This window comes from Sorex fumeus, unplaced genomic scaffold (assembly GCF_029834395.1).
Source record: "Sorex fumeus unplaced genomic scaffold, SorFum_2.1 ptg000007l, whole genome shotgun sequence".
Taxonomy (NCBI): Eukaryota; Metazoa; Chordata; class Mammalia; order Eulipotyphla; family Soricidae; genus Sorex; species Sorex fumeus.
In genome coordinates, this window is record NW_026606064.1 from 4,154,473 (window position 1) to 4,226,561 (window position 72,089).

At 38.5% G+C, this 72,089-nt stretch overlaps 5 protein-coding genes and 1 pseudogene across 5 annotated transcripts; 4 read left to right on the plus strand and 2 right to left on the minus strand.

The window, feature by feature from the left end:
• The first annotated feature begins 11,217 nt into the window (after positions 1 to 11,217).
• On the plus strand, positions 11,218 to 12,135 carry LOC130045842 (olfactory receptor 9G1-like). Its single transcript, XM_056138726.1, has one exon. It carries the CDS (start codon positions 11,218 to 11,220, stop codon positions 12,133 to 12,135), a length of 918 nt encoding a protein of 305 aa, XP_055994701.1.
• A 13,546-nt stretch (positions 12,136 to 25,681) lies between these two features.
• On the minus strand, positions 25,682 to 36,253 carry LOC130041956 (olfactory receptor 5M11-like). The gene is made up of 2 exons (XM_056134260.1): positions 35,316 to 36,253; positions 25,682 to 25,772 (listed from the first exon to the last, which is right to left on the minus strand). Exons 1-2 carry the CDS (start codon positions 36,251 to 36,253, stop codon positions 25,682 to 25,684), a joined length of 1,029 nt encoding a protein of 342 aa, XP_055990235.1.
• LOC130044975 (olfactory receptor 5M11) lies at positions 31,636 to 32,571 on the plus strand. Its single transcript, XM_056137663.1, has one exon. The coding sequence runs from the start codon at positions 31,636 to 31,638 to the stop codon at positions 32,569 to 32,571; it is 936 nt and encodes a 311-aa protein (XP_055993638.1).
• Positions 36,254 to 48,321: 12,068 nt separating the features above from the next.
• LOC130044087 (olfactory receptor 5M11-like) lies at positions 48,322 to 49,194 on the plus strand (annotated as a pseudogene).
• Positions 49,195 to 53,482: 4,288 nt separating this feature from the next.
• On the minus strand, positions 53,483 to 54,466 carry LOC130041978 (olfactory receptor 5M11-like). The gene has a single exon (XM_056134292.1). The coding sequence runs from the start codon at positions 54,464 to 54,466 to the stop codon at positions 53,483 to 53,485; it is 984 nt and encodes a 327-aa protein (XP_055990267.1).
• A 10,287-nt stretch (positions 54,467 to 64,753) lies between these two features.
• LOC130041985 (olfactory receptor 5M11-like) lies at positions 64,754 to 65,692 on the plus strand. Its single transcript, XM_056134306.1, has one exon. It carries the CDS (start codon positions 64,754 to 64,756, stop codon positions 65,690 to 65,692), a length of 939 nt encoding a protein of 312 aa, XP_055990281.1.
• The last annotated feature ends 6,397 nt before the right edge of the window (positions 65,693 to 72,089 follow it).

A 72,089-nucleotide genomic window follows, 5' to 3' on the forward strand; every position in this document is an offset into this window, starting at 1 on the left:
TGGAAAATATCATGCTAAGCGAAATGAGTCAGAAAGAGAGGGACAGACATAGAAAGATTGCATTAATCTGGGAAACATAAAGTAACAAAATAGGAAACTAACACCCAAGAATAGCCGAGATAGGTAACCGGAAGTTTACTCCATGGCTTGGAGGCCAGCCACACATGCTAGGGGAAAAGGCAGCTCAGATAGAGAAGGGAGCACCAAATAAAGGGTGCTAGGAGGATCCTCCCAGGATGGGAGAAGCATGCTGAAAGTAGACTATAAACCAAATATGATTGCCATTCAATGCCTCTTTTGCAAACCACAGCACCCAAAAGGAGAGAGAGAGAGAGACAAAAGGGAATGCCCTGCCACAGAGGGAGGGTGGGACGGGGAAGGGAAATGGAGGGTGGGAGGGATGCTGGGACCCGTGGTGGTGGAGGATGGGCACTGGTGGAGGGATGGGTACTTGATTATTGTATAACTGAAACCCAAGCACAAAAATTTGTAAGTCTACAACTGTACCTCATGGTGTTTCACTAATAAAAAATTTAAAATTATATAAATAAATAAATATCTGCTACTAAAAAAAAAGAATTTATAGTCTTGGGGTCAGGGATTAAGGCACTCATCTTGCATGTGATGCTGGCACTGATATGGTGCCCCAAGCACTATCAAGAGTGACTCCTGAGTCACTGTCACTGTCACTGTCCTCCCGTTGTTCATCGATTTGCTAGAGCGGGCCCAGTAAAGTCTCCATTGTGACATTTGTTACTGTGTTTGGCATATTGAATAAGTCAAGGATAGCTTGCCAGGCTTTGCCGTGGGGGCGAGATACGCTCGGTAGTTCCCCGTGCTCTCCTAGAGGGGTGGAGGAATCGAACTCAGGTCGGTCATGTTGGCTGCATGCAAAGCAAACGCCCTACCACTGTGATATCGCTCCAGCCCAGTGGTAGGGCATTTGCCTTGCACGCAGACTCCTGAGTACAGAGCCAAAAGTAGACCCTACGCACTGCTGGGTGAGAATCACCCCTAAGAAATGATAATGATTTTTACCTTTGGTACATAATAATACAACAGACTCAAGATGAAGAAAGTAGAATTTGGTTTTAAGAAAAAAACTCAAAACCAAAAACTTATTTTACCTTCTTAAAATGGAATAAATTAGCAAAAGATTATTTGTCGATGAATGCATATAGAATGGGTTCTCTATAGTTATTCCCTTAAGTACAAATAGTTATGCTGAATTCATTTTACAATTTTCCTATGACTATTACCAAGTTGAAGTTCACCACTTGGTTTCTTTAACACAGCTTCTTAACCATTTTACATTTATTTTTTTCCTCTCAAAAACAACACAAAAAGCCAGATGTACCCCTAAAATAATCAACTTAACTAAACTGAATATGTTCTTCAACACACACACACACACACCCACATATATATATATATATATATATATATATATATGTTTTACCTATATTCCTTGATTAAGGGAAAATTAATCAAAGTCCATGTAGAAATTAATTTCATGAATTACCACATGACTCCTAGAGTGCCTTTTGATGTCATAGGATTGAACCTATAACTACTCGCATATGAAACGTGTGATATTCTTGAGCATCCAAACATTTATTATGATAAAAATAGTAAGAGATAGAATGAGGTGAAACAACATGACAATATTAAAATTAAAGAGCACCTATGAAATGAAAAAAAATCACCTGTTATTCAAAGGAGAAAAATTAATTTTATCTCTACATAATAAGTTTAAACAAAATACAGTTTGAAAAATTTTTTCAAAACACTTTTTTTCAAAAATGTATTTTTGACAGCTTTATTTCAAAACAACGCCTATTCTCCAGATATATGAATTTAAAAATTAGTAGTATGCATAATTCTGGACTAATACATTTTAAATTTTACATGAAATAAATAAATTCTACAAGTCTGCAATTTTGTAAAAGTGAGAAGAGGATAATTAAGAAAATTTTAGGAAAAACGTGCAAATACATTTAAAAACATAGATGTGTGTTTTATCCTAAAAATAATATCGGATCTATTTTGGAAAATATTATATATTTTATCTGAATTAAATATCTGCATTAACACATTGAGCTTGTAACAAAATTCTGTTTAAGCTTGTTAAGAGATTAACTTCTTTTCAACAGAAAATTATTAATTTTATATTGAATGTTCTGTGCCTGTCAGGTGATTTTTATACAAAATTTAACTATAAGGAAATTTTGACACAATTTATATACACGTGAATATACCATTGTTATTTATTTATTTATTTTTATTAGTGAAACACCATGAGGTACAGTTGTTGACATTACAAATTTTTGTGCTTGGGTTTCAGTTATACAGTGATCGAGTGCCCATCCCTCCACCAGTACCCATTCTCCACCCCCAATGATCCTAGTATCCCATCCCTCCCAAACCTCCCATCCCCCCATCCCATCCAGCCTCTGTGGCAGGGCACTCCCTTTTGTTCTCTCTCTTCTTTTGGTTGCTGAGGTTTGCAAAAGAGGCATAGAGTGGCAATCATGTTTGGTCTATAGTCTACTTTCAGTATGCATCTCCCATCCTGGGAGCGTCCTCATACCATTGTTTTTATAGTGTTAGTGGTAAAGAAAATATACTAGATGCAGGTTAGTGGATAGGAGGGGCCCTTGGGACATAAGTCGAGAAAAGCAAGCTCTACTGAGGTAAGTGTGATGTTGGAATAATGTATATAAGAAAAGTATAATTGAAAGTATTGTTAAGAATAGTAGCTGAAAAATGTAAAGAAAAAATATCAAAAACTAATAATATTTTTAAAACTACAAGATAATCAAAATTAAGCAAGTATCCAAAAAGTGCAGAACCTTCACAAGATTAGAAAATATTTGTCAGCACTGGCACACAAACACATTCACTTAAACAGTAAATTCAATGCATTGGTTACTATTAATTGTTACACACACTAAGCCATATAGACAGGTTCTAAGGTGTGATCTCACATGTTTGATTGTGTGTTCTAAAATATAAAGCTTTGCGTGTTAAGACAGTCTCATCTCTAATAATCCAATTTGCAATTGTCTAGTCCAATTAAACACTGTAGCATAAACCAACTCAGCTTATATTTATAACAATTTATGGTATTTATTTGCCTGTCTCTGTGCTACAGAAAATTTATCTCTTCATGCATTATATTCTGCTTCATTCTATGATGTTTCTCACTACAGTTCAGTTAACTTGATGCCAGATATGATAAAGACCACCATTTTTGTTGTCCTGCTACCATGGTTTTCTGTTTAAACTTCAAATATGAGGACTATCCAATGCCATTTAAATGCTAATCTGCTAGGACAACATTCAGAATCACTATTAGTTAGGAACCTGGCTAGTAAAAGGTAACTCTTTAAACTGCTTAGATTACGATGTATTTTAATAAAGGAATTCTTAACAAAGAAAGTGATGGCGTTGGGGGCTAGAGTGATAGCACAGCGGTAGGGCATTTGCCTTACAAGCGGCCAACATGGCCAACCTGAGTTCGATTCCTCTGCTCCTCTCGGAGAGCCCGGCAAGCTACCGAGAGTATCTCACCCACACGGCAGAGCCTGGCAAGCTACCTGTAATGTATTCAATATGCCAAACACAGTAACAACAAGTCTCATGTTGGAGACGTTACTGGGCCCGCTCGAGCAAATTGATGAACAATGGGAGAACCGTGACCGTGACCGTGTTGGCGTTAAGAATTCTCAAGGAATGGAGAAATAACTCTAGAGCAAATTATACTTCTGCCATTACCTCTCCTATTCCTAATGGTATGAAAAGCACTAGAACTTCAAAATGGATCAACTGAGAGGGCTTTTGCTTTAGATTCAGGGATACAACTATGGCATCATTATAAAATAAATAAATAAAAAGACTAAGGACAAATATTGTCACCTCATTGTCTTATCTTGCACTAACAGTCACTGGTTAAACTCAGCAAAAAGACAGAGAGCAAAGGACCTCTTTATGCCATTAAGAGGCCAAATATCCATAGCAAAGAAGAAGTCAAGAGCAGAAAAAACAGAGACACAATAAAAAATATTTTATATATAACAAACATATTATTATTAAATATATGTACTTGATGTGAACACAAAGGAATATATATACTATTTTAGGATGACATTGGTTTGTCCTTCCTCCCTTGCCATGAGGAACTCAGATTTATTACAGTGCTCCTGAGTCACTTCAATTCCATTGTGTTTATCTGTAAACTCTTCCCTATGCTCTCCTCCCCAATTAGTTAATCAGCTTTTCCCCCTAATCAGACTGTTAATTTGTAAGATCATTCCAGTACACTGAACTTGTATTGTAAATTAATTTTGCCTTTCTCCTCTCCTTATGTCTTTTGAATTGTTTACTTTAAAGCAATGCCCCTTTTGTATAGATACAGGAAGACAGTTAATATTATGCTTTGTAACTTAGGATTTAATTGGCTCTGAATATTATTCACTCCAGTCATCTGCTTTCTCAACTTAAGCCTCAGTTTCCCTTGGTTCCTAACACCCCAAAAGCAGAGTTCGGACGAGGGACTGAATGGACCCAGGGCAAGTGGTGAGCTATCCTGGCATCAAAATGGGCCAGCCTAAAGTGCCATGATTCTAACTATAAGAGCTTGATCATAGACAAATCCAGTCATGATTCAAAAGTAACGATGAGACTAGAACATTGCTAGAGATAGGAAAAACTATCTGGCCTGAGCACTGTAGTCTGAGATCGAGATGGCCCTAGGAGAGCAATTCTATAAGCTTAAGGTATTTCTTACTGTATCCATACAAAATGATTTATATTATGTATGCTTATATGTTTGTTGGACAAGGACAGGAGAAACACACCCAGTGGATTCTACTCTAGGGTGGGTCGTCCTGCTGAGAGAGTATCTGGCCTAGAAGTGGCTTTCCCTGAGGGAAAGAACTTTACCCCTATTGATTGTGACCACACCTATGTGTAAGCCCCAACCCCTCACGGTTTTTGGGATTTAACTAGACTGTAAGAGTGGGCTGAGGGATCAGTATCCAGATTCCAGAGTCAGAAGGAGAATGAAGGGGGATCAAGAAGGAGAATGAAGTAGCATGGGGGAGGGAGAGGTAGAGGAGAGAGACAGGAGTAGCGGGAGGGAGGATTGGAATAAACTGCAACTAAGACCAACCAGCCTGGACCTCGTTTCCTTCCTTCGCCTGCCCATTGCCATGGATCTCCCTGGGGTGGGGGAAGCTGCATGAGACTTCCGAAAGCAGGTGATGGGAGAGATAGAATGCAGCCACTGCCCCTGCAGTCTTTTTGATTTTACACATACTATATGTGTCTGAATAATGGCTCAAAAGGATTGAGCACAGTGGCATGCAGGAGCCCCAAGTTCAATCCTTGACACCAAGCTCCTCCAAATGCAAGATTGACCCCCGAAGCACCACTTAGTGTGGTCAAAAAAATCCTAAAATATAAGTATAAAATAAATACATACACAATATATATGCATGTATAGATTTCTACTATATTTGACATACTCAAATGACAATGAGTTTCCAAACTATGTTCATATTTCACCAGGGAATAGTTGTCTCAAACAAGATTTTCTCAATCCTTGGAACGTACCTAATTTGTCAACCAACAATTGTGATTAATTGTCTTGCTAACAACCTTACAAGCTTATGAAGTCCTAAGGGATTGCTGTAGTCTCCAACTAGGAGATCCAGAAACCAAAATAAAAGGTTGTGGGGCAGTCAGGTGTGAATTGCGCAGAGGCTAAGGTGTTCTTGGGAATTTTAGGTAAGTTGAACAGAAAAATTAGAAGTATATATATAATTATACTTGTCCATAACTATTCCACAGGACATAGAGACATAGAAGCACTAAGAAAAACCATTTTTTCTTTAGTATTTAGTGCCAACTATTTTCAACATATTACTGATGCAGATTCTGAAATACTTCAAAGCATTGCTCACTATTAGAGATCAGTAATTAAGATTAGGACAAGGGAGGAGAAAAATCATTGCATAAATATACAAACTATTATGAACCACTAACAAAAGAAACAGAATTATTAACATTCTAAAGAGCAGTTGAGGTGAACATATAAAGAACAGACTATCAAAGATCTGTGTCAAGAATGGTTTTAAAAGATTTCAATTCCTCTATTTTGTAATCTCTTATTTCTCTTCCAAGGTGACAGTTCTTTGATATGTCAAATACTCTTTTAGAAAACACAAAGATATGTGACACTTTAAGAATTAAGGCAAGCAAAATTAAAAGACAAAAGGTTAGACTGAAATCATTACAAATGTAGCACTGTCTGTAGCACTGTCCTGGATTGTTCATCAATTTGCTCGAGCGGGCACTAGTTCTCTCCATTGTGAGACTTGTTGTTACTGTTTTTGGCATGTTGAATATGCCACAGGGAGCTTGCCAGGCTCTGCCATGCGGGCTGGATACTGTCGGTAGCTTGCCAGGCTTTCCGAGAGGGGCAGAGGAATCAAACCCAGGCCAGCCGCGTGCAAGGCAAACACACTTCCCGCTGTGTTCTCGTACAGAATACAAGTATAGAATACAAATATCAAGTCATTATACCATATTCCCTGTAATTAATACAATGTTTAATTGCATTTAAAAAACTTAAGAACACTCATATAGAAATATAAAATAATCTTCCCTTTACCAGTATTATCTTCCCATGGCCAGTATCTATTGCAGTTTATTTCTAAAAAAGAAAACCACATAAAGAATATGAATTTTTGTAGTCATTGTAAGAGAGCTGGAGGGGTCACAACTAATCTGGTTGCAGGGCCATTTATGCTAATTTATGGTGTCGGGAATATATTTGGACAGAGTATGGACTAAAGTAGACTTGGAATAGCACCATCTAATATGGTAGCCCCAGTTCCGTGTTCTACTTAAATTTAAATTAATTGAAATTAATAAAACTTAAAATTTAATTCCTCAGTGGTATTAGTCAAGCATCAAGTTTTCATCAACCAACTACAGTTGTGCCTTTCCAAACAGGACAGCAACGGAAGTGTCGGAGTACAGATGCCTCTAAGCTTCACTATAACTAACTTCTGCCCTGTGCAAATGCTTGCTCATTTTCCCTGGCAACTGCAGTTTTGCCACAGTTTTCAGCTTTTTTAAGTAAACAGAAGTGGTTGGTCCTAATTCCCAACATTCTAAAGCACAGTCAAAGTGAGGGCTATGGAAAAAGAATCTAGTGAATTTGGGGGGGGGGCCCTGTTTACTATGACTTTTGCAAAAAATAGTATTTACCTTACAAATTAAATTATATTTACCAAATATAACTTTAATTCAGGAGGATAACATGCTGACTGACTATCAGAGATATTCAGGTTGTAATCATTTCTTGATCTACTTAGCAATACTATCTCAGCCCTTCTAAACAATCTCTACCCACGGAAGTATGTGCACTATTTCATTTGTCCCTGTCCCTGTCCCTGTTCCTGTCCTCCCGTTATTCATCGATTTTTTCAAGTGGGCCCAGTAATTTCTCCATTGTGAGACTTTGTTGTTACTGTGTTTGGCATATCAAAGAAGTCACAGGTAGCTTGCCAGGCTTTGCTGTGTGGGCGAGATATTCTCGGTAGCTTGCCAGGCTCTCTGAGAGCGGGGGAGGAATCAAACCCAGATCAGCGGCATGCAAGGTAAACGCCCTACCCACTGTGCTATCACTCCAGCTCCAGTAGAGTCAGAAAAGATCGTTAGTCCTATAAAGGCAATTTTTCATTAAGTTGTATTCCCTGGTTATTTTCTATTCCTTCACATCATTCAGAAGAATCATATATTTGAAAAACTAAAATGTTTTAGAGTAAAATTTCTTTAAAGATGGATAGCATCACATCAGGAAATTTTTTGAATCCTGCTTTGTTTTTTAGCAAATATTGAACACTTCTAGGAATTTACTATGTTGTATACAGGGATAAAAATATATTATAATATATATATTATAACAGTAACTATGCAACTATTCAATCCAAAGAAGCTGTTCCAGCATCTACTTCCTGCCATGGAGATTATTTACTGCTAAAAAAAAACTATACTCATGTAGTTTAAAGTCAATTCTCTCACATGAAAAAACAATGTAAAGAATAATTTAATGCTTTCTATATAGAAATTAAAACGGAGTAGGAGCACTGGAATTATACACCCATAATTTTGTCCAGAACTGAGAAATAAAGAGAAGACAGATACAGAAATACTCCCTGTCCCACATAATGAATCTAAGAACCAAAGGAGGTTCTTAGATACATCCATTGGTACTTAGTTTAACAAAAGAAACACAGCCATGAAAAATAAAAACATGTAGGGAGATTAAAGAGAGGTACAAATTTTTAAAAGAAAAGAAATAACAAAGGACTTCATTCTTAATTTGAAATTTTACTACCAAGCTACAAAAATGAAGGCAGTGAGATAATGGCATAAGGAGGGGCAAAGACATCACTAAAACAGAACAGAGAATAAAGACATCATCCTTACTTATCCTGATGGCTTGGGTGGATAGGAAGAATCCTGCTTCCCCACAACCCCATGTCTAGGTTACAAAACATAAATGAAGCAGTAAATAGGTAGGGTTACATGGGAGTAGATTTAAATTTGCTATTTGAATAGCTTCAAAATGCATTATTCTGGGGTTGGAGCAATAGCACAGTGGGTAGGGAGCTTGCCTTTGCATGCGGCCAAACCGGGTTCAATTCCCAACATCCCATATGGTCCCCTGAGCACCACCAGGGGTAATTCCTGAGAGCAGAGCCAGGAGTAACCCCTGTTCATTGCCTGGTGTGACCAAAAAAGTAAAAAAAAAATGCATTATTCTGAAATATCAGCTAGGTTCAATATAATTGCAAGAATTGTAGAAAGCAAAAAAATAAGGGGCAAAATAGTTGACACTCAGAGGATGCTCTCATTGCAGAAGGAACAGAGTAGAAATATATTTGTGCTCTATTTAAAGATAAAAGAAGAGACTATGAAACAAGCAAAGTACACAATCTCTCAGAGCTAGGCTAGACAAGTAAATAGACTCTAAAGAAACATATCCTTTTAAACATCTTGATTCTAGCTCATCTAGGACTATATTGAATTTCTAAAGTGTATTTCAACGAGGGAGATAAGCTTGAGTTATTGCTGATCCACTCAGATTGAGCTAATCATTTTAAAAACCTAAAAATATGGTCAAGTTGTTTTTGACTGGGTATCAAGGTTATTAGGTAAAAAAAGCAAAATGGTCTTGCCACACTATATTTTTATGCACAAACCCCTTTATACATGTAAACAAATTAACTTACATTGCACATTAAAATATTTGTAAGCAATGAAATTGTATAATCTTAGAAGAAAATGGAGCAAATATTCATGAACTATGTCTTTAATTGAGCATGAAATTGAAAGATATAAAAAGCAAAAAAGCATAGATGTTAATAAAATTAAAATTTTTTTAATCTAAGTAAATTATCAAAAAAAATCTTACAATGGGATAAAGCTTACAGGCCATCTATCTCATAAAGTACTTCTAATCAGGAGATATGACTCTATGCGATAAAAATAAATTATAAACAAATATTTGACAAGGAATTTAACCAAAACAAAAGCTAATAAAGAATAAGATGTTCAACATAATCAGCAATTAAAAAACATAAATCAAAAGCACCACTTCACAAAAAGCAGGATCAGTAAAATTAAAAAAAAATGCAGAAAACTTACTTTGGTGAGAAGTATAAGCAAATAGGAATTGTCATTACTTAACCATAACAGTAAAAAAATAGCATTAAAATTAAAAAAGCAATTGGGTAGTTTTCTAAGATGTCAAATACGTCTGACCACGTGAATCACCAACTTTAATTCCAAATAAGTCATAAAAATGGAAATATATAGCCACATTAGCAGTGTATGAGAAAGTAAGTCTTTGTTAATACTTGTGGAAAGAAATTTTAAATATCTATTAATGATATGTGTATAAAAATAGGTGGTAGATCCTTATCATGGAATGTTAATTGGAATTTTTTTAAGTTATGATTGATATATTCTCAAATATGGAAGAAGAATGAAGAACTTCAGAAGTTCATTGTGTGAAGAATTATTTTTTTCTCTTATTTCTGGCCTTGGTCACAAGGACAGCTTCAGAGGAGAATTATGTTATCATTTCAGAGAGATGAAGAATCAAAGTTAGCATTGTGTTTAATTCTTTATGAAACGCCATTAGTTCCATTTAATATTTATTCCAGGGCATGGATTGGGGTGCATACTCTGCAACATATCAAAATTACCACCCTCTGAGCTTCAGGGATTATCCCATATTTCATTTTGAAAATGTGTTCAATTTTATTGATAGGTAATGGGTAAGTAATATTCCTTTTGCACCTAAAATTAATGAGCTCCTATATAAGTTCATTAGCATATCATTATATTCTCATAAAAGTCCAAATTAAACTTATAATGCATCTATACTTAGTTCTTTTATAAGTACTGTCACAACTTCCTGAAGTTTTCACATCTTTGTATCTTGCTGCACCTATATACCATAAAATTCTTTCTTAAAATCAATCAATAGGGAGTCAGAGAGATAATTAAGCTTGTAACTCACTTGTCTTACACCAACTGACCTACATTTTATCCAGAAGTCAACTCTAGCCACTTCTGGATGTAACCCCAAAACAAACAAAAATTATCATAGTTTTGCTCTCAAAACAAATCACTTATCACTTGATTGATGTAAATACATTTTATTACAACAAAAGTGCTGATACTCAAAAACTCTCATCAACTGCTCTTGATCATGTTGTAGTCAACATGCCTGCTCTTATCCCTCCTAACTCTAATGTTCATAGCCATGACCACCATTTATGAGCCTCTCAGGAGAACGCTAATTGATATAGTTTAAGGAATTAACTCTCCACTACACCACTTGTGGGCTGGAACCATAGCACGACGGTAGGGCGTTTGCCTTGCACGCGGCCGGTATGGCCGAGCCGGGTTCAATTCCTCCGCCCCTCTCAGAGAGCCCAGAGAGCTACCAAGAGTATCTTGCCCACAGGGCAAAGCCTGGCAAGCTACCCGTTTATATATTCAATATGTCAAACACAGTAACAACGAATCTCACAATGGAGACTTTATTGGGCCTTCTCGAGCATATTGATAAACAATGGGAGGACAGTATTGACAGTGCTGACTCCACTTGCATTGAAATCTCTTTCAGTCATGGAGAGGAGCAATCACACAGTCACAGAGTTCATCCTGCTGGGCTTCACAACAGACCCTGTGATGCAGTTGGTCCTGTTCGTGCTCTTCCTGGGCGTGTACTCAATGACTCTCCTAGGAAATACCACACTCATAGTGTTGATCTGCAATGACTCCCGGCTGCACACACCTATGTATTTTTTCATTGGCAACCTGTCCTTTCTGGATCTCTGGTATTCCTCTGTCTACACTCCAAAGATCATAGTAACCTGCATCTCTGAAGACAAAAGCATTTCTTATGTTGGTTGTTTATGTCAATTCTTCTTCTCTGGTGGATTGGCGTACAGTGAGTGCTACCTGTTGGCTGCCATGGCTTATGACCGCTATATGGCCATCTCAAAGCCCCTGCTTTATGCTCAGGCCATGCCCATCAAGTTATGTGCATTTTTGGTAGCTGCCTCATACCTTGGTGGGTTTATCAACTGTTTCATCATAACTAGGAGAGTTATGACTTGGAACTTCTGTAGTGACAATGTCATTGAAGACTTTTTCTGTGATTTGCTTCCCCTGGTAAAGTTGGCTTGTGGCAAAATGGGTGACTACCAGAGCATAATGTACTTTCTCCTGGTCTCCAATGTCATGACCCCCATTGCACTCATCCTGGCCTCCTATGTCTTCATCATCGCCACCATCTTGAGGATTCGCTCCACAAAGAGTCGCCTTAAAGCCTTCTCCACCTGCTCCTCCCACCTGATCTCTGTCACCTTGTACTATGGCTCCATTCTCTACATCTATGCTCGCCCTCGATCTAACTATTCTGTGGGTTCAGACAAAATCGTTTCCACCTTTTACACCGTGGTATTTCCCATGTTGAACCCCATGATTTATAGCTTGAGGAACAAGGATGTGAAAGAGGCTGTTAAAAAACTTCTCAAGTAAGAGAACAAAAGGGAATGCCCTGCCACAGAGGCAGGGTGGGATGGGGAGGATGGGGATGGGAGGGATACTGGGATTCACGGTGATGGAAAATGGGCACTGGTGGAGGGATGGTATTTGATCACTGTACAATCGAAACCCAAGCACAAAAATTTGTAAGTCCACAACTGTACCTCATGTTTTTTCACTAATAAAAATTTAAAAAAATACTCAAGTAAATAAGATTCTCTCTCTCTCTCTCTCTCTCTCTCTCTCTCTCTCTCTGAGGAGATAGAAAATCTTTGATATGGTTAGGTTTCAAAAACAGTTGACATTGTGGTCCATCATGATCCATGTGCTTAAAATTCAAGGTTAAGAATTTGTAGCCTTTGCCAGAGAAATAGTATAAGGGTTAAGGCATTTTTCTTATATGTGACTCAGGAACAACATATGATCTATCCCTGAGCACTGTCAGGAGTGTACCCTAAGCATGAAGGTAAAGGAAGCCCTGAACACTGCTATGCGTGGCCTCCAAAATTAAAAAATAATAATAATAATTGATATAGTTGATAATGACAACACAATACACTCAAAGTGAGGGAAGTTGAGACATTTAGAAATTAATTACATCTACACAATGGAGTACTATGTAGCTGTTAGAAAAGATGAAGTCATGAAATTTACATACAAGTGGTACAATATGGAAAGTATCGTGCTAAGCGAAATGAGTCAGAAAGAGAGGGATAGACATAGAAAGATTGCATTCATCTGGGGGATATAAAGTAACAAAGTATGAGATTAATACCCAAGAATAGCTGAGATCAGCACCAGGAGGATTACTCCATAACTTAGAGGCCAGCCAGGTATCCTAGAGGAAAGGGCAGTTCAGATAGAGAAGGGAGCACCAAATAAAGGATGTTTGGAGGATCCTCCCAGGAGGGGAGATGCATGTCGAAAGTAGACTATGGACTGAACATGTTTGCCACTCAATGCCTCTTTTGCAGACCACAACACCCAAAAGGAGAGAGAGAACACAGGGGATTGCCCTGCCACAGAGACAGGGGGGATGGGGGGATGGGGGTGGGAGGGATATTATCCATGGTGGTGGAAAATGGGCACTGGTGGAGGGTTGGGTATCTGATCATTGTATAATTGAAACCAAAGCACAAAAAATTGTAAATCTACAACTTTAAAAAAAATAAAATAAAATAAAGGGAAAAAAAATAAAACAAAGTTTATATTTAAAAAAAAACTGGTTTTGAGATTACACTTAATATTTTCTTAAAAAGCATTGTGAAGCATTGTGAAGTGATTTGCTTTCTACAGCTGGGTTCAAGAATTGAATGTTGGTTTTGGATTTCTGCTATTTTACTTATTAACCCTGGAAGTATTTCTACTGAAAGTCAGATAATTAAGAAATTGGTTTCTGTGCTCTGGAGTCGGCCGTGCTGGAGAGCCGCTCGTGGGGGGCAACTGGTGACCTCGGTAGGGCATGAAGGGTGGACCAAAACGCCCCCCTTCCCATGAGGTTTTAGTCGCCCCCACACCCCTGGCTCATACCTGCTGTCCACAAGGCTCCCATGCGGCTGCCATCTTTCTTTCCAGAGGGAGTAGGGCAGAAGGGAGCAACACCCTTTCCCCTCCGGGCAGACATGATGGCCTGGATTAACGCATAGTCCGTTCACTTTTCTGCTCCAAGCTGCTGGGTTCTGCATTAAGTCCTTGTGCTTCTGGGACTGTGGCCGTGCTGGAGAGCCGCTCGTGGGGGGCAACTGGTGGCCTCGGTAGGGCATGAAGGATGGACCGGAACACCCCTCTTCCCATGAGGTTTTAGTCACCCCCACACCCCCGGCTCATACCTACTGTCCAATTTATTTTATAAAGTAGTTCACAATATTTTATTACATTTAATATTCGAACACCAATCCCACCACCATTACACCTTTCCACCATCATATTTCAGATGTTTCCATACTGAACCCCAACCCCTTCACCAAAGCAGAACCGAAATAATTTAATTTGTATTGTTTGTTATGAAAAACCACTGAAAATGCTACAAAAAAGTTTCCTTAGAGGGAAGGGTATGTAGATTGTTGTATTTCAACCAGGGGTCATTAAGCCCTTCTATAAGAGATCACTAACATGTTTTTAAAGTTTGAGCCTTGTGTGCTTTTATAGATAGATAGATAGATCAGTATATATTTGTAAAAATATAAACTATATATAAAATCTATATACATCTATATATATATCTGTAAAAAAAATTTCCCTATAAGATTGGTTCCCTCCTACTATAAATCCCATCATATGTGGTGCAGTACTCTTGGAGTATGGGTGGTTTAAGCTATGAGTTGTCCCAAAAATGCAACTGCATGGTGCAGGGATAGGTTCATTCACAAGAGAGGCTCGGGCTGAGTGTGTGGAGAGTGGGTGTGAGTAAGGCAGCAGTTGAGTTCTGGAGGTTTTTGCCTGCTGGGGCTGGATCACTTACAGCCAGGAGGGTTCTCACCTGCCTCCCTCCAGGGAGCCCTCAGAATGAGACAGCCTGGTGCAGGGTATGGTGGCATGGTTATGGTGAGTTTCATCTGATGCTCTCGTATGGTAGAGAAGGACACGAGACTCTGTATCATAGAGATGATGAGATTCTTCACTTGATATTTTATGGTGAACTAATGGTAATCCAAAATTAGCAAATAGGACCATGTCTGGAAACATACATATTAACACTTTCTTTTAGATATTTAAGATATTCTAAATTTCTGTCCAATCTTCTCATCTCCCCATTTCATGTATAAAATTCTAGTGTGAACACATTTATTTTGCCTCCATCAAATCTAATATTTTATAGATGCTTATGTAGTACTGTAGCACTGCCCTCCCTTTGTTCATTGATTTGCTTGAGTGGGCACCAGTAATGTCTCAATAAATTGTGAGACTTCTTGTTACTATGTTTGACATATCGAATACATCACGGGGAGCTTGCCAGGCTTTGCCTTGTGGGTGAGATAATTCTCGGTAGCTTGCTGGACTCTCAGAGAGGGGCAGAGGAATTGAACCCAGGTTGACCGCGTGCAAGGCAAACACCCTACCCGCTGTGCTATAGCTCCAGCCCAGATGCTTATGTATGCACAGAATTTTTGGTACAAGTTATTTTACAGAATTGCTTGATTTTAAACTTTATAAAGGGCCAGAAAGATATTACAGCAGGTGGATTGCTTTCATTGCGCACAAGAGATCAGGAATTGATCCTCAACACCACATAGAGTTCCCTGAGCCCTACTAGGAGTGGTTTAGGAGCATAGAACCAGGAGTTAAGTGTAGTCAAGTGTCAAGTGTAGTCCCCAAACAAACCAAACAAATCCTTCCCCAGATTTTATAGAAATAAAACCAGCCTGTATTATTCTTAAATATGTTTTATGCTCAATAAACAGTTTTTTTATGCTGCTTCAGGAAGCTTCAATTTCCACTGATATATTCTTAATCAATATATAAATGTCACATAATAGTTATATTTTTGACTACTGGTAGACAGATATAAATTTCTAGTTCCTGGTAATATAAAAATTCATCAACAAAGTGCTTCAAGAATTATGAATGCAGGTAAGTTCACAATCTACCCTTTTAAACATTTTCTCATATTGCTTTATTTATTTGTTTGCTTCTATATTTTTAATTGAATCACTTTGAAATATATATTTCCAAAACTTTAATGATTGGGTTTCAGTCATATGATGTTCCATCACCCATTCCTCCATCAGTGTACATTTTGCACCACTAATGTCCTCAGTTTCTCTCCAGTCACTCCCCACTCCAGCCTTCCTCTATGGCAGGCACTTTTCTTCTCTCTCATTCTCTGTCTTGTTCTCTTTCTCTCTCTCTCTTTGGCATAGTTTGCAATACAGATATGGAGAGATTATCATATTTTGGAACTTCACCAGTTCTCAACACAGTTCTTATCCAGAGTGATCATTTCCAACTATCATTGTTCACAGACTATTCTTGTGTATACACCTTGAGTAGCAATTTCTGTATCCTACAATATCATCATCCTTAAATTTCATAAATAGAGGCAAATTGCTTAACAGATGATACTCCTCTCAATAGTGTGTGAAGGTTTCTTTTACATTCTTGTCAATTTCATTATTCGATTAAACACATTTTCCAATCTGATGAGTGAAAAACAGATTTTCATTCCTGTTGAAGTTTTTAGATCATCATCGAAGTGAAACAAGATATTGTAAAGTATATTAATGTTAAATATTTCAGTTTTGCTGAGTTTTATGTTTATAACTATGTTTACATTTCATGTGGGTTATTTTCTATTTCATATATTTTAAATAGCTCTTTATGTTGCACCGTCTTAATCTCTTAATGTCATATTTAATTTATGTACCTTCAACTTATCTATAGCGTCATTTCAACATAGTTAAAATTTATTAGTATTTTAACAATTGAGTTTATGTCTTGTCTAATTATGATTTCCTGTTATTGAGGTATCTTTAAAATTTTCTTTTTTTCCCCCATATATCTTATTTTTTCCCAGCTATATCAGGTAATGATTGGGGATTTCTCCTGGTTTTGCACCCAGAAATTAGTCCTGGAAGTGCTTGGACGATATGAAATGCTTTGATTGAATCTGGGTCTGCCAAGTGCAAGGCAACCTGTTATATGGTTGCTCTGGCCCTTATCTTTTTATGAGTTTTAAGGGTTTGCTTTTGCACATGTAAGCCTGTGGTTTCCTCTGATATCATAAGTGTTACCAAATATTACAATTATATTTTATGTGAAAAATTTCCAGTTTTGATTAAAACAATTTTCATTGGAAGGGAGTTTGTGGCACACCTGGATTTACTCAAGGCTTAATCTTGACTGTACTCAAGAATTCCTGACACTGCTTGAGGGACCATAAGTGGTTCTGGGGATTGAACAGGAGTTGGCTATGTGCAAATCAAATACCTTACGTTTTGTACTATTTATTGACACACAATTTTCTTTGCTTAATGCTCTTTACATTTTTAAGTAAATGTTTAATGTCACACAATATACTCATAGATAAGTATTTTTTAAATCATAAACAACTGTGTCTCAGTGTGATTCAATTAAAAAATTAAATAAGTATGTGATGTTTCTGAGTTTTCTATTTTTGAGTCAGGTTGTTAATTCCTTCATAAAATTTGTTAATTTCTTATAAGATTAGCTTTAACATCCTTATATGTATTCTTGAAACAGTGTGTTTTTCAAAAGAATCTTTGATATGAATCCATTAAAATATATAAAATACTTGTATCTTCTCTGGAATTCATGGTCATTTTTTTTCTTGGGAGGTAATGGAAGCAAAACTGTACCAACTTCATTGATCCAGTGGTGGTGGTTATGATAATGAGAAAGGAGGGAAAAGAGTTTCTTATAAATATGTTGAGTCATGTACCTGCCCCATTATTTCAGTAGTCTCTCTCACTTGATAGAATATTTTCTTGATGGTTAAAACTATTTTGCAAAATGTTATCAGTTCTGTGTGCCTGGATTACATTGTTTTACTTCTTGCACAAGCTACCCTCACTGCCCACCTCTCAGACTACTGTGTCTTGATGTTTAATCGAACATCACAGGGAATGAGCAATGGAAGCATGGTGTCATGTTATTTTTCTCTCTAGTTGCTACAGGTTAGGGCTGGAGTGATAGCACAGTGGGTAGGGCATTTGCCTTGCACATGGCTGACCTGGGTTCGATTCCTCCATCCCTCTCGGAGAGTCCGACAAGCTACTGAGAGTATCCCACCCACACCATAGAGCCTGGCAAGCTACCCGTGACATATTCATTATGCCAAACACAGTAACAACAAGTCTCACAATGGAGATATTCCTGGTGCCCACTCGAGCAAATTGATGAACAACAGGAGGACAGTGCTACAGTGCTACAGTTGCTACAGGTGGTACAACGCCTCAAAGAGAACTTGCACACATCCATTGGGCTTATCCTACTGTGTATCTTTGACGGTTTGATATATACAAACTATAGTAGTACAGAGTGTAGAAAGGCACCGTCTATCTGTCTCACAAACCATAATGCCTAAAATGAGAGAGAGAAGGAGAAAGAGAGAGAGGAAAAAGAGGTGCCTGCCATAGAGAAGCCTGAGGTGGGAAATGGCTTGAAGGGGTTGGAGGGAAACTGGGGACATTGGTGATGGGAAATTACACCGATGGAGGGATGGGTGTTGAAACATTGTATGACTGAAACGCAATCATAAACAACTTTATAATGCTCTATCTCACGGGAGCACTGTAGCACTGTCCTTCCGTTTTTCATCTATTTGCTCGAGCGGGCCCAGTAATGTCTCCATTGTGAGACTTATTGTTACTGTGTTTGGCATAATGAATATATCACGGGTAGCTTGCCAGGCTTTGCCATGCAGGCGAGATACTCTTGGTAGCTTGCCAGGCTCTCTGAGAGGGGTGGAGGAATGGAACCCAAGTTGGCTGGGTTTGCCACGTGCAATGCAAACACCCTACCCTCTGTGCTATCTCTCCACAATGTTCTTTTGAACACTTGGTATCCCTACAAATAAAAAAGATTTGAATTTGTATATTTAAATTTGAATTTTTTTCTATTTTTTTCCTGATTTTTATTAAAAACCACCATTGTTTAAAAAGTTGTTCATTACACAGTTATTTTAAGCATTTAGTGTCTATCACTACCTGTGTGACCTTCCCCCTGCCAATATCACCAGTTTCCCTCCCAATCTGAACCTGTCCCCTTTGGCACATAACAAATTTACTTTATATTGCTTATTTCAACAAAACTTTTAGAACTTGCAAATAGAATGATCAGAAAATAAAGTAACAAGTGCCAATTAGTTATTACTATATGATTTTGACCTATGTGAATACGAAAATTAAAACCATTTAAAACAATATTAAATAGTACCTATTATCATTTACATATATACATTTCTTTTTTTTAATGTAGGAGTGCTGCTATTTATTCATCACTGATTAGCTGATTGAATTGGACATGAACTCCACCTTTTTTTTTCATTTTTTATAATTTTATTTATTGAATCACCGTGGGAGCAGTTACAAAGATTTCAGGTTTAAGTCTTGCTCATGCAATAAAACACCTGTACCTTCACCAGTGCCCATTCTCCACCACCAAAACCCCCAGTATGCCCCCATCCCACACCCTCCCCCTACCTGTGGGGCAGATGATTTCCACATTACACTCTCTCTATTTTGATCACATTCAATATTTTGACACCAGATCCACCATTATTATTTGGGATTTTACCCCAACACTCAGATCTGTTGAAAAGGCAACAGTAGACAATTTGTTTTCTATTGCTGGTTTAGAATAACATATTATGCCTTGTGGCTGCAGTAGAGGCCACGGAATTTTGAAATTCTGAAATTTTAACACTTAAATCTGGAGGAATTTCTGCCAAAACCTGCTGGGTTTTGAGATTTGTTCCTGAGTCTCTGGGATCATGGCTGTTCAGCAGCTTGATCAGGAGCCAGAAAGGCTATTCATAGACTGAGACTCCGGGTCTCGTTGGAATGGGGAGGAAAGGGCCGGCTCCAGCGACAGTAATTTACTGCGGGTTCCAGATTTGTTTCTGAGTCTCTTGGATCATGGCCGTTAAACAGCTTGATCAGGAGCTAGAGAGGCCGTTTGTGGGCGACGACTTGGGGTCTCGTTGGGGTGGAGAGGAAAGGGCTGAATCCACCCACATCCCATGAGGCCTGACTTGTCTCGTCACTGAGCCCTAACCTGACTGTCCAATGGCCTCCGGAGGATGGTGGCCACCAGGCTTCCAGGGAGAACAGGCCAAGGTATGAAACCTATTCCCATCTGGGTTGGCCCAGTGCCAGTAACCTACTGCAGGGGACAAGATACATTTCTGCCAAAAGCTGCTGGGTTTCAAGATTTGTTTCCGAGTCTCTGGGATCATGGCCATTAAATGCCTTGATCAGAAACCAGAGAGGCTATTCATTGTTGGCAACTCAGGGTCTCGTTGGGATGGGGAGGAAAGTGCTGGCTCCACCCCCATCCCATGAAGCCCAGCGTGTCTCATCACTGAGGGCCCAAACCTGACTGTCCAGTGGCTTCTGGCGAATGGCAGCCACCTAGTCACCAAGGGGGAACAGGCGGAGAGACAGCACTCTTTCCCCCCTCCCCCGGGGTGGCCCAGCAATAGTAACCTACTGCATGGTCGGATGAACTTCTGCCAAAAACTGCTGGGTTTCGAGATTTGTTTCTGAGTCTCTGGGATCATGGTCATTAAGCAGCTTGATCAGGAGCCAGAAAGGCCGTTCATTGGCGGAACTCGTGGTCTTGTTGGGGTAGGGAAGAAAGGGCCAGCTCCAGCCCCATCCTGTGAGGCCCCATGTGTCTCGTCACTGTGGGCCCAAACCTGACTGTCCAGTGGCCTCTGGCAGATGGCGGCCACTGAGCTGCCAAGGGTGAGCAGGCAGAGGGTCAACACCCTTTCCCCACTGGGGTGGTTCGGAGACAGTAACCTACTGTGCAGTCTGGGTGCATTTCTACCAAAAGCCACTGGGTTTCGAGATTTGTTTCTGAGTCTCTTGGATCATGGCCATTAAGTAGCTTGATCAGGAGCCAAAGAGGCCGTTTGAGGGTGGTGACTCGGGGTCTCATTGGGGTGGGGAGAAAAGGGCCGGCTCCACCCCCATCCCTTGAGGCCCCATGTGTCTTGTCACTGTGGGCCCCACGTGTTTCATCACTGTGGGACTGTACAATGACCTATGGAGGATGGCGGCCACTAGGCCACCAAGGGGAACAGGCCAAGGCATGAAACCTATTCCCATCTGGGGTCGCCCAGCGCCGGTAATCTACTTCAGGGACCGGACACATTTCTGCCAAAAGCTGTTGGGTTTTGAGATTTTTTTCTGAGTCTCTGGGATTGTGGCTATTAAGCAGTTCGATCAAGAACCAGAGAGGCCATGCCTCCAATTGTATAGCTGAGCCCAAGGTGGTTTGTGGGTGTGTCTCTCACATACCTAACTTTTGGCCGTTTACTTTCTTGGTTAACTTTGCCCCAAGTTTTTGGGGTCTGGCCAAAGTCACAGCAGCAACTTTGGGGTATCTGGAAGTCTGAAGGCACCATCAGGCTGCTGATGCACTCGCCTCACAGGTATAGATTGACCTGCTGGCGGCACCATACCCCCTACATATATACATTTTAACTCTGGCATCTAAAGTATATTACATTAAATTCTATTTCATACTTGGTTCTCATTATGGTAATAGTCAAGTCTCACCTGTTATTAAGAATAAAATCTCTTCTGTTTTTGTTTGTTTTGGGGCCACATTCCCAGTGATACACAGGATTTAATTCCAGCTCTAGACTCAAGGATCACTCCTGGCAGACTCAGGGGCCCATCGGCTGAGTGAGAGTACAGTGGGTTGAGAATTTATCTTGAACGTGGCCACCTTGGGTTTGATCCCCCGCATCCCATAGGGTTCCCCAAGCACTGCCGTCAGTAATTTCTGAGTGCAGAGCCAGGACTAACACCTTAGCATCACCGGGTGTGTCTCCCCAAAAGCCAAAAATATAAATAAAGTACAAAGTGTAGTTTTTTATTTAAACATTGAGGCTATGGCATCATATTATTTTAAGTAATGGAAAAGTATTATGGAATTTTTTTTTGCGGTAGGATGCCATAGATTACATGCTAAGGGCTTATTCTTGGCTTTATGCTAAAGGATCACTCCTGGAGGGACTTGGGTAACCATATGCATTGCCCAAAATCCAACCTGAGTTGGCAGTGCACAAGGAAAGTGCTTTAATCCCAGTTCGCTCTCTAATCCTTTCAGTTTTTTTTTTCCTCTGGTCACTGGTATGAGGTGATATTCTATGTCATTTTGATTCCCATTTCCTTTATAAATGACAATAAACACTTTTAAAATATGTCTAGTGGCCATATCATGTCTTCTTTGGGAAAGTGTTTGTCATTTTCTCTCTTCAGTTTTTGATGATATAATTTATTTTCGTTGTTGTTGAGCTTTTTGGGTTTTTTTTATTATTTTGGGGGGCTTTTTGAGTCATACCCGGTGATACTCATGGATTACTTCTGGCTCTACATTCAGGAACTACTCCTTGCAGTGCTTGGGAAGCCATGTAGATGACAGTGATAGAATCCAGGTCAGCCACATGCAAGGCAAAAGAACACCTTACCTACTGTTTCTCCAACCCTGAGCTTTGTGGTTTAGACATCTAGGATATTAGTCCTTTATCTGATCCATGGTGTGCAAGTATTTCCTTCCATTCAATAGGATTTTTTTTTTAAATTTTAGTTTGAGTTTCTTTTGACATATAAAATGTTTAAATTCTTTGAAACCCTATTTGCTTTTTTTTTGTTTTTGTTGTCTTTCCTAAATTCAATTTCTGAATCAGAAATTAAGACATCTTTGAATTCCATATGCTGCTAAGTACTGTGTATGTTTTCCTCAAGACTTTCTATGGATTCTAGTCTAATAACTGTCCATATGTCTGAAGGTTTATTTCTGGGTGCTCAATTATATTTTGTTGATTGATCTGAGAATCTGTCTTCAGTCCAGTGCTACACTGTATTGATTACTATAGTTTTGTGGCATCGTTCAAAAACCAGGACTACTTTCACCTTTTGTCTCCAAGTGGCTTTGGTTATTCATGAAGTTTTCTGATTCTATACAAATACTATACGAATTTTAGTACTGTTTGACAACAGAGTTTTAGAGAGGATGGGGGCAGGTTTGTAAGATAGAATAGAGAAAGAAGATCAAATTCAATGCTATGTGGACAGAGAATCTATCTTTTGAAATTTCCGTTAGTCCCCCATTATTGGGGCACCTTAGGGCCCCAACCATTCCAGGATGTGACATTGAGAGTTCTTTATCATTTCCAGTGTGACCCAGGTAATCTGGGCACCCCAGGGCCCAAGAATCACTGTGTTCTTGGTTCCTCATGATGAATAATTCATTTGTCTTATTATCACAGGTTATGGCTGCTGATCCTGTGAGCACTACCTGCGAGCCCCCAAAATATGGCAAAGTAAGGATACTACAACTTTAACCTCTGACACTGCCTGAGTGCCTGACTACCAACAGATTGGCCCTGGTGACCTCTAGTCCTTGAGCCTAAGCATGGCTCGATTGTCAAACCCTAGCCTTAAACCATCTAACTTAGCTTGTGGAATACTGTTGGAGGCAGGGGTGGCTGGGGGGGGGGGGCGGTGGGTGCTGTGCTTTCTTATATTTTTTGGGAACATCTCCCAAAATAAGAGATGGACGAACAAAGGAGTCACAGGCTGAGGTCATTAGTATCTACAATTAGATTTGTAATCTCCATATGTGAACTCCCCATGTAAATCCTCTGAAACTTAATCTTCTTATTTACTTACTAAACTTACTATTATTTACTTCTTAATCGCTACTGTTAAGTTCGGTACTATGGGTTACCAAGTGGTGAGATGGACAGAAAAAGGAACCTAATAATGCAAAAGCAGAAGGAGTTTTATTCCAGTTAACTGGGGTCAGCTATCTCACCCACAGAGCGGTCCCTTGAGACCAGCCCTGACCTTCAAAGCAGTTTATATAGGGTTTGATTGCATAAGCAGTACATACCTTATTATTTCAGAAAAGAATCTTACCTAGTTACCAAAGAAAGGTGTGGAAAGTGTCTAGGGTAACAGTGGTCAGACAATAGTTAAACAATAGGGGCTGGAACGATATCACAGCAGGTAGGGCGTTTGCCTTGCACGTAGCTGACCCGAGTTCAATTCCCAGCATCCCGTATGGTCCCCCAGCACCACCAAGAGTAATTCCTGATTGCATGAGACAGGAGTAACCCCTGTGTAATGCCGGGTGTGACCCAAAAAAGCAGAAAAAAAACCCCAATACTTTCCAGTAAGAGTTAATGCTTACATATGCTACTCATTCTTTTAGGTTTAATAAAAGGCAATTTCTGGGGCATTATGATTGACTGATTGAACCTACTTGCTGAGCCCAGGAACTTTCCCGGGTGGGTTCAGTTTGACTAGTTACACATTGTTTCATTGCTGGGAAATGGAGACTGTTTCAGTTCTAGAAACTGAACCTGGGGCCTACTGATTTTGCTGATTTCTGCCGCCTGTCATGGCGTCAGTTTTTGACCTACACTTCCTACTGTTACTATATTGGGAGAATTAGTCCACCATATTCCTCAGCCTGTTTCATGAAGTTCAGGATGAATTCATACCATGTAGGACGTTGCTGAGGAATTATTAAATTACCTCTGTGAAAGCTTCCACACATGCAAATTACTCACGAAAGTGCCAGCAATCCTGTAAGTTTAATGTTTCTGCATGTGAGTGACCATAGCCAAGACTTGGACATTCACCAGAGAGGACACCATTGAAACACTTGGATCTGGAAAGACAATACAGTCTTTCAAAACAACACTATCAATTTCAAGGTGAAATCTCCTGGTCTGCCTTCTACAGTACTCCTCAGGAAAAAAGTAAATTTTGAATTACTAACACAGATGATCAGTTTTATCACCAGAGATTATTCTAATTAAACCCGAGAGGATGATTCCTGATGGAAGACTCATCACCACTACTCTTAAATTCTTCTGAGATTTGCTTTACGTCTTATCCCCATCTCTTGCATCTTGATATAAGTATGTCTTCATTTTATAACTGAGAGAGGCACCCAGAAGGTCCTTAAACACAGCTTGGTAAAATAGGTACATTCCGGAATTGGAAGTAAGTCTGCAACTTTTCCTTTAATTTTACCTAAGAGAAAATTGTATTAAAGTCTCATTATGAGGCTAGAGGATTTTATAAAAACTGTTGCTTAAAAGTAGGGCTTTTGTGACCTTGAAAATTGGTGAGTCTTGTGAATATTGAATTTTAGCTTTGAAAAAAGACATAACCTTCGCTTGAAGCTGTGAGCAATAAAGAGCTGTGGACAGTGGTGAAATATCAACTTCATTTCTTGAAGCACCAATTACCAATTTATTTCTTGCAGGACATTAGTGTATACCCTGTTAGTGGATGCATTATTTTATACTAAAATAATTCATTTACATTTTTATAGCTGGGGAAGCTAAGCTTCCCCATGACTGACCAGAGGACTTGTCATGGTCATGGAATTCCTGTCTGAAAGAGTTGAACCAGAATCACTGATCGGAATTAGGGCCATGAAATGCTAACATGCTAAACAGTAAAGGACTGAATTCTTAGATAACTGGCATATTATCTAAGTCTCTGAGTAATTCCGTTTGTAGAATCCTAAAATCTTTCAATTGACTTATAATCAGTCAAGTACTTCTAGAGAGTGAGTTGGCAACAGAAATGGTTATACTTTGAAACCCATCAAGATCCTGTGTTTGCTTAATGGAATACTCAAAATAAAGAGAAAACCTGTGAGTGGCTGAGAGAGGGGATTCCTCCTGTTCCTGTGTCTTGGAGTTCTTCTCCTTACAGAGTGGACATTAAGGTGTATCTATGTCACTCAGCATGTTGACATTTATACATGGCATTCTCCTGGGCCCTGAGATTGACCTCTTAGTTGGAATTCATTTGGACCCCTTTTAGTCCCTTACTTTAACAATAAGATGTTCTTTCCTTTTTTTGACTTTTTGGCTTGGGGGTTTCATACCCAGTGGCGGTCGGGCCTTATTTCTGGCTCTCTGCTAAGGGATCATTCCTGGTAGGGCTTGGCAGACCATATGGAGTGCTAGGGACAAAACCCGGGTTGACCACAGGCAAAGCAAGCACCTTACCTGCTGTACTATTGCTCTAGCCTCCAAAAAATTTAGTTTTGCCTCTAAACACCTAATTCGAGAGGGACAGGCATTGAATGATTGCACTTATTTGTGGGATACCAAGGACAGTAGAAACAAGGATCAGGAGAACTCGCCTATGGTTGGAAGCTTGCTACATGTGGTGGATGGGAGAGGGCAGTTAGGATATGATAGCTGGAAATAATCACTGGTGGAACTAGGTAAAAGGATAAACATGATAATCTTTCAGTACCTGTGTTTCAAAACCATAGTGCCAACAAGGAAAGAGAGAAAGAAAGAGAGCAAGAGAGTGAGATAGAGTGAGTGAGTGAGAGCAAGAGTGAGAGAGAGAGGGAGAGAGAGAGGGAGAGAGAAACAGAGAGAGAGAGGAAGGAGAGAGAAAGGAGAGAGAAAGAGGAAAAACGCCTCCAACAGAGACAGACTATGGGGGTTGGGCGCAGTGAAACTGGGGACATTGGTGGTGAGAAATGTACACTGGTGAAGGAGAGGGTGTTGGAATATTGTGTGACTGAATCCCAATCATGAGTAACTTTGTAACTGCAAGTATCTCACAGTGATTCAGTAAAAAAAAGAAAATAATTTAAAAATGCATAAAGGTAAAAGAATTTGTTGATAATTTAAAAAAATAAGCACCTTAGCAATAATTTCCATTATGTTTTCTTTTTAATTATTTACTAAAATGCATCTAAATTATTATTACAGGCAGAAGGAAGAGGGGACAATGAACAGATAAAGATAACCCTATCCATTTTCTTTACTGTGAATGGAAAATTACAATCACGACCATCCTGTTGTTCGTCGATTGCCTTTAGCAGGCCCCAGTAACGTCTCCTTCATCTTAGCCCTGAGAATTTTTTTAAAAAGTGCCATATTCAAGGCTCTTTCAGGGTTAGGACAATGAGACCCATCATTGTTACTGGTATATGGCATATTGGGTACGCCACGGAGAGTTTGCCAGACTCTGTCGTGTGGGCAGGTTACATTTGGTACCCTGCCAGTTTGTCCGAAGTGGACAAACTGGCAGAAATGGAAAATACATTTCAAAAATTATTTACATTTTCCATTATCTTTAGCTAGCATATGATAGACATTATCTCTAGATAACATAGGATAGACATTATCTTTATCTAGTACAGGATTGAGCTTTTTACAGTGTTGAGCACCACAGGGATATTAGCTTCAATTTTCTCCCTGGCATTTCCACATTTTAAGTAAATGAGGCATTGGATATTTCTTCAAGAGTATAAGACAACATAAGAGTTGATTCTTTGGGGCCAAAGAAATAGTATGAGGTTAAGGCACACGCCTTGCTTGTATCTGGTTCAATTCCTGGCTCTACATAGTCCGCTGGGCATAGGGAGGTGCCACCCTGGCACAATAGGGCCAGAGCAACACAGAATCCTTGAGCTTAAACATCGATCAACCTGTCTAGTTGGCTGAGAATTTCCTGGAGGGGCCCTCAGGTATCTTGAAAAGTGCTTGGGAAGCCCCCTCCACCCCCCAAAACTTCTTAGGATATTATGTTTCTAATATTGACTTAAACATTTTCTGTATCTTGTATCTTCACCTTTGTAAGTACGCATTGGAAAAAAAACCTTTTGACATGCAGACCATGAGGACAAATTTGAATTTGTTGCACCTACACTGTATTAAAAATATGTCCATATAAGATTTTCCTGCTTTGAGTGCTTGAATCTAAATTTCTTGACATAAGGTTTATGGAAATCCACATAGATCTTTATGGATAGTATTTTAAACACCTGTCACTGATGCAAAAGAACCAAGAAGATAAATTCCCTACTCATCACGTAGAAGTGTAAGGAAATTAACAGTGACAGGATGTAGCAGATTCTACTATAGGAGAACTAGTTCGGATCAGGGTATAGGTGAGTTTCTTACTTTGTGGCAGATTTAAAAAAAAACAGCAAATCTCTGTGAATATAAAGTTATTCATGATTGAATTCAGGTATAAAATATTGCAATGCCAATCCCTTCACAAGTGTCCACTTTTTCACTATCAATGTTTTCAGTTTCCCTTCCTCCCCTCAGCCTGCTTCTAAGGCAGGCACTTTATACTTAATTTCACCACCTTCTCCTCCACCAGACTGACCTCTTCCTTCCACCAATGTCAAGTTTTACTCATCCCTGGTATATTCCACATCTCTTTCCCCCAATAGTAAGCATCCTCACTTGGCCATAAGAAAGATGAAGTCATGCAAGTTACTGCTACATGTATGGATTGGTAAGTACCATACTGAGTGAAGTTAATCAGAGGGAGAGGGACAGACCTAGAATGATCTCTCTCATATCCAGTGTTTAAAGAAACGTAGTAGGGAAATAAGAAATAACAAATCCCCAAAGAGCCCCCAGTGTGGCAGCATTGGGAAGGATAAGTAATGAGGGCTGCTAAAATTTTAGGACTGGGACAAATGGAGACGTTACCAGCACCCGCTCAAGCAAATTGATAAACAATGGGATGACAGGTGATACAAGTGGAATCTTATCCCAGAAGCCCACCCAAATTACGTAATAATAAGAAAAATAAAATAGAGAGATTATTTTAGAGGATTTCATATTTATAAGGGAAAATCGAAAACTGAAAGCTGATTTTCAGACATTAGTTTGATCCTTTAATGAGTTTTGCTGTGGGATTTGAAATATTCTTGACTACAAGTTAAATGACTTCTGTAGAATCCAGAAATACTTCATTGATCAAAGGTACTGATAAGTGGAAAGAGACCAAAGAAAAATGAGAAGAATATGTCTATGGAGAAAAATAGTCATTATAGTGATTCAGATTTAAAAAATCAAGAATTAATCAAGAATTACAAGCCAAATGGAGCATTAAACCTAACATAAAGGATTTCAAGTGTATATCATTATAAATCAACCTCTGCACATAGTACTTTAATGAATCACCAAAATCCCAATACTAATTCTTAACATAAAAATTTCTCTTTACTTTACCCAGCTCCTCTCCTGGATCTCTTCTAGAAATCACTAATTTGGTATTATAGTTTAAAGGTTTAATTTTATTTCATTTGATTTAGTTCATTCTCTTGCTGCAAAGTGGTTGGTTCTTTATGTTCCATAGTGAGTGAAGTTATATTTTTCTTTCTGTGTCTAACACTTCACTAAGCACATAACACTCCCAAGTCTGTCCCTAATGCTGCAAAATACAAGATTTCATCTTTTTTATAGTCATATTTCATTGTGTATAATACCATATCTTTATCATAGATACATCAATGGACAAGGTTTTTTTCAGTTCTTGGCTCTTGTTGAATAAAACTATAGTGGATATAGTGGAGCATATAAATTTACAAATGAGAATATTTTCATTCTTCAGGAGAGTAAATGCAGGTGGAGCATATAAAATTCCTAGCTTTAATATTTGATGAATTTCATACTTTCTACAAACACATTTGAATTTCTTCAGAGAACATATTAATGTTCCTTGATTTTCTCCAGGTCCTCTCCATAACATTTTTATATCTTTATGTAATAATCATTCTAAAAATGTGCAGTGGTATAATATTATTGATTTGTTTGGTTCTAATAATTCAAGATGATGGTCAAATTTTTGTGTGGCTTATGAAGCTCTATATACCTTCTTTTTATAAGCACAATACTCTTCTAACAATCTTGTTTATTTATTCCTTAACTCTGATGCTATAGAGTCACCTTTTCATGAGTCCTTCTTTGATGTTAGATTTGAAATTTTTCCCAGCAAAGTCCATATTCTACCTTTTACTTCATGATGTTGCAATATAAAACACATTATTTTCTTACAATAATATATGTCTTCCCTATTTTCTAAGGAATGGATACCAAGAGGGCAGACGTTCATAGGTTTTGTTTTTCGGTGACATCTTTGGTTGCTGACAAAAATATACAATATGTAACCTTTCATTATACAACAGTATACTAGCTTATGAATATCCTAACTTGATAATGAGAACTTGATAACTTGATATTATCCTAACATAATAATGAGAACAAGTATGATCACCATGATGAGGAAATAAAGTGGACCAAAGTGTAATCATTCTAAGTTATCAATGCGTACGGTTAGTGCCTTTAGTAAAAGTTTATTATTGATTATTTTCCAGGTAAATGAAACTATGGTGCAAGAGCACTTTGCTATGCTGGAGCAACAATACAGTGGATAGGGTTCTTGCTTTGCATGCAGTGGAATCAGATTCAATTCCTGGCATCACATTTGGCTCTGGAGCCTTCCAGGGGTGTTCCTTGAGCTCAGAGTCGGGAATAAGTATTGGATTTGCAAGAAAGGGAAAGAAAGGCATCCTGAAGAATTCAAGAGGTGATTCAGTGTTAAGACATAAAAATAGATGAAGTCATAAAGTGAACTACCACAAGAGATCTAAATTTAGGAGAGTCAGAAAGATAAATGAGCAGGCGGGGCACTCGACTTGCACACAGTCAACCCAACTTAGATCTCCCAGTATCTATACTAACCCCTGAGACCCACCAGGAGTAATCCCAAGCACAGAGTAAGGAGTAAGTACTGGACATAGCCAGATGTTGCTCACTGGTTAAATATTCACTGTGTAAAGCATTTTTCCCTCTCTCTGGCTACATCAACACACTGTGTCATTACTGTCACCATACTCAAAGTGTGTCATGAATTTATTGGATCTCATAGTTATCTACTATGGCTATGGATAATACCTTACATTTTTGAAGTAAGGATAGTTGTTAAATAGGAAGATTTCAACAACCTTATTAGGATTTTCTGAAGTACACATTTTTATGAATTTGTTTGATTAAAAAGTGATTGCTTCATCCACTTTAGATTTAAATGTACTTAGTTTTGAAATCATATACATTATGAAAAGTATGTCTTGCCATTTTGTGGTGAGAAAGCTATAGATAACTAAGGCATTAGAAATGGTGTATAGTGAAAAATCCCAACTACTTGTTCTTAAGTGCTCATATTGTGTTCAGCATATATATGAATAATTTGATATAATACGTATTGCTCATAATGTATTCAGTATATAAACTATTCATTTACACATTGAATAATTAAAGTATCAAAACATTTGAATTGAAAATTTGAATATTAAAAACTGCCAAAATATTCAATATATAAATATATGTTTAAGTCAAAACATAGTAATTAGATTTTGTCCCTGCTTCTGAGCAATCAATATAAGACAATAAGAATATATGTATACATAGACAATATATATTGCATAAATGTAGATGATGAGCATGAATTTTTTTATCAATATGTGTTCATAGAATTATTATTGTAAACACAATTATATAATTAAAACTCCATAAAAAGCAAAGATAATAAAGGATTGGGGCTGGAGCGATAGCACAGCAGTAGGGCATTTGCCTTGCACGCAGCCAACATGGCCGACCCGAGTTCGATTCCTCCGCCCCTCTCGGAGAGCCCAGCAAGCTACCGAGAGTATCTCGCCCACACGGCAGAGCCTGGCAAGCTCCCCGTGACGTATTCGATATGCCAGACACAGTAACAACAAAGTCTCCAATGGAGACGTTACTGGGCCCGCTCGAGCAAATCTATGATCAACGGGAGGGCCTTTACTTTACTTACTTACTAATAAAGGATTATCGCATGTATATATTTTGTTATTGTAGTATATGTTTTGCATGACAAAAATATTTAAATAATAATAGTCCAGTGATTTTTCACCTCATGATTACTTTCTTTCTGTGATTCAAGTGCAGGCCCAGTGTTAGAGAAAATGACCATCAGGAATCACAGCACAGTGACAGAATTCATTCTCCTGGGGCTCACAAACCGCCAGGAGCTACAGCCTCTCCTCTTTGTGCTGTTCCTGGCTGTTTACCTTGTCACCCTCATAGGCAACCTGGGCATGATTGTGCTCATCAGACTGGACTCTCGCCTCCACACCCCCATGTACTTCTTCCTCACTAATTTAGCCTTCGTAGATGCATGCTACACCACAAATGCAACCCCCCAGATGCTGATTAACTTCTTATCAGAGAGGAAGACCATCACCTTTACCGGATGCTTTATACAGTGTTATATTTTCATCGCCCTTCTTCTCACTGAGTTTTATATGCTGGCGGCAATGGCCTATGACCGCTATGTCGCCATTTGCGACCCTCTTCGCTACAGTGTGAAAATGTCCAGGGGTGTCTGCATCTGCCTGGCCACGTTGCCTTTTGTCTATGGCTTCTCTGATGGGCTGTTCCAAGCCATCTTGACTTTCCGCTTGGACTTCTGTAGATCCAATGTCATCAACCACTTCTACTGTGCTGACCCACCTCTCATCAAACTCTCTTGCTCTGATACTTATCTCAAAGAACATGCCATGCTCGTTTCAGCAGGCTGCAACCTCTCTGCCTCCCTCACTATCATCCTGGTGTCCTATGCCTTCATTATTGCTGCCATCCTCAGAATCAAGTCCGCGGAAGGAAGACGCAAGGCATTCTCCACCTGTGGTTCCCACATGATAGCTGTCACCCTCTTTTATGGGACCCTCTTCTGCATGTATGTAAGACCACCCACAGATAAGACTGTGGAGGAATCCAAAATAATAGCTGTCTTCTATACCTTTGTAAGCCCAGTACTTAATCCATTTATCTATAGTCTTCGAAACAAAGATGTGAAGCAAGCTTTAAAGAATGTCCTCAGACAGAAGGTGGTCACTTAGCAATGCTTTCAATGTCCAACTCCAGATATCTGGCTCAAAAGCCATGTATTTTTTGTTTGTTTGTTTATAAGTAGACATTTTCTATGTATAAGTCTCAAGTACTTCAGTTAAAAAGGCCATACTTTTGTATTTCCTTGTGATCTTAGGAGTATGGGGAAATTTGATTAGAGGACTAAATAATCATTCTATTTGAAGATTTGTGAGAGCAAACTCAGTGTATGAGGTTCTTGGCTCTCCCTCTGGCCTGTCAGTTTGGATACCTGAAAATCAGTTTTAAGAAAGCATGAGTGATACAGATTTTCTTGGGGTTATCGTTATACTCTTATTTTTTTAAAATAAAACTTTGAAGAAGCATCTGGTTATTGATTTCTTTCTTGTGCATGTATGAAATGTCTCCACGGAATTGCTTTTACAAAAATTTAATTTTTATATACTTTATCATTCAGCATGTTGCATTTTAAGTTTTCCAGTGACTTTTACTTTTATTCATTAAAAATTTAAAAGAGGAGGTTTAATTATTACATAGTTAAAATTTAAGATTTCTATTAGTGTTATACTTTTGAAATCTAGTTGTTCTAGAACTCAAGTCTTATGATATTAATTTTGAAAAAACGTAGGTACTTTACCATACAATTAGGTTAAATGATAATTTTCAAGTAACATTTGAAGTTCTGACATACAGAACATAATGTTGCCTTGCATGCAGCCAACATGGCCGACTCAAGTTCGATTCCTCCGCCCCTCTCAGAGAGCCCGGCAAGCTACCGAGAGTATCTCGCCCGTATGGCAGAGCCTGGCAAGCCACCCGTGATGTATTCGATATGCCAAACCCAGTAACAACAAAATCTCCAATGGAGACGTTACTGGGCCCGCTCGAGCAAATCAATGAACAACGGAAGGGCCTTTACCTTTACCTTTATACATGAAATAATTACAATAAGGTCCCTTTACATTTATATTATCCTATATAGTTCATTTTTTGTTGAACTATTGATGAAAATGCCTACAAACTATTATCTTAGAACTATCAAGGATAAGATACTATACCGATACCTATAGGTAAATACTATATATTCATTAGCTTTCCAGAAATCATTTGTCTTGTAGTTGCAAATGTGAACTTGATGGGAGACCTCTGCTGAAGTTCTCTGTGGCACGACCACTAGAGGTCGCTGGACCTGTAGGGAGTGTTCCTGCTTTTGATTTCTCTGGGAACCGGGGTGCTGCCAGGGGAACTTGATATTTCTAAGAAAAACATATATTAATTGGCCTTGATTTGCAGGTGGCCTATGGCCTAGGACGTGGGAAACAGACATCCTTGGGTGTCAGGAATACTTCAACCCGGCATCTGTCTTAGAGCATCAAGGACAATACTACAGAAGCGTCTGACTCAGAACAATACCCTGCCACCCTTCAGCAACTGCTCCTTAGTGCACTTAGGCATTCTCCACCAACCTCTACTTAGTCTTTGCCTTTCCTAATACACTTTATCATATGACCATCAGAATGTGACCCGCGTGGATGGTATCTCCCAGCTTATTCATGGCAGGCATCTTTGAACCATCAGCACTAGATCTCCTAATAGTCTCCCTACTTGGTCTAGTAGCTGTACCAAAAGCTACAGACCTCTACTATTTCCCCCCATACTTTCATCCCTATCAACCACTATGACTCTGCATTTGCAAAATAAATTTATTTATGTTAAACATAAGATATAAAATAGATGATTTATTTTTGTGTCCTTAAAAATGAATTTTAAGACTTATTTGATTATTATAAAGAATTGACATACTAAAATATGTTCTCTAGATATTATTTCATTATGTATTATATAAGAATCAACTTCAATGAATATGAAGCAATCAGGATTATTCTTAAACTCATGGTATATTTCAGAATAGCAACAAATTTTAGTACTCAACTAAGCATCTGTTGTTAGTTTTATTAATGGATAGTAAATAAATAAAAAAGATAATAGGCAAAATTAAATATCAACTTTGTTAATAGTGAATAGAGAAAATGATATAAAAGTAAGAAATTTAACTTGTAAATCAGAAGTAGGTATTTATAACAAAGTAACATGTTCTGACTTGATGATACTGAAGAAATCATGGAGTCCTTAAAACGGCAAAAAAAAATTTAAGGTTCTTTGTTAAAACATAATATAAAACACATGAATAGGCATTAAAATAAGTACATCCAAACATGCAGAGAGGAAATAAAGTCCCTCTAAATCAGATTTCTTGGTTCTTGGATTTTTTTTAATTAACAGAAAAATTTACTTTTATTTAAAGAAAGTTGGACAATATAAACATATAAAAATAAAGGATTTAATTTCTCAAAAATGTGTTGTAAAGAATTTCACTTTTCAAATAAGTTACTTCAGTGACACTCCATGTTGATGACTTGGCTCTGAAGTGAATAACTTACCAGCTGGCAAATCAAAGGATCACACCTTATTTATTCATAAACTATTATCTTCCACATACCCCTTTGGAAGTATAAGGAGCTTGCTTCTCTTGGTGAGTTTCCTAGCAATCATTATTACTCAACAACCTCCCCTTCATATTGCCACTAAACTCCTTTTGATCCCAGTATTTACAGAATCAACATTCATGATTGATCATTGAAAGAATGTACACCAGCAAAAGCCATTAGCAAAGCCTTGAATTATTTGGGGGACATAATGTGGAAATTTTCATTTAAAGATTGTTGTAATAGAACCTTTCTCCTTTGTACTAAACTTTCTCAGAAATACTTGTCTTAAGGCTTGTTTTACGTCCTTGTTTCGCAAGCTATAGATAAAGGGATTCAGGAAGGGACTCACAAAAATACAGAATACGGATATGATTTTCCCTTGCTCAACTGACTTCTCATTGGCTGGCCTCAGATACGTGCAGAAGAGAGACCCATAGAACATGGTGACAGCCATCAGGTGGGAGCCACAGGTGGAGAAGGCTTTCCGTTGCCCTTCGGTGGATCGGATCTTCATGATGGCAATAAAAATAAAGACATAGGAGATGAGGATGATGAGCAGGGAACCTGTGAGATTAATCCCTGCGGACACAAAGAGGGCAGTTTGCTTTATGTAAGTGTCAGAACAGGTAAGCATTAGGAGCGGTGGGTCAGCACAATAAAAATGGTTGATGGTGTTGGGTCCACAAAAAGACAGGCGAGAGGTCAGTATCACCTGCATGGTACCCACCATTGAGCCCCAGATATAGGGGAATGTTACCAGACAGATGCAAAGGGGCTTGGACATTCTGACATTGTAATGCAGGGGATTGCAGATTGCCATGTACCTGTCATAGGCCATGGCGCCCAGTATGTAATACTCTGTGAGGATCAGAGTCACAAAAACAAAACACTGGGTCAGACACCCGAAGTAGGAAATGGTTTTCTTCTCAGATAAGATGTTGATAAGCATCTGGGGAGAGACATTTGTGGAATAAAAAATATCCACACATGCCAAATGTGTGAGGAAGAAGTACATGGGTGTTTGCAACCGAGGTGTAAATCTGATTAAGAATATCATCCCAAAGTTCCCTGTCAGGGTGATGAGGTAAATCATGAGAAATATCACAAAAAGAAGGGGCTGCAGTTCTGGTCGGCTGGTGAGTCCCAGGAGAATAAACTCGGTTGCCTCTGTTCCATTGCGCTGGAGAGTTGGTTTAAACTTCATATTCTCTAGTCTTGTAAAAAAGAGAAATAAATTAGATGCAAGTCATGAGTTGACCATTTAAACAACCATTAAACAAACTAATTTTATAAAGAGAGGCATTGCTCTATTTATCAGAGTTATTCAAGTTGCTCTTGTCAAAATAAAACTGAAAATGGGATTTTTGAAGTCCCTGTAGCATACTTGCTTATTGCTTTGCAATGCCCACCTTGATTCAGCTATGACAGTTAGAACTTGAGTTAACTCATCCATGTTGGTAGTTAGGTTATGGAATATAATGATTCTCAGTTATTCATACAATGCAAATGGTACAACCTGATTTGAATGTAAATATTAATAAGGAAATGTGAGAATGGTGATTTTGTTCTATGATTTGATCATAATAACAAAGGATAACCTTCAATCCTTGAAAATGAATGCAGTTCTAGAGTACATGTATGCACACATAAAAAAAGAGAGAAAAAGGTTCTAATCAAGAATATCAACATTCTATTATCTATTGCATGCAGTCTGGAGTTTGAAGCTGGAATATACATAGTCTCAGTTGTGGAAATGTATTTAGTTTCTATTTTAAGTGATAAACTAAAGAAAGAATAGGAGAAGTTATGCATAACACTTTTACTGAAGTGTCAGAGTGTTAAAAATATCACAGAATGATATCTAAAATCTTTTCAGTCATGCATAGTATGGTCTTATCCAAAACACTATGAACATCTGGCATGTGGATACATTCTAAACTGTTTATAGACCTGTTTCATTTAGTACTTCTTTTTTATTTCAAGATGAAATTGAGTGAAAAATGGGAGAAATTGGGTGTTGCAAGGGAAGACAATAAGCAAATTCATGACTAATTACAGATTGCACAAAATATTGAAAATAGTTTTCATTGTGCATAGGATTGATGTACACTACAGGTAGAAGAAACAAAAACGTTCATGCCCTGTAGTGAGACCCATATTTGTGAGAACACTAAAGTGCTTTAGTTGAAAGGTCAGTAAAATCCCATCAATTTTGAGAAGTGACATAAGCACAGTCAAGTGTTTTCGCTTTCAACAAAATAGTACACCATCATTAAACTTCTTATTTCACATATCAATTAATATAAAGTTTCACCAACATATATGCAATGTGTTCTATATTTTCATATGTAAAAAAGCTCAATGCCATATATTTCAAAATGAAATAAGTGTCGTGAATTCAGATAAAATTCTTAACATATATAATTATTTTCTGTGATGAGAAATATTAAGGCATATTCGATTTGTAAATTTTAAATAAGTAACAGTGCTATCCACTACTGTCACTAAGTGGTAAATTCTGTTATCTGACTTATTATTTTATAATTAGATGTTTGATTCAAGCCCCCAACTGTAATATCCAGTAAGTTCTGTCTATCTCTATCTTCTTTTTTTCCTCTTCTTTATCTTCTTTCTTTTCCTCCTCTTCCTCCTTCTCTTCTTTCTCTTTCTCCTCCTCATCCTCTTTCTCCTCCTCCTCTTTCTCCTCCTCCTCCTCCTCCTCTTCCTCCTCCTCCTCCTCCTCCTCCTCCTCTTCTTCTTCTTCTTCTTCTTCTTCTTCTTCTTCTTCTTCTTCTTCTTCTTCTTCTTCTTCTTCTTCTTCTTCCTTTTTCTCCTCCTCTTTCTCCTCCTCCTCCTCCTCCCCCTCCTCCTCCTCCTCTTTTTCCTTCTTCTCCTTCTTTTTTTCTTATCTTACTTCTTTTTCTCTTCCTCCTTTTCCCTCTACTTTTACTTCTCCTCTTCTTCTCTTTCATCTCCTTCTCCTTCTTCTCCTACTTGTCCCTTGTCTTCAAATTTGCCTATCCCTCTCTATATTTCATAAATCAGTCTGAACATGTTAGAGACCACACACTATCATCATTTATTGCACACACATTTGATTCTGAAGTCTATGAAAAAGCTCTTTCAAATAAGTAATTAAAGATATTTATATTTATTATTATTTTAAATGAACCTTATAAATATTGGTCAAAATCTCTTCTATTTTACTTTTTGAGTCACACCTGGCAATTCACAGGGGTTACTCCTGGCTCTGCACTCAGAAATTACTCTTGGCGATGCTCTGGGAACCATATGGGATGCTGGAAATCGAACCCAGGTCGGTTTCAAACAAGGCAAATGCCCTACCCACTGTGCTATCACTCCAGCCCCAACACAAATCTCCTTAAACCTGTCTTACTAACTCTATAAAATCTTTGAAAGTATTAATGCATTGCAGTATATTATCTTTGCCAATTTCTAAAGTTGTAGGCTTTGAGAAGAAAAGCATAGTAAAATGCAAATTATATGTAAGCACTTTTTGAATTCTAAGAATTTCTAATCCTCCCACATAAGCCTAAACCAATATAGCTGTGAAATGGTTTACAGCTAATGTAAAAAATGCTTTTAAAACCTGGCCAACTTGTTAGTATATTGTACATCAAACTGTCTTTATCAGAAAGTATCGGAGTTTGTTTTTTTCTAAGTAATATTTAAAAAAGAAACTTTCTACTGATTTAGCTTTGGTTTGTATAAGACTTACTTACACACCACCAAAATCATAATTCCATCTCACCATCTGTAATTCCCCTTAACCTTTCTTTTATTCCCATCAGTTTTCTTTCTGACAACCCCTGCAGTTTTAACACATCTCTATATTATACAAAGTAATTAGTAATATTATTTTTCTAGTTTGTTTTCTTTAATCTTTATTCCCCGTGTAAACAAAACCATTCTTTGCCTTTTCTTTCTTCCTTATAGCTTAATGTTCATAGGGTTTTTTAAAACTCCATTTCATTGCTTAGCAGAGGAAGAAAGAACATCAAACACCATTTCTGTATTTCCCTCTTTATTTTCAAAACAGCTTCACTCACCTGTGGTGGGACAGTGATTTCTTAGTTTCCCTGTAGGTCTCCAGACTAGGAAGATTTATACTGAAAGCCTAACCAAGGGATAATTCCCTCCCCATCCCCCCCCACCCCCCCACCCCCGCCCCCTGCACCCTTCCCCTCCCCAAGCATTCATCCAGAAATCACCTATGGGACATCACCAGGACTCCCTCTGGTGGTGTTTACAATATTCGAATGCTAATTAGAGCGCTCCCAATTTACATGGGGTAATCAATAGAGCAAGCCTGTGAAATGGTTTACAGCTAATGTAAAAAATGCTTTTAAAATCTGGCCAACTTGTTAGTATATTGTACTTACTGGGGTCTGTGAAAACTCTTTTATTCACTGTGAAAACAAGATATGCACAGTTTATGCAGTTTTAGGGCAGTTAGCAAGGTATCCTATTTCTTGTCATTGAAGGATTTTAGCTACAACTGTTTATCACTGTAGTATTCTTTTCTTTCTTTTTTTAAAAATTATCTATGGTGGTTTTCACTGCCCCTCTTTTGTTATTTGTCTCTTTAACACAGACAGGCAATGGAGGTTTGCTAACTAATGATTTATAATAAACTCATTTATTAAACTCATTTCAATATTAACTTAAAACAGTTTCTTCTCATTGTTTTAAAATACAAAGTTCAAGGGATAAGTTTTGAGACTCTAGATCTAATTGAAAAATTAGCTTATATGAGATTAATTAAAGAATTCTTACTGGCAAGACTCAATACACTGAAAAATGTTATGCTTTTGAATATATATTAAATTAGCAGTTGATCTTTGAATTAATTACATTATATTTAAATATCTGCATAATATCTTAATACTTTGCAACTGGGTCAATAAAACTGCTATCATGCATAACAAAATTATATATTTTCCATATGATTAGGCCCATCTTTCTCTTTGAACTTTCTTGGCATTACAATAGTAATAGAACTTACTCCCAGTGCTTGGCATTACAATAGTATAAATTATGACAGAGAAGGAAAGCAGTTTAATGCTTTCTTTGAGCATAAGTACATACAACACTTGATCACTTGACATCCCATTACTCATTGATATGCTTGAGTGAGTACCAGTAATGTCTCCATTCGTCCCTGTGGCATTCTAAAGTAGACCAATGTCTTCTGCTCATTCTAGGAACACAAACACCCTCAAACTGATCATTCAGGGTCTTGACGAAGAAGTCTGACCATCTCGTAGGTGTGCAGCCACATGATCTTCTGACGTCCCATGGAATCCAGTCGGTAATGGCTCTAGTCCAGCAGTCGTCTCCAAATCTCATTACATGTCCAGCCCATCTGATTTTTGATGCCTTGGCAAATGAGACAGCATCCCTGATTCTTGATCATCAACAGAGATCAGAATTCCAAATCCTTTCTCTCATTTGAGTGAAGCAAGATACTCCAAGCATAGCTCTTTCAATTCCTCTTTAGGAGACCCAAATAGAGTTCTCATCCTGTTTTCATAGGGACCAGGTCTCTGAGGCACATGTTAATGCAGGAAGAACAGTAGAATCGAAGAGATGTGCCCGGAGCTGGAGGTTCTTCATTCTCTTAGCTATTTCTTCGACGTTCTTGGAGGCATTCCAAGCTGTTCGCTTCCTCCTGAGCAACTAAGGTGCCAGGTCATTCGTCATGTTGACTTCTCGACCTAGGTACACATAACTGTTGCATTCGGAGATGCTCACCAATTTGAGAGTGAATAGAACGTCAGGAATAAAACCATTTCTCATAAACATTGTCTTCATGAGATTCAGCTGTAGTCTGACCTTTCCATACTCACGGTCAAAGTTGGCCAGCATTTGTGCCGCTTGGCTGATATTTGGTGTTATAAGAATGACGTCATCAGTGAAGCAAAGGTGGTATAGTTGCCAACCATCTATCTTCACTCCCACTCCTTCCCATTCCAGTTGTTGTATGGTATTCTTGAGGGTGGCACTGAAGAGTTTCAGTGAAATAGTATCACCCTGCCGAACCCCTCTCTTGACGGCACTGATCACCTCCCTGTAGAATGGTGAGATCCTGGTAGTGAATCCACAATACAGCTCATGGAGGATCCTGATGTATTGACTTTTAATGCCCTGTTTGGCTAGGGCCTTGATGACCACTTCAGTCTCAACAGAATCAAAGGCCTTCTTTAAATCAATGAACATTAGATAGAGCAGCAGCTTGAACTCCCAAGAAACCTCAACGAGTTTGATTATCATGTGGATATGGTCGATTGTGCTAAATCCTTTTCAGAAATCTGCTTGCTCACATGGTTGTCCTTCATCTAGTGTTCTGCCAAGCCTATTCAGGATGACTCAAGTGAACAGCTTGTAGACGACAGACAACAGGCAGATCGGGAGATAGTTGTCAATGCCGTGGACGTCTCCCTTCTTGTACAGTAATACAGTCCTGCTGGTTTTCCATTGGGACAAAACCTTGCATTCAGACAGGTAGATTGTGAAGAACCAAGCCAGTGTATTGATGAATACTAATGGCAGGTTCTTCAGGTGTTTGGGTCTGACCTTTTCTGGGCCAGGTGATGTTCTCATCTTTACCAACAAAATGGTGTGTCAGATTTCGGAAGGGAGAACTTTGGGAATGACATATCCATCCTGTGGAATTTGGTATATGGGCAGTGGACATGGCCATCGAAGAGATCCGAGTAGAAGTAATGGATAATCTTCCCCATTGTCCTTCTAGAAGATGTGATAGATCCATCAGGACGTTGGAGGGCAGTCATCTTGGTCTGGTAGTTGGCGAAGGACAGGCAGGCGTTGCGAATGCTTTTCCCAGCTTCTGTCATATCTGTCAGCACTGCTATTCTTCTCTGTTTGAGGTCTTCCTTTATTCCTTCTTTGCACTGCTTTGCGAGCTTTGCACTGCTTGTGCCAAGCCACATAGGCAAATGAGCTCGAGAGTTTTGTGGTTATATCTTTCTCGGGGTTCTTCATACAATCATGAAGGTGCTGAACCAGTCGATCTATTCCTCGTCAATGTTGTCAACAACGGCATCTTCCTATATTGCAGCAATAGTACCAAAGAGCTCCCAGTTGGTTGTCTGTAAAAAACTATGCATGCTGAAGGTTGTGTGTTCGTGGGCTCTCTGGACGGCTCTATCTCACTGCCCGCGTTCGGTGCCCTAGAGCCGCTGTGTGTGGCCTGCATCTGGATGGCTGTTGGCCAAGGGCAGATGAAGGAAGAGATGAGGGCCAGACTGGTTGATCTTTGTAGCAGTTTATTACAAGGAAGTTTATCCCATAGAAGAAATTTATGTTATGGAGGGCCTAGATTCTCTCAAGCACAAGTTCTCCTTGCTAGTCTCTTGGTAGTCCATCTTTCAGCCCTGCTCTTTCATTCTCCAGCTCCCTTCTAGTCTGGGCTGACACTCCACCCAGTCAGGTAGCCAAATCAACATAAGAAAGCCCCTCCTGACTGCTCAAGGGCAAGATACCTCTTAAGGTGTTTTTCTCTTTTCCTCAGTCCAATAAACTATCAACTATTCCTGAGGTTATGCAGGAAGGACAGAACAGTGTTATCCTACAGTTGTCATTCTGAAAGTTCTCTTCTTAAACTTTGCAGCCCTTTCTCCCCACTCTGTGAAGAGAATTTTGCACGAAGGAGATGGTGGTCCGATTCCATTCCATTCCAAATGGAATGCCGAAATCTGACACACCATTTTGTTGGTAAAGATGAGAACATCACCTGGCCCAGAAAAGGTCAGACCCAAACACCTGATAACAACAGCGTTATCAGTCAGGCAAGACTGTCGATTGAATATGATGTGGTCAATTTCATTGTGGAACCGTCCACTGGGAGACTCCCATGTTCAAAGTTTGGATTCGGCCTTCTCTGAACTGTGAGTTACCATGAATGGTCTTGGTTGATATGATGAACTCAGTCTTTCACCCTGTTCATTCCTTTCTAGGCCCTGGGTCCTGATGTGGAGTTCTTCGGCTGATCTTCTCGATCCTATCTCGGCATTAAAATCACTGACCATGATCTTGTAGAATGTGTGATCTTCTTTATAGAACTTCTTCAGCTCCATGTAGAACTTCTCAATTTCTCCTTCATCATAATTGTATCGATAGCACAGTGGAAGGGCGTTTGCCTTGCACGCAGCCAGCATGGCCGACCTGAGTTTGATTCCTCCTCCCCTTTCCGAGAGCCTGGCAAGATACCAAGAGTATCTCACCCGCACAGAGCCTGGCAAGTTACCCATGATGTATTTGATATGCCAAACACAGTAACAACAAAGTCTCCAATAGAGACGTTACTGGGCCAGCTCGAGCAAATCGATGAACAACGGGAGGACAGTGACATAATTGGATATTGGTGTGTAGATAATCAAGATAGAGACTGCTGGCAGTTAGCCACATCTATTTAAGTGTAATTGTCTGATTTGGGTTGTTAGGCATTCAAGTGAATCAATGTTTATTGCCAAGTTTGTGTTGAGAAGGACACCAATACCACCAACACGTCTTTTGTCACATGTTCTGAGGAACAGTTCTTCCCCAGTGTCAAAAATGGCATGATGTGATTGATGCCTTCTCATCTCGATCAGACCAATGATGTCGTACTTCATCTTTTGAGCTTGCACCATCAGGTTCTACATACCTGCATTGAAAATACAGCGTACCTGCATTGAAAGCCATTTTTGTCCTTTTTCATTTTGGCAGCCTAGTTTGGCCCTGAGATTTTATCAGGCTCTCCTTCCTCCATTCTTTTTAATGCTACCATATTGGTGGCTCTTTCAGAGTCAGGGAAATGAGACCCATTGTATTTACTGATTTTGGCATATCGAATACACCACGGATATCTTTCCAGGCTCTGCCGTCTAGTCGGAACATTCTCTGTAGCTTGCTAGGCTCTCCGAGAGGGATATAGGTTTTTAGGGCAGCCTCTAATCAACCTTGCAGGTGTTCCTATGGTTCAAACCATACTTCATTGCAAACAAATATGGTGTGGTAATCTTGCATTAACTGTTTTATGATGTGTCAGTGTATTGATGAATACTGACAGCAGGTTCTTCAGATGTTCGGGTCTGACCTTTTCTGGTCTGGGTGCTGTTCGCTTCTTTACTGATGAAACGGCATGTCGGATTTCAGAAGGGAGAACTTTGGTAATGACATATCCATTCTTCAGAATTTGGTATGTGGGCAGGTGGATGTGGCTATCGAAGAGATCCGAGCAGAAGTCATGAATAATCTTCTCCATTGCCCTTCTGGAAGATGTGATAGATCCATCAGAATGTTAGAGTGCACTCATCTTGGTCTTGTTGTTGGCGAAGGACAGGTTGGCAAAGTTCTACCTGCATTAACATATGCTTCAGAGTCCTGGTCCCTACAAAAACAGGATGATAACGCTATCCCGTTCTCCCTAAGAGGAATCAAAAGAGTTTTGTTTGTAGTATCATGCTTCACTCAAACGAGAGAAAGAGTCAGGAGTTCCAACCTCCATCAACGATCAATAATCAGGGATGCTGTCTCATTTGCCAAGATGTCGAAAATCAGATGGGCTGGACATGTAATGAGATTTGGAGATGATCACTGGACTAGAGCCATTACCGACTGGATTCCACGAGACATTAAATGATCACATGGTCACCTATCTACGAGATGGTCAGACTTCTTTGTCAAGACCCTGAACAATCAGTTTGAGGCTCTTCGTGTTCCTAGAACAAACAGATGCCATCAGGCTACACTAGCACACCACAATGACAAATGGAGAAGTTACTCGTGCCCTCTCGAGCAATTTTATGAGTAACAGAATGTCAAGTGATCAAGATTAGAGTAAGGACCCAGTGAAATATTAGAGAGAAGCACAGGATAATTGATAAGATTGAATTTCTCTTTCCAGTACTGGGAGGCTTAGTAAGTCATAAAGAATGGTAAAGTTTTCAAATATTGAGCAATGGGCATTTACAAAAAAATAAGAAAAAAATCAACCAAATGTTTATTTTATTGACTCTTCTAAATCTAAGATCATTGTTTAGAAGAGAGTCAACTTCATAGGTTCATATAATCAGTTACACCCTGACATAATATATACGTAATAGGATCATTAAATACATGTGATCTAGAATATACATTGTTCGCCATGCTTATTTACTGAGTAAGTAATCAATTGCTATATATTCTTTGGTTATTTGGTGCAAGTGTCACTCTATCATTTTCCAATAAGATCTCCATGACATCTAAACAGTCTCAACTCTCATTACAAATCTGTGCATATGTGTGTTTCATCTCTTTCTCCCCAATTCAGCTCAACCACCAAAAACTCTTTCAGGATCCAAACCATTTTATGAATTTCACTTATCTTCTCTTAAGTTAACAGTCTAATGCTAAATGCAAAGTTTCCCCAAACATTTATTAATTACATGGATAAATAAATAGATGAATGAAAGCAAACATAGCCAGAATCATTAGTTAAACTTTTCACATTTCTTTACATATATATTATGTCAGAGAAATTTCTTATCATAAGAAAATCTATGTGGTAACTTCATTGAGCTGGCCTACTTTTTAGGACATTCTCTCCAGGACAAAAATTCTAGATCTGGGCTTTTTCTCTCACACTCTCTCACCATCATCTTATTTTTTTGGAGAAAATAAGATGTTTTCTTTCTCTCTTTATATCCCCAACTTAAACTCTATTACCTTCTCCTTTGTCCCATTTTCAGAAATCCTTTATGCAAGGTTTAATTATCTGTTGTCTTTCCTGTTATTTGTTTTTTTTTTACGTGGAGCACATACTTATCAGAACATTCTGTGGCTTTGATACATATGCTATCGAGATAGATGTTTGAAGACATTTTTCGTTGTTATATGTGTAACTATTAATGAAAATTATACAATTACCTGATCATTTGTGTTGTTATGAATATCTTATTCGATGCCCACACTCACTTGAGGGAAAAACAGGAAGATATACAGTTCCCAATGACAGACAAGGAAATGAAAAAAAAACATGATAAAGGGTCATTAAAGCTGAAGATAAACTATTATTAGTCCCTCCAAAAAAGTTTATTATGTACTTCCTTTTCTGGCAGTGGACATGTTGATGTAAAAAATACTTTGCCATTGTTTTTAAAATGCAGAAAAAAAGTAACTGTTATTGACTTCTTATTTTGAAATGAGAGGTGAATTGGCCAGTAAAAAAGCTATATGTGAGAGAAAGGGTTAAAATTCAAAGCACACTGAGAGAAAGAAGGAAGGAATTCAGAATGCAATAAGACTTAAGGAAAGCAATACATCATAAGCACCTTACCTTCTCTAGCACCAATTCAGATATTAACTATGCCAAACTTGTTTCTTTTTGCTGTGAGTACAGGATGTCATGATTACATTTATTTTCAACATACTGAACTACACTTAATTTGGTTTCAATAAATTATGTTTATTTTGCACTGTTACTTTTTTCAGAAGAAATTTTATGTAAGAGAGGGAAAAATGTTGGGACAAGTTCCTAAGACCTCTCGCAGTGAAAAGAGAGTCTCCTAAGCAGAATTCTGATTTGCTATGTCTAAGATTTTGCCACTGTACCTTTCCCCAGGGGTGAGATAAATATAAATATTTATACTTGCATATATGGGTTCCTTTTTAAGTATGAAGATCTCCTCTGTCATAAGATTTTCTGGAGCAAACTTTTTTTGAACATCTGGAATCCCATCAGTTGCTTTGTATACATTTTTTTTCCTGAACCAATTGGTTTTTTTTAGATTTGTTTTTAAATTTTAAAATTGTTTTTAAATGAATCGCCATGAGATAGAGTTACGGACTTAGAAATTTTCGTGCTTACATTTCAGTCATACAATGATCAAGTATCCATCCTTCCACACATGCCCATTCTCTACCAACAATGTTCCCAGTATCCCTCCTCCCCATGTCCCCCCTGCTTCACCTCCCCACCCTCTCCCCACCTCTGTGCCAGGCGGATTCCCTTTCACTCTTACTCTCCTTTAGGGTGTTGTGGTCTGCAATGAAGGTATTAAGTGGCCATCATGTTTGGTCTATAGTCTACTTTTAGCACACATCTCCCATCCCGAGCATCACTTGGTGGTCCCTTTATTTTTTATCTTAGCTGCCTTTTCCTCCAGCATGTGAGGCAGAATTCCAAGCTGTGGAGCTTTGTATACTTTTGTTTAAAATGTCATGATTCTCAAAACATGAAGTATTAGAGAAATGTTTCATTTTAGGTTAGGAACATTATAGATCTAGAAAATCAGACAGAGAGTAAAAGGGTCATTTTCTTTGTGTCTACACTTTGAGTATAAATATGAGATTATTTGTATCTAGGTATGGCAAGAATATTGATTATAGATACCTTTATAGAGATATAAAATTGTTTCCTATGTAGTTATTCATTAAGATAGCCATAAGTTACAAACATCATGATCATAACAAAGGTCACTTAATCACTTAATCACTTAACTTCCCGTTAGTCGTCGATTTGCTCAAGCGGGCGCCAGTAACGTCTCCATTTGTCCCTGTCGCGTGCTAGTGTAGCCCAATGGCATCTGTTCGCTCCGGGAACATGAAGGGCCTCAAACCGATTGTTCATGATCTTGACGAAGAAGTCTGACCATCTGGAAGGTGGGCGGCCACGCGGTCTTTTGACATCCCGTGGAATCCAGTCAGTAACAGCTCTAGTCCAGCGGTCGTCTTTAAATCTCATTACGTGACCAGCCCATCTGATTTTCGACACCTTGGCAGATGAGACAGCATCCCTGATTCTTGATCGTCGACGGGATGTCAGAACTCCGGATTCTTTCTCTCATTTGAGTGAAACGTGATATTCCAAGCATAGCTCTTTCTATTCTTCTTTGGGAGACCTGAATAGCGTTCTCATCTTGTTTGCTTAGGGCCCAGGTCTCTGAGGCATATGTTAATGTAGGAAGAACAGTGGAATCAAAGAGATGTGCCCGGAGCCGGAGGTTCTTCATCCTCTTAGCTATTTCTTTGACGTTCTTGAAGGCGTTCCAAGCCGCTCTCTTCCTCCTGCGCAGCTGGAGGAAGTAAACTCCATAACAAAGGTAAATGAAATAAATGCTTCCTTAGGCACAATGTCGATATGGTAGCGATTCATTTGCATGGCACAGGGAGGTATAGAAAAATGCTTTCACTAGTAATCAATGTGATCGATACCTTCACTACACTTTTATTTCTATATTTTTAAAGCCTAAGGAACAGTCTAAGAAAATGACCATCATGAATCACAGCACAGTGACAGAATTCATTCTCCTGGGGTTCACAGACCGCCGGGAGCTGCAGCCTCTCCTCTTTGTGCTGTTCCTGGTTGTTTACCTTGTCACCCTCATAGGCAACCTGGGCATGATTGTGCTCATCAGACTGGACTCTCGCCTCCACACTCCCATGTACTTCTTTCTTACTAGTTTAGCCTTTGCAGACGCATGCTACACCACAAATGCAACCCCTCAGATGCTGATTAACTTCTTATCAGAGAGGAAGACCATCACCTTCTATGGATGATTTACACAGTGCTGTGTTTTTATTGCACTTCTTCTTATTAATTGTTACTCGCTGGTGGCCATGGCCTATGACAGCTAAGTCGCCGTTTGCAACCCTCTGGACTACAGTGCGACAATGTCCAGGGATGTCTGCATCTGCCTGGCCACGTTGCCTTTTCTCTATGGCTTCTCCGATGGACCAAACCATCCTGACTTTCCACGTGGACTTCTGTTGATCCAACGTTCCAATGTCATCAACCACTTCTACTGTGCTGACCCACCTCTCACCAAGCTCTCTTGCTCTGATACTTATCTCAAAGAACACTCCATGCTTATCTCAGCAGGCTGCAACCTCTACTGTTACCTCACCATCATCCTAGTGTCCTATGTCTTCATTATTGCATCTATTCTCAGGATGAAAGGAAGACGCGAGACATTCTTCACCTGTGGTTCCCACATCATAGCTGTCACCCTCTTTTTTGGGACCTTCTCCTGCATGTATATAAGACCACCCACCAATAAGACTGTGGAGGAATCCAAAATAATAGCTGTCTTTTACACCTTTGTAAGCCCAGTACTTAATCCATTGATCTTTAGTCTTTGAAACAAAGATGTGAAGCTAACTTTGAAGAATGTCAACAGACAGAAGCTGATCACTTAGTGTATAAAACTCTGGGAGCGGCCAGGGGAAGGCCCCGATGGCTCTTCCCCTAGCTGCCTAGGTTCTGGGGACCCCAGACAGCTCATCCAGCCTGAGTTGCCTGGGTCATGGGGAGGATGGTAGACAAAACGAGGGGCAAGCTGGTTGGTTGATCAGATGCCTTTTATTCCACTCCCCCATGCACCAGCCCAGTCTCTCTGAAAATCCCATTTTAGTCTCACACTGCCCCTCATTCCCGTCTCTTCCTGTCTCTCTTGCTCATCTATCCGTGCCCCATCTCGCAGCCTGGGCTCTCCCTCTCCACGTGCCAGCTCCTGTATTCTTCTACATTCTTTTCACTCTGTTCCCCTTGCTAGTCTCTCTGCACTCCATCATGCTGTCCTGAGCTCTCTCCTCTCTCAGATGCTCAGGAGGAAAATGTCACTGAGAGTCAATAAACTCCTCCTTTACAAAAGCATAGCATTTACTGTGTTCTTTTGTCCATACAAAAAGGACACTGCTATGAAAAAAACTACTCAAAGGACTTAAGGAGAAGAGAAAAACAATATTTACAAGTAAACAGAGCACAAAGGAAGAAGTTACAAATAAACACAGAGGAATGGGAGCATTGTGATGGGATCAACCCAATAAACCTAAACAACCTGAGGCTTATGCTGAAAGGACAAAACAGTGTTATCGTAAAATTTAGCAATGCTTTCAATTTTCAACTCCCTACATCTGGCTCAAAAGCCATGGGTATTTTGGCGTGTTTGTTTGTTTATAATTTGATATTCACTATGAGTAAGTCTCAAGTACTTCAGCTAAAAAGGCCATGCTTTTCCTTGTGATCTTAGGAGTATTTATCATTTTTTTTATTTTATCATCCTGTTATTCTTCGATTGCCTCAAGCAGGCCCCAGTAACGTCTCTTTCATCCTAGCCCTGAGATTATATTCAAGGCTCTTTAGGAGAATGAGACCCATCATTGTTACTGGTATTTGGCATATTGGGTACGCCACGGGGAGTTTGCCAGACTCTGCCCTGTGGGCAGGCTATATTCGATAGCCTGCAAGTTTGTCCAAAGTAGGAATGAGATAATAAGATGTCATAAAAAGATGTCCTGATAAGCGGTCGAGCGGCGTAGTATGTGGTGTATGGTGAAAATTAATTAGAGGACGAAATAATCATTCTATTTTCATATTTGTGAGAGCTAACTCAGTATCTGAGGTTCTTGGCTCTACCCATCTATGCTCCCTTTGGCCTGTGAGTATGGATACCTGAAAATCAGTTTTAAGAAAGCATCAGTGCTACAGATTTTCTTGGGGCTATCGTTATGCTCTTTTTTTTGTTAAATAAAAATTTGAAGAATCACCTGAGTATTGATTTCTTTCTTGTGTATGTGTGAAAATTCTCCACGGGATTGCTTTCACAAAAAAAAATAATTTTTATATACTTTATCATTCAGCATGTTATATTTTAATTTTCCCAGTGAATTTTAATTTTATTCATTGAAAATTTAAAAGAGGAGGTCTAATTACCACATAGTTAGAATTTAAGATTTCTATTAGCGTTATACTTTTGAAATTTAATTGTTCTAGAACTCAAGTCTTATGACATTAATTTGAAAAAAACAGCTGCTTTACCATACAATTATGTTAAATAATAATTTTCAAGTAACATTTGAACTTTTGACATAAAGAACATAATGTTGCATATACATGAAATAATTAAAATAATGTCAGTTTACATTGATATTATCCTATATAGTTCATTTTTTTGTTTAACTGTTGATTAGAACGTTTACAAGTTATTCCCTTAGAACTTTCAAGGATAAGAGTCCACACTGAAACCTATAGGTAAATATAGGTTAGCTTTCCAGAAATCATTTGCTTTGTTGCAAATGAGTACTTGGTGGGAGACCTCTGCTGAAGTTCTCCCTGGCACGACCACTAGAGGTCGCTAGGTGTGTAGGGAGTGCTCAGGCTTCTGACTTCTCTGGAAACCCGAGCGTCGAGGGAACTTGAAATTTCTTAGTAAAACATATATTAATTGGCCTTGATTTGCAGGTAGCCGATGGCCTGAGACGTGGGAAATAGATATCCATGAGTGTCAGGAATACTTCAACCTGGCCTCTGCCTTAGAGCATCGAGGACAATGCTACAGAATCTTCTTAGTCAAAAGAATATAAAGTAACATAAAGTAACAAAATAGGAGACTAACACCGAAGAATGGCCAAGATTAATACCAGGAATTTTACTCGATGGCTAGAAGGCCAGCCACACATGCTAGGGGAAAAGGGAGCTCAGATAGAGAAGGGAGAACCAAATAAAGGGTGTTGGGAGGATCCTTCCAGGATGGGAGAAGCATACTGAAAGTAGACTATAGACCAAAAATGATTGTCACCCATTGCCTCTTTTGCAAACCACAACACCCAATAAGAAAGAGAGAACAAAAGGGAATGCCCTGCCATAGAGGCAAGGTGGGATGGAGGGGATGGGGGGGTGGGAGGGATACTGGGACCCGTGGTGGTGGGAAATGGGCACTGGTGGAAGGATGGGTATTTGATCATTGTATAACTGAAACTCAAGCACAAAAATTTGTAACTCTATAACTGTACCTCATGATGTCTCACTAATAAAAAGAAAAAAAAAAGAAAATAAAAGATTACCTGGCCTCCCTTCTCTACCTGCTCCTTAGTGAAATTAGGCATTCTCCATCAGCCTCCACTTAGTTTTGTCTTTCCTAATAAACTTTGAAATATGACCCTCATTATGGGACCCACGGGGATGGTATCTACCAGCTTATCCATGGCTGGCATATCTCTGAGCCATCAGGCCTAGATCTCCTGATAATCTCCTGATTTGGTCTAGTGTCTGTACCAACATCTATAGGCCTCCACTATTTTTCCCCAAACTTTCAGCCCTATTAACCACTTATTACTCTGATTTGCAAAATAAATTTATTTATATTAAACATTTATATTAAACATAAGAGATATAATAGATGATTTATTTTTGTGTCCTTAAAAATAAATTTCAAAATTTATTTTATCATTATAAAGAACTGACCTGATATACTAAATATGTTCTCTAGATATTATTTCATTTTGTATTAAATAAGAAGCAACTTTAATGAATATGAAGCAATCAGGATTATTCTTAAGCTATTGGTTATATTTAGAATATCAACAAATTTTGGTAGTCAACTAAGCATCTGTTGTTAGTATTATTAGTAGATAGTCAATAAATGAAAAGATAATATGCAAAATTGCATATCAACATTGTTAATAGTGTGTTGAGACAAAAGGATATAAAACTCTTCGGTAAGAAATGTAACTTTTAAATCAGAAGTAGGAATTTATAAACAAAGTAACATGTTGTGATTTGATGAAACTGAACAAATCATGGAGTTCTAAAACAGTAATATATTAAAGGTTCTTTTAAAGCATGATATAAAACACATGAATAGGCATTAAGATAAGAATATTCAAACATATAGAGAGGAAATAAAGCCCCTCTAAATCAGATTTTTTGGTTCTTGGTTTTTCTTTATTAACATTAAAATTAACTTTAATTTAAAGAAAGTTAGACAATATAATCATATAAAAATAAAGGATTTGATTTCTCAAAAATGTGTTGTAGAGCATTTCACTTTGCAGATAAGTTACTTCAGTGACACTGCATGTTGATGACTTGGCTCTGAAGGCAAATCAAGGGATCACACCTTTTTATTCATAAATTTCCAATCAATTTCTAAACAACTGCCCCCTTTATTGTCTCCTACTGATCCTAGTATCATCAGGTACTCCCTACCCATTTTCCATAATTACCACACCATATTTGATGCAGTTCAGACAGTAGGCAACAAATCAGAGAGGGAAATATATATGCCTCTCAGAGAGCCCAGCAAGCTACTGAGAGTATCCGGCCCCCATGGCAGAGCCGGGCAAGCTACTCGTGGCATATTTGATATGCCAAAAATATTAACAATAACAGGTTTCATTTCCCTTATTCTGAAAGGGCCTCCAATACGGTGCCGTTAGGAAAGACGAGTAAGGAAGGGCCACTAAAATCTCAGGGTTGGGACAAATGTAGATCTTACTGCCCCCACTTGAGTAAATTGATGAAAAACGAGATGACAGTGATACGATGATTTACAGAATCATCATTCATGATTGCTCATTGAAAAAATGTACACCAGCAAAAGCCACTAGCAAAGCCTTGAATTACTTGGGGGACATAAAGTGGAAATTTTCATTTAAAAATTGTTGTAATAGAACCTTTGTCCTTTGTACTAAACTTTCTCAGAAATACTTGTTTTAAGGCTTGTTTCACATCCTTGTTCCTCAAGCTATAGATAAAGGGATTCAGGAAGGGACTCACAAAAATAAAGAATACGGATATGATTTTCCCTTGCTCAACGGACTTCTGATTGGCTGGTCTCAGATACATACAGAAGAGGGACCCATAGAATATTGTGACAGCAGTCAGATGGGAGCCACAGGTGGAGAAGGCTTTCAGACGCCCTTCAGTGGATTGGATCTTCATGATGGTGATAAAAATAAAGACATAGGAGATTAGGATGATGAGCAGGGAACCTGTGAGGTTAATCCCTGCGGACACAAAGAGGGTAGTTTGCTTTATGTAAGTGTCAGAACAGGTAAGCATTAGGAGCGGTGGGTCAGTACAGTAGAAATGGTTGATGGTGTTGGGTCCACAAAAGGACAAGCGAGAGGTCAGTATCAACTGCATCATACCCACCATAGAGCCCCAGATATAGGGGAATGTGACCAGGCAGATGCAAAGGGGCTTGGACATTCTGATGTTGTAATGCAGGGGATTGCAGATTGCCATGTACCTGTCATAGGCCATGGCGCCCAGCATGTAATACTCAGTGAGGAGCAGAGTCACAAAAACAAAACACTGGGTCAGACATCCGATGTAGGAAATGGTTTTCTTCTCAGATAAGATGTTGATAAGCATCTGGGGAGAGATATTTGTGGTATAGAAAATATCCACACATGCTAAATGAGTGAGGAAGAAGTACATGGGAGTTTGCAGCCGAGGTGTAATTCTGATTAAGGATATCATTCCAAAGTTCCCTGTCAGGGTGATGAGGTAAATCATGAGAAATATCACAAAAAGAAGGGGCTGCATTTCTGGTTGGCTGGTGAGTCCCAGGAGAATAAACTCAGTTACCTCTGTGCCATTGCGCTGAGGAATTGGTTTGAACGTCATATTCTCTAGTAGGAAAAGAATAAGTAGTCTTGTAAAAAAGAGAAATAAATTAGATGCAAGTCATGAGTTGACTGTTTAAAGGCATTAAATAAACTGATTTTATAAAGAGAAGTTATATTTATCAGTTACTCAAGCTGCTGTTGGTAAAAGTGTTAATAGAATTGAAAAAGGAATTTTTGAATTCCCTGTGGCACACTTGCTGTTTGCTTTGCAATGCCCAACTTGATTCAGCTATCACAGTTAGAACATGAGTTACCTTATTTAAATTGGTATTTGCTTGAGCGGGCCCAGTAACGTCTCCATTGTGAGACTTGTTACTGTGTTTGGCATATTGAATATATCACGGGTAGCTTGCCAGGCTTTGCCATGTGGGCGAGATACTCTCGGTAGCTTGCTGGGCTCTCCAAGAGGGGCAGAGGAATCGAACTCAGGTCGGCCATGTTGGCTGCATGCAAGGCAAACGTCCTACCTGTTGTGCTATCGCTCCAGCCAAATCGGTATTTATGTTATGGCATATAATGATCCTCAGGTATTCACACAATGTGAATGGCACTATCTGATTTAAATTAATAAAATTAATTAACAAGCGATTATGAGAAATGGCGATTTTGTCCTATGATTCTATCATAATAACAAAGGCTACTTGAAAAAGAATGTAGTTCTAGAGTACATGTGTGCACACACATAAAGAAGAAAGAAAATGTTCTAATCAAAAGAATATCAACATTCTATTATCTATTGCATGCAGTCTGGAGTTTGAAGCTGGAATACACAGAGTTCCAGCTGTGGAAATAGATTTATTTTCTATTTTAAGATTAGTAAAAGTAAGAACAGGGGAAGTTATACTTAACATTTTCACTGAAGTGTCAGAGTGTTAAAAATATCACAGAATGATATCTAAAAACTTTTCAGTTGTGCATGGTATGGTCTTATCCAAAACACCATGAACATCTGGCATGTGGATACATTCTAAATTGTTTAGAGACCTTCTTCATTTCATGCTTCTTTTTCATTTCAAATGAAATTGAGTGAAGAGTAGGAGAAATTAGGGTGTTCCATAGGAAGACAATAAGCAAATTCATGACTTATTACAAATTGCATGTAATGATTGAAAACAGTTTTCATTGTGCATGGGAATAAGATTGAAATACACTATAGGTGGAAGAAGCAAAAAGCTCATGCCCTGTAGTGAGACCCATGTTAGTGAGAACACTGGAGTGCTCTACTTGAAAGGTCAGTAAAATCCCATCAGTTTTGAGAAGTGACATAAGCACAATCAAGTGTCTTCACTTTCAACAAAATAGTACACTTTTTGTTGCACATTTCAATTCATATAAAATTTCACTAACATATGTGTATAAGTTCTATATTTTCATATCTATAAAATTTTAATATCATATACGTTTCAAATGCTATCTCTCCTTAGTACAGCAGGTAGGGCTTTTGCCTTGGATGCAGCCACACGGTCCATCCGAGTTCGATTCCTTCTCCCCTCTGGGAGAGTATGGCAAGCTACTGGGAGAGTGCGGCAATCTCGCCCACATGGCAAAGCCTGGCAAGCTACCTGTGACATATTCGATATGCCAAACACAGTAACAAGTCTCACAATGTTACCGGGCCTGCTTGGGCAAATCGATGAACAATGGGAGGACAGTGACAGTGACAGTGACTTTTTAAATGAAATCAGTGCCATGAATCCAGATAAAATTTTTAACATGTATCATTATTTTCTTTGATAAGAAATTTTAAGGCATATTCAATTTGTAAATTTTAAATAAATAACTGTGTTATCCACTATTGTCGCTATGTGTTGTATTCTGTTACCTGACTTATTATTTTATTATTAGGTTTTTTGTACCCTTTGATACTTAACTCAAGTTGAATTATCACGTGAACTCTCAAGTTAAGTACCCAAAGCTTAATATCCAATAAGTTCTATGTCTATTTCTATCTCCTTGTTATCCTCCTCTTCATCTTCTTTCTTTCCCTTCCTCCTCTTGTTCTATTTTTCCTCCTTTTCTTCCTCCTCTTTCTCCTCCTCCTCCTCCTCCTCCTCCTCCTCCTCGTTGTTGTTGTTGTTGTTGTTGTTGTTCTTCTTCTTCTTCTTCTTCTTCTTCTTCTTCTTCTTCCTCCTCCTCCTCCTCCTCCTCTTTCTCTTCTTCTTCCTCTTCCTCTTCCTCTTCCTCTTCCTCTTCCTCTTCTTCTTCTTCTTCTTCTTCCTCTTTTCCTTTCCTCCTTCTTTTCCTTCTCCTTTTTCTTCTCCTCCTTCTACCCCTCTTTCTCCTTCATCTCCTCCTCCTCCTTCTCTTACATCCCTCTTGTCTTCATCTTTGCCTGTTCCTCTTTATGTCTCATAAACCAGTTTGAACATGTTACAGACTACTAACCACCATTATTTATTGCACACACATCTGATTTTGAAGTCTCTGAAAAAGAACTTTCAAATAAGGAATTAAAGATATTTATATTTATTATTTTCTTTTTAACTGAACCTTATAAATATTGGTCAAAATCTCTTTTAAGCTTTGTCCTACTAGCTCTATGAAATCTTTAAAAGTATTAATGTGTCGTACTATATTATCTCTGCCAATTTCTAAAGTTATAGTTCTTGAGGAGAAAAGCATGTCAAAATGGAAATTATATATTATATGTATAATGGAAATTATGCATTTTTTGTATTCTAGGAATTTCTAATCCTCCCATATAAGCCTAAACCTATATAGCTGTGAAATGGTCTACAAATAATGTCAAAAATGGTTTTAAAACCTGGCCAAAAAACAAACCTGGCCAACTTGTTAGTATATTGTACATCACACACAGTCTTTATCAGAAAATACAGGGATCTGTTTGTTCCTGTTTTTTTCTAAGTGAGATTTTAAAAAAAACTTTCTACTGATTTAGCTTTTATCTTTATAAGACATACTATCACTGTCACTGTCCTCCCATTGTTCATCGATTTGCTCAAGCGGGCCCAGTAACGTCTCCACTGTGACACTTGTTACTGTGTTTGGCATATCCAATATGTCATGGGTAGCTTTCCAGGCTTTGCCATGTGGGCAAAATAGTCTCGGTAGCTTGCTGGGCTCTCTGAGAGGGGCGCAGGAATTGAACTGGGTCTATCAGGTCGGCTGTGTGCAAGGCAAAAACCCTACCCACTGAGCTATCGCTCTATCTCACCACCTATAATTCCCCTTAACCCTTTTTTTAATCCCCTACCAGTTTTATTTTTGATAGCCCCTGCAATTTTAACCACATTTCTATATTATACAAAATAGTTAGTAATATTGTTTTAGTTTGTTTTTTAAAAATTTTTATTCCACATTTGAACAAAATCATTTTTTGCCTTTTTCCCCTTCCTTATAGTTTAATGTTCTTACGATTTTTTAAAATTCCATTTTGTGCTTAGCAGAGGAAGAAATGACATCAAAGACCATTTCTGTATTTGCCTCTATTTTCAAAACATCTACACTCACCTGTGGAGGGACAGTGATTTCTTAGCTTCCCTGTAGGTCTCCAAACTAGGAAGATTTATACCCTGCAAGCCTAACTAAGGGACAATTTCCCCTGAAGAATTCATCCAGAAATCACCTATGGGACATCATCAGGACTCCCCTTGGTGGTGTTTATAATATTCACATGCTAATTGGAGCACTCCCAATTTACTTGGGGTAATCAATAGGACAAGCCCTAAAACACCTTTTTAATCATTGTGAAAATTAAAGTATGCCAATTTTTTATGCATAGTTTTAGGGCAATTAGCAAGGTATTCTTTTGATGTCATTAAAAGATTTTAGCCATAACTCTGTTTATTATTTATTATTACTTCAGATGAAGTACTATTCTTTATTTTTTTTAAATCATTCATGATGGTTTTCACTGCCCCTCTTTTGTTGTTTGTTTCTTTAACACAGACAGGCAATAGAGGTTTACTAACTAGTGATTTATAATATGCCCATTTGTTGAACTCGTTTAAATACTAACTTAAAATAATTTCTTCTCATTGATTAAAATGCGAGTTTCAGGGAATCAGTTTTCAGACTCTAGATCTAATTGAAAAGTCAGGTTATGAAGTTAATTAAAGAATTCTTATTGGTAAGGCTCAGTATACAAAAAAATGTTATAATTTTGAATATGTACAAAATAGCAGTTGATCTTTGGATTAATTACATTATTTTTAAGTATCTGCATAATACCTTAATACTGTGCAACCAGGTCAATAAAACTGCGATTGTGCATACAAAATTATATATTTTCCATATAATTAAGCCTATCTTTCTCTTCTGAACTCCATCTACTACCAACGCTTGACATTACAATCGAGTACCAGGGATGCTGCCTTGTGATTATGACAGAGAAGGAAAACACTGTATTGCTTTCTTTCAGTATAAATATAAATAAGATGAAAAAAATACAATAAGTATTAAGGCCTTAGAAAATGTGACTGACACAGATATCTACTTATTGTACACTTTGCTGTGTATCATTTAAATTCAAACAGTTCTCAGGAGAGTTGAGTTAGTGTTTCCAGTTTTGTTTTGGTTTGCCTTTTTAGTTTTCATGGTGTAAGAACAGAATTTGCAAATGTATAGTATGTCCTTTTCAACCACACCATTCTTCCTGCACTAAGGACCTCAGAGACCTGGGACCTGTGAAAACAGGATAAGAAAGCTATTGGGATCTCCCAAAGAGGAATCAAAAGAGCTATGCTTGGAGTATCACTTTTCACTCAAGTGAGAGAAGGAATCTAGAGCTCCAACCTCAGTTAAAGATCAAGTATCAGGGATCCTGCCTTGTTTGCCAAGGTGTTGAAAATCAGATGGGCTGGACAAGTAATGCGATTTGGAGACAACCGCTAGACTAGAGCTGTTACCGACAGGATTCCAGGGTTTGTCAAAGAATGCATGGCCGCCCACCTACGAGATGGTCAGATTTCTTCTTCAAGACACTGAACAATCGGTTTGAGGCTCTTTGTGTTTCTGGAGTGAGCAAACACAATTGGGCTACGCTAGCACGCGTCAGGGATGAATGGAGACATTACTGGAGCCCGCTCGAGCAAATCAATGAGCAATGGGATGACGTGATACAAGTGATAGTATGTCCTTAATTTCATATATTATAAAGGTCAAACTTGATTCTGCAATGTTTCTACTAGTGAAGCTAAGCACCCTGCAGAAAACTTCCTTGGGAACTCCTGGGTGAATACACTAGGTAAACTCAAGAGTTAGGGTCCATTATGACAAAGTGAAGCTACATCAGCAGGAAAGATGATCAGGATTTCCTCCACTAGATTAGAGTAAGGTTCCAGTGAAAGACTAGAGAGCAGCAAGGGATAATTGATGAGATTGAATTTCTCTTTTCAGTACTGGGAGGCTTGATAAGTCATAAAGGATGGTAAAGCTTTCAAATATTGAGCAGTGGGCATTTACAGAAAAAGAAAAACATCAACCAAATGTTTATTTTATTGGTTCTTCTAAATCTAAAATCATTTTCTAAAAGAGAGTCAAGTTCACAGGTTCATATGATAAATAATTACACCCTGATATTTTATATATGTGTGTGTATATATATCACTTAATCACTTAATCACTTAACTTCCCGTTAGTCGTCGATTTGCTCGAGCGGGCGCCAGGAACATCTCCATTTGTCCCTGTCGCGTGCTAGTGTAGCCCAATGGCATCTGTTCGCTCCGGGAACATGAAGGGCCTCAAACCTATCGTTCATGATCTTGATGAAGAAGTCTGACCATCTGGAAGGTGGGCGGCCACGCGGTCTTTTGACATCCCGTGGAATCCAGTCGGTAACAGCTCTAGTCCAGAGGTCGTCTTTAAATCTCATTAGGTGACCAGCCCATCTGATTTTCGACACCTTGGCAAATGAGACAGCGTCCCTGATTCTTGAGCATCGACGGATGTCAGAACTCCGGATTCTTTCTCTCATTTGAGTGAAACGTGATATTCCAAGCATAGCTCTTTCTATTCTTCTTTGGGAGACCTGAATAGCGTTCTCATCTTGTTTGCGTAGGGCCCAGGTCTCTGAGGCATATGTTAATGCAGGAAGAACAGTGGAATCAAAGAGATGTGCCCGGAGCCGGAGGTTCTTTGTCCTCTTAGCTATTTCTTCGATGTTCTTGAAGGCGTTCCAAGCCACTCTTTTCCTCCTGCGCAGCTTGGGTGCCAGGTCATTTGTCATGTTGACCTCTCGACCTAGGTGTATATATATATACACGCATATATGATAGGATCATTAAATACATGTGATCTAGAATATACATTGTTTGCCATAACTATGTATATGCCATGACTAACCATCTAACCAACTTCTACATATTCTTTGGTTCTTTGAGTGCAAGTGTTACTAGATCATTTTCCAGTAAGATCCTCATGACATCTTAACAGTCTCAACTCTCATTATAAATCTGTCCATATGTGTGTTTCATCACTTTCTCCCCAATTTAGCTCAATCAACAAAACTCTTTCAGGATCCAAACCACCTTATGACTTTTGCTTATCGTCTCTTAAGTTAACAGTTATAATGCTAAATGAAAAGTTTCCCCAAACATTTATTGATTACATGAATGAATAAAAGAATGAAAACAAACATAGCCAGAATCATTAATTTAAGCTTTTCACATTTCTTTAATAAAGAATCCACTAAATATCAGAATGATATATATATATAAATAAAATCATCACATTTTATTAGTTGTATATACCAGGGAAATTTGTTTAAACCCCTCTTTGTATCTATTTTCCCATTTCTACAGTAAATGTACATTAGTTTTAACAAATATGCTCAAAATATTCTTCTCTAAGATTATCAAGTAGACCCTGGTATGGCATGTAAATTGATAAAGTCGATTGAGACCGTTTAGGTTACAGGCAAATTCTTCATGTTCCTGGACTAGAAAAGGATAGTTACTACTTTGATTACCTATAATAATATGTTTGTAAGTAAGAATGTTTCTAGAAATGGCTATTTACAAAAATCTCTATTTGCAGAGTTAGTAGGAGTCATCATCCTCCACTTGCAGCATGAACTCCTTCTTTTCTTTCACTGATGCTTCCGATCCATGACACAATAATTAGATCAAGAATAAAATCTCTGTCTGTTCCTCATTTACTCTAGAATTTATATTAAGATAAAATCTCCATATGCATATAATTAAATTTACCCTTTTTTAAATTTTATTTTATTTTTTTCCTTAAATTTTCTTTTTTTTTTTTTTAGTGAAACACCATGAGGTACAGTTGAAGACTTATAAATTTTTGTGCTTGGGTTTCAGTTATACAATGATCGAATACCCATCTCTCCACCAGTGCCCATTCTCCACCACCACCAGTCCCAGTATCCCTCCCACCCCCTTCCCCCCATCCCACCCTACCACTGCGGCAGGGCATTCCCTTTTGTTATCTCTTTCCTTTTGAGTGCTGTGGTTTGCAAAAGAGACATTGAGTGGCAATATTGTTCGGACTATAGTCTACTCTCATCACGCATTTCCCGTCCTGAGAGGAACCTCCCAACACCCTTTATTTGGTGCTCCCTTCTCTATCTGAGCTGCCTTTACCCCTAGCGTGTGCAGCTGTCCTCAAAGCCATGGAGTAATCCTCCTGGTACTTACCTCGGCTATTCTTGGGTGTTAGTTTCCTATTTTGTTACTTTAAGTTCCCCAGATGAATGCAATCTTTCTATGTCTATTCCTCTCTTTCTGACTCATTTCACTTAGCATGATACTTTCCATGTAGTACCACTTGTATATAAATTTCATGACTTCATCTTTTCTAACAGCTACATAGTATTCCATTGTGTAGATGTACCAAAGCTTCTTTAAGCAGTCATCTGTTCTTGGGCACTCAGGTTTTTTCCAGATTCTAGCAATTGTAAACAGTGCTGCAATGAAGAGAAAACTGCAGATGTCGCTTCGACTATACTTTTTTGCCTCTCCGGGGTATATTCCCAGGAGTGGAATTGCTGGGTCAAATGGGAGCTCAATTCCTAGTTTTCTGAGAATCGTCCATACTGTTTTCCAGAAGGGCTGAACCAGTCGGCATTCCCACCAGCAGTGAAGGAGGGTCCCTTTCTCGCCACATCTGCGCCAGCACCGGCTGCTTTTGTTCTTTTGGATATGTGCCAGTCTCTGTGGTGTGAAATGATATCTCATTGTTGTTTTGATCTGCATCTCCCTGATGATTAATGATGTAGAGCATTTTCTCATGTGTCTTTTACCCTTTTTTTCCTAACAACTTGTATATGAACACATTTCCTCTTCCTCCTAGAGAAGACCCAAAGAAGGAAAGATAGTTTTCATTTATGCCTCAGAATTAGAAATACTAGGTCTTCCAGAGAACTTTTAGAGAAAAGGGTAAATTTGAAACAATAAAAAATTATTCTCATAAAGAAATTTTCAATTATTTTAATTAAGAAACGTGATTAGTCTTCTCAGAGATTTTTCTAATTGAACCCAGGAGGATAAATTCCTGATGTGACTCTTATTATTGTTACTTTTAAATTCTTATGAGATTTAAATCACAATCACTACTATCACATTATGATATAAGTTTGCATTTATGTTGCAGCTTGAAAAGCTAACAAGAACCTTCCTTCAGTGGACATTCATTCAATGGGCATACCCCATTACCAAAGTAAGTCTTTGCTTTCTTTTATTTAAGAAAATAATGAATGAAAAATCTCAATATAAGGCCTAAAGATTACATGAGACTTCTATCCTTAAAATTATTGTTTTCCTGCCTTTGAAATCCAGTCAGACTTACAAAATTTGACATTTTGCTTTGAAAGAAGGCAGGACCTTCCATCAGTGATACTGGGGCATGAGTTTAACAGGATAGCAAAGGGGTGGAGTGTGGTTATGAGAAATCTTAACTCTTTTTCATAATTACATATTTATATAAGCAACTTTTAAGCATTTGTAATAAATTTAGAATTTTGTTTCTCATGGCAATCTCATTTCTCTCTTTATAGCTTTGGAAACTAAGTTAGTAACCTAGAGACCACTATCATAAAATCTTTGGACTTATAGTATATTTGATTGGAATTCGTACTTGGTCAATGTACACTCAGAAAATTTTCACTGTTGCCAAAATTTTATTGCCAAAATTTTCATGGTCCCATATTCATTCTGTGCCCCCAAATTGGGTTGTTCCCCACAATGAGAAGCATTTATTTTGCAGTCAGGACAGGATGCCATGTACACATTTATTCTTAACTTACTGTATGACTCTTAATTTGGTTTCAGGAAACTATTTATTAGCTCTATTATTTTTTTAGAAGAAATTTTATTTAAAGAGGGGAAAGGTTGGAAAAAAGTTCAGAAATCCTCTCACAGTGAAAGGGGTGTCTCCTGAGCAGAATTCTGATTTGCCATATCTAAGGTATTGCCACTGTACCTCTCCTCAGTGGTGAGATAATACAAATGTTTATACTTTTATATTTGGGTTTCTTTTCAAATTTGAAGATCCCCTTTGTCATAATATTTTCTGTAGCAATCTTTTTGTGAACTCGTTTGTTCAACTGGAATCCCCATTGATTGCTTTGTATACTTTGTTTAAAAAGACCATGATTCTACAAAACATAAATTATTAGAGAAATGTTCCATTTTAGGTTAGGAAAACTGTAGATCTAGACAAGTCAGAAAGAGAGCAAGAGGTACATTTTCTTTCTGCCTACACTTGGAGTATAAATATATGTTTATATAAATATAGTGTAATGAACTGGAAGTTTCTATGCCTTGAAAAATGAATATATAAGTACAGTTTTAGTACATGATGTGTTTCATAGATTGATGAATTAGATAAAGATTGCTGGATGCACTGCACATGTAAATCAAAAAAGGAATAAAATAACCTAAAGAAAAGGGGTTGAGAAAAATGATCCACAAAGGATAGTCCTTAAGTTTTGTCCTTAAAGGAAACTAGATGCTTGGAAACTAGTTATTAAGAGAGAGATATGTGAATTATTTATATATATAGATGGAGCTAGTGAGTTGTACCTATGAATAGAAAGAATATTGATTATAGATACATTTATAGAGATACAAAATTGATTCCCATGTAGTTATTGATTAAAATGGCCATAAGTTACAAGCATCATCATCATTATAAAATAAAATGAAATAAAGACTTACCTAAGTACCAATGCTGATATAGTAGCGATTCATTTGCTTGGCACAGGGAGGTATAGAAAAAATGCTTTCACTAGTAATCAATGTGATTGACACCTCCACGACACTTTTATTTCTATAGTTTTAAAGCCTAAGGAACAGAGTCTAAGAAAATGACCATCACGAATCACAGCACAGTGACAGAATTCATTCTCCTAGGGTTCACAGACCGCCGGGAGCTGCAGCCTCTCCTCTTTGTGCTGTTTCTGGTTGTTTACCTTGTCACCCTCATAGCCAACCTGGGCATAATAGTGCTTATCCGACTGGACTCTCGCCTCCACACTCCCATGTACTTCTTTCTCACTAGTTTAGCCTTTGCAGACGCATGCTACACCACAAATGCAACCCCTCAGATGCTGATTAACTTCTTATCAGAGAGGAAGACCATCACTTTCTATGGATGCTTTACACAGTGTTGCATTTTTATTGCACTTCTTCTTATTGATTGTTACTTGCTGGCAGCCATGGCCTATGACCGCTATGTTGCCATTTGCAAACCTCTGCACTACAGTGTGAAAATGTCCAGGGGTGTCTGCATCTGCCTGGCCACGCTGCCTTTTGTCTATGGCTTCTCCGATGGACTGTTCCAAACCATTCTGACTTTCCGCTTGGACTTTTGTAGATCCAATGTCATCAACCACTTCTACTGTGCTGACCCACCTCTCATCAAGCTCTCTTGCTCTGATACTTATCTCAAAGAACATGCCATGTTTGTCTCATCTGGGTTCAACCTATGTTGCTCCCTCACCATCATCCTAGTGTCCTACGTCTTCATTATTGCTGCTATTCTCAGGATGAAATCAGCAGAGGGAAGACGCAAGGCATTCTCCACCTGTGGTTCCCACATGGTAGCTGTCACCCTCTTTTATGGGACTCTGTACTGTATGTATGTAAGGCCACCCACCGATAAGACTGTGGAGGAATCTAAAATAATAGCTGTCTTCTTCTCCTTTGTAAACCCATTACTTAATCCATTGATCTATAGTCTTCGAAACAAAGATGTGAAGCAAGCTTTCAAGAATGTCTTCAAACAAAGGTGGTCAATAAGATGACAGTCCTTCAAAATCTCAATAAGCCATAATCCACAGATTTGGCCCAAATTCCTTTGCATTTTGATTATTTGTATTCAAATATATTATAAATATGTATCAATGTTCTCAATTAGAGTTCTTATCTAAGAATAAATGAGTTATGCTTGTTAATTCGGGTCTTAATTTTCAACAAATAGTCTCTAGAACAGTAGAAATACCATTAAGTTATCTGATTGTTGGAAATGTACCACTGAATTTTGAAGTTCCAAAATGTTATATCCAATTTTCTATTTTGACCATATCATATCCTGGGCTGGAATGTTAGCACAGTGCATAGGGTATTTACCTTGCATGCTGCCTACCCGGTCGACCTGAGTTTGATTCCTTCACCCCTCTCAGAGAGCCTGGCAAGCTACCAAAGGTATCTCGCCTGCACCGCAAAGCCTGGTAAGCTACCTGTGACATATTCGATAGGTCAAACACAGTAACAACAAGTCTCACAATGTTACTGGAGCCACTTGAGCAAATCAGTGAACAATGGGAGGACAGTGACAGTGACAGTGACCATATCCTGGGTGGTTTGTAAGCACATTAACTAAGGACAATTGCTCTCTTTAATGTCAATTTTTGTGTCCTGGAATATTAATACTGTTATTGGCATTATATCAGTCAAGATATCATGTTCTTAGTTTAATTTCTTTAACTTATTTTATATTTATTATCATTTTCTTATTGGTATCTGCAGGTCTTTAGAGCCCATCATCCTCTGTACTCCTTCTTGACTTAGTAATTATAACCTCAAAGCTCTGGGTCATGATTTTATAATAAAGTTTATGGGAAAGAGTGAAAAGAACAGTAGAATAATCATTCTTGTTGTAGACTTGAGACTACTGATCCAGTTTGGCTTCTACATTTTACCAATTTATTTTCTCCCTCTGACCTGCAAGTTTGCATTAACAAACAATGTCTATGAAAGTATGATGCTATTTGTTTACTTTTTAAATTTATTTAAATAAAACATTAGATAAGTTCTCATTTTCTTGTCATGTAAATGTAAAATTTCATTATAAAAGTTACAGCTAAAACTCAGTAATTTTGATATTTTTCATTATTCAGGTTAGGTCACGGTCATGGTCATCCTGTTATTCATCAATTTTCTCGAGCGGGCCAGTAATGTCTCCATTGTGAGACTTGTTGTTACTGTGTTTGGCATATCAAATACCTCATGGGTAGCTTGCCAGGCTTGCCATGCAGGCGAGATACTCTCGGTAGCTTGCCAGGATCTCCGAGAGAGGTGGAGGAATAGAACTCGGGTCAGCCATATTGATCGTTTGCAAGGCAAACGCCTTGCCCGCTGTGCTATTGCTCCAAACCGTTATTATCCTACCTTACAAAGCAGTGGAGAGAAGCAATAAAGGAAGACATCAAAGAGCAGCAGTGCAGGCATATGTGGCAGAAGCCTGGAAAAGCATTCACAATGCCCACCTGTCCTTCACCAACTACAAGAGCAAGATGACTGCCTCAGAGACCTGGGCCCTACGCATGTCCTGATGGATCTATCACATCTTCCAGAAGGGCAATGGAGAAGATTAACCATCACTTCTACTCAGATCTCTTCAATAGCCACGTCCATTTGCCCACACATCAAATTCCACAGGATGGATATGTCGTTTCCGACATTCTCCATTCCAAAATCTGACATGCCATTTCATTGGTAAAGAAACAATAGCACCCATACCAGACAAGGTCCGACCCAATCACCTGAAGAGCCTGCCATTAGTACTCATCAATACATTGACTCCACTCTTCACATCCTACCTGTCTGAATGCAAGATTCCATCCCGGTGGAAAACCAACAGGACTGTACTACTGTACAAGAAGGGAGACATCCACGACATTGGCAACTATTGCCCATCTGCCTATTGTCCATTGTCTTCAACTCTTTACTTGAATCATCCTGAATAGGATTGGCAGAACACTAGATGAAGGTCAGCCATATGAGCAAGCTGGGTTCCAAAAAGGATTCAGCATGATAGACCATATCAACATGGTAACCAAACCCACTGAGGTTTCTTTGGAGTTCAAGATACCACTCTGTCTAATGTTCATTGATTTAAAGAAGGCCTTTGATTCTGTTGGGACGGAATTGGTCATCAAAGCCCTAGCCAAAGAGGGAGTTCAAATGCAATACATCAGGAGTGAGCTGTATTACGGATTCACTACTAGGATCTCACCATTCTACAAGGAAATGTTTGTTCATGTCAAGAGAGGGGTTTGGCAGGGTGATACCATTTCACCAAAACTCTTCAGTGCCACTATCCAAAACGTCATGCAATGACTGGAATGGGAAGGAATGGGAGTGAATATAGAAGCTTGGCAACTACACCACCTCCACTTTGCTGATGACATACTTCTAATAGCACCAAACATTAGTCAAGCGGCACAAATGCTGACCATTTTCTACCGTGAGTGTGGAAAAGTCAGACTAAAGCTGAATCTCACGAAATTAATGTTTATGAGAAACGGTCTCGTTCCTGACATTCCATTTGCTCTCAATGGAATGAACATCTCCAAATGCAACAGTTATGTTTACCTAGTTCAAGAAATCAACATGACAAATGACCTGGCACCTGAGTTGTGCAGGAGTAGCTTGGAATGCCTTCAAGAGAGTAAAAAAAATGAATTATCAGTTTGAGGCTCTTTGTGATCCAGAACGAGCAGACACAATTGTGCTACATTAGCACGCTGCATGGAGAAATGGAGACATTACTGGTGCCTGGTCAAGGAAATCGATGAATAAACAGATGTCGAGTGATCAAGTGAATGTTTTAAATAGTACAGTGTGTTTGTTTTAATCTTGCATTGCTGCTACATTATACCCACCACCAAGTTTTGAAGGATCTGTCAACCAGAATTTCTAGATCTCACCCTCACTCTCCTCTTCACTGATGACATCCACCTGCTGCAGCAAAATGCAAGATTTCATTTTTTTCCGCATAATTCTGTTATACTCTATTTCGATAGCATAATCTTTTCATCCATTTAGCTATTGTTGGACATTTGTGTTGTTTTAGATCTTGGCTATTGTAAATAATGCTTTGCTGAACAGAGATGTAGATAGGTCTTTTTGGATTAATGCTTATTAATCTAAAATAAATTTTAGAAGTTCGTGTAAAATTGTTCTATATATATTTTATGAGGATTTGTCCCATGTTCTTGAATAATTTCATAGGATTTTGATGGCATTACAGCATCTTTTAATTGATTGTGCACTCTGGTCTTTTTTTAAATTTTTATTAGTGAAACACAATGAAGTACAGTTGTAGACTTACAAATTTTTGTGCTTGGGTTTCAGTTATATAATGATCGTGTATCCATCCCTCCACCAGTGCTCAACCTCCACCACCAATGATCCCAGTATCTTTCTGTAAGGTTCTGTTGTGCTTGTTGGGTTTATCTTGTCTTATAGTAACCCCTTTAGCCCTTCTTTTAGGTTTGGTTTTGAGTCTATGAAGTTCCTGAGCTTCCACAAAATTGTGTGCCATTCCTTTGACTTTGAGTGGAAGTTTAGCCGGATAGAGTATTCTTGGTGAAGCATGAATTTTAGTGAGTTTTTTTCACTATATACCACCATTACTCTTGGGTTTCCTCTGATAGGACTGCTGTGAATCTAAGGCGTGCCCCTTTGTATGTGATTTCCTTCTTTGACCTTGCTGCTTGCAGTATTGTGTCTCTATCTGAGGCATCCATCATTCTAACTATGATATGTCTTAGAGTGTTTTTGTTAGGGTCTCTTTTAACTGGCACTCTTTGGGCTCCTTGAATCTGAATGGCTGCATTGTCCAGCTCTGGGAACTTTTCAGCAATGATTTGTTTAGCCGTGGCTTTTTCACTGAGATTGTTTCCCTGACCTTCTGGTATTCCAATGATTCCAATGTTGTTCCTCTTGTAATCATCTCCTAGTTCTCTGATTCTCTCTAGAGCTATTTTGAGGTCTCTTTCGTTGTTTGTTTTTGCCTATAGGCTTGGTGCAGCTGATCTTCCAGCTCACTGATTCTGTCTTCATCTGTGGCCATTCTACTGTTGAGGGCAGAGACTGAGTTCTTTATTTCATCTACAGAATCTTTTATTCATGACATTTCTGTGCGTAGCTTTCCAATTTCTGCTCTCATTTCTTCCGGTATTTTCTCGATTGTTTCTCTCCTGTCCTCCTTTAATTTACTGGATATCTGTCTCACTGTTTCATTGAGTTCATTGAACATCTTTATAACTTCATATCTAAATTCTTTCTCAGAGTGATTCCTTAGGTGAGTAGCACCTACTGAAGTTTCTAGACTCTTTTCATCGCCCTCCCTTCATGGGGGGATTTGTGTTGTTTCTTCATGTTGGTGTGGAGGTATGGAGATTGAGATGTTACACGAGATTGCTGGGTATGAGTAAACTACCTGCAGTCCAAAATTAGCTCACATCCACTTCTACATAGGCCACGCCACTTATACGGAGGACACATTCCCTATGGGTACTTGGTGTGTGGGGAGGTTACAACCTGAGTGAAGAAGAAGATCGGGCACACCATTGGGAATGAACATGAAGAGGCTCAGGGATGGTGAGAGTTCCAGGGTTGTAGAGGACACTTGGAGGTGCGGACACAGGGAGAGCCAAGTCCCAGGTTCGAGTAAAGACTGACCTGAGGGAGGGAGGAGACCAGGTACAGCATTGGGGATGAACAGGAAGAGGCTCAGGGGTGGTGAGCATCCCAGGTCCTAGAGGACACCTGGGGCGTAGACGCAGGGAAAGCCAAGTCCCAGGTTTGAGTAAAGACTTACCTGATGTAGGAAAAAGACCAGGCACAGCATTGGGGATGAACAGGAAGAGCCACTCTGATCATTTTTAACAATGACAATTCTTCCAGTATATGGAGAAGGGTAACTTAAAGTAGGACTTTTTAACGTATCTGGCATGTAATCTAAATTAGGTTGTGCTTTAGTCTGAAGCAGATTAAATATCAAAGTGTAAACACAGGGACAAATATTATGCAGCAAATAGTGGACTAAAAGGACAGGGATGATGATACTTACATGAGGCATAAAAGGCTTAAATCTGAAAAAAGGTAATAAAAGATATAGGTGAGCACTATATAATAATCAGAGGATCTAAATACCAAGAAGAAAATACACATTAGCATGTATGTACCAAATGAAGCCTCATTTTATATATATATATATATATATATATATATATATATACAATAATCATTCACAAATTCAAAGGAAGATATCAATAGTAACACAACAGCAATAGATTTTAATAGCACAGTGTCACCTTTGGGCAGATCAACTAGAGAATCAGAGAATCAGTAGTGAGGAAACAGTAGCTTTAAGGAAATTATAGAAGAAATGGGCTGAATAGACATCTTTAGAACTCTCTGTTCCCCCAAAGAATTCTTCTCATGTGCTCATGGATCAATCTCAATGATAGACCACGTGCTGGCACACAAAATAAGTCTTCCTAATATCAAGACAATAGGAATCATATCAGATACACTCTCATATAATAATCCTCTGAATTCAGAAATAAACCACCAGCAGAAAACTAGGTAAAGTACATACACTTGGAAGTTGAACTTCTGAACAACCATTGGGCTGAAATGGAGTCAAAAAAAGAAATGAAAAGATTCCTGATACAAATAAGAATGAAGCATGGATTACAAGAACTCATGGGACACAGAGAAAGCTAGAAAAAAATGAGTTGGTCTTTATAGTCACTAATATCTGGTGCAAGCATTGGAAGATGCGTTTATTATCTTATTTACTGACTCAGACATTAGTATGTTAGTCTGTTATTAAAGTATGAGTTTGGATAGATTGAAATATTGTTTCTATATGGACTTTCTATAAGTGGTAGAGTGTAAAGTTCATTATAATGATCTGAGGATATGTTTGTTAGCACCATCTAAAATTACGTTCTCTCATAGCAATTCGACACATTAAATTGGATGCCCTAATATATTTTTTCTCCCTCAATACTGCCTCCATGAATGTTAAGCACCATTGCACCACCATGACAATATAAATATAGAGTGTTCCTCTCTCTGGGATTATATAGTTAGACTTATAGCTGAAAATGACCGTTTTCCTCGTGATGTTCTTATTCTGATTCATTACTTAAAAAAATTAATGCACTTCACATTACTTTCAGAACTATAATCAAAATTTCAAAAACCTTTGTGAAGTTGGGTTCACTTAATCACTTAATCACTTAACTTCCCATTAGTCGTCGATTTGCTCGAGCGGGCGCCAGTAACGTCTCCATTTGTCCCTGTCGCGTGCTAGTGTAGCCCAATGGCATCTCTTCGCTCCGGGAACATGGAGGGCCTCAAACCGATCGTTCATGACCTTGACAAAGAAGTCTGACCATC

Coding starts and splice junctions, on each gene's coding strand:
- LOC130045842 (XM_056138726.1), top strand. CDS start 11,218: ATGGAGAGGAGCAATCACACAGTCACAGAGTTCATCCTGCTGGGCTTC.
- LOC130044975 (XM_056137663.1), top strand. CDS start 31,636: ATGACCATCAGGAATCACAGCACAGTGACAGAATTCATTCTCCTGGGG.
- LOC130041956 (XM_056134260.1), bottom strand. CDS start 36,253: ATGAAGTTTAAACCAACTCTCCAGCGCAATGGAACAGAGGCAACCGAG. Junction 25,773..35,315: donor AGACAAGTATTTCTGAGAAA/GTTTAGTACAAA, acceptor GCAGAGAGCCAG/AAATAAGGCCCGACCGCCAC.
- LOC130041978 (XM_056134292.1), bottom strand. CDS start 54,466: ATGACGTTCAAACCAATTCCTCAGCGCAATGGCACAGAGGTAACTGAG.
- LOC130041985 (XM_056134306.1), top strand. CDS start 64,754: ATGACCATCACGAATCACAGCACAGTGACAGAATTCATTCTCCTAGGG.